This window comes from Cetorhinus maximus, chromosome 29 (genome assembly GCF_964194155.1).
Source record: "Cetorhinus maximus chromosome 29, sCetMax3.hap1.1, whole genome shotgun sequence".
Taxonomy (NCBI): Eukaryota; Metazoa; Chordata; class Chondrichthyes; order Lamniformes; family Cetorhinidae; genus Cetorhinus; species Cetorhinus maximus.
In genome coordinates, this window is record NC_135907.1 from 5,470,968 (window position 1) to 5,542,586 (window position 71,619).

The following is a 71,619-nucleotide window of genomic DNA, read 5'->3' on the forward strand; positions in this document are numbered from 1 at the left end:
CCGTGCCGTACCACCTGTCCCTGGTGGAAAAATTTATGCAGAAAAACACCTTTGACCACAAGTCCATCAGGCAGTGGTCAGCACGTAACGTCCTAGAGGCCCTGAGGGATAAGGAGAGGGTGGACCCTGTGGGATGGTTCCCCGAGCAGACTGTCAAAGTCATTTGGCAGAATGCCTCATCGCCAGAACTTTCCAACAAGCACCAAGACGTAGCTTGGCTGGTGGTGAGAAAGGCCCTCCCCGTCAGATCCTTCCTACACGCCAGGAGTCTCACCCCCTCTGCACGATGCCCTCGAGTTGGCTGTGGTGGGGAAGAGACCGTTGTTCACCTCCTTGTGGATTGTGCCTTTGCAAAGAAAGTCTGGAGAGAGATGCAGTGGTTGCTGTCGAGGTTCATCCCGAGCAGTTCTGTGACACAGGACTCTGTGCTCTACGGGCTGTTCCCAGGGACACACACCGAGACAAACATCAACTGCAGCTGGAGGATCATCAACTCGGTGAAAGACGCGCTTTGGTCTGCCCGAAACTTGTTGGTCTTCCAGCACAAAGATTTGTCCCCGACCGATTGTTGCGGACTGGCACAATCCAAAGTCCAGGACTACGTGCTGAGGGACGCACTAAAGCTTGGGGCAGCTGCCGCAAAGGCGCAATGGGGAAGGGTCGCTGTCTAAGACCTTTCTACCACAGCGCACCGAGAGACTGGGAACTGTTTAGAGCCCCTCGGGCTGTACAGATCAAAATGAAAGGCTGTAAATGACTGTAATATTGTTTGTACTGATGCACCTGGTGATACATTTTGTAAAAGTTTAACCTGGATTGTACCCTTGTAATGTTGTTTTTGAAATGGTTTTGAATGTGATTGAAGATTTTTATGAATAAAGTATATTTTTACAAAAAAAAAAAAAATCTGTTCTTATCAGTTTAATATCTGATACGTCCCTTATCGGGGGACCATATATTTAATTGATTTTTGGAGCAGGGAGATGGAATAGGGGCTTGCTCCGCCCACTCCATGCATCGACCCGGTATTGCAGTATCTCTGGGAATGGTGCACCACCCCTTTCCAGGGGATTTTCAATGCTAAAAATAGATTTCTTACAAACATCTGCTTTCTTTACTTTTCAACATGCACATCTTTCAAAACACAACTTTCTTTCTTTCTCATCGCTTCTCGGCCTTTTGGCTAAGATCAAATGTAGTGTTGCAGGGGCGACACCATGGTCCTGCCATGGCAAGGTCGGGATGGAAGGGCGATAACCAATCGCAATCCAAATCTATACCGTGGGTTACCTATCACTGTCCGAGTCACGGTGAACCACAGCGAAGGAGGATCACCTATGGATCGGGGCTTCTTCACCAGGAGGATCCTGTTGAAGGCGTGCGGCTTCCAAGCTACGGAGATCTTCACCCTGCACGACTCCCGCAAAGGTGGTTATTTTGACGTGACGTTCAAGCGAGTGGCAGACTGCGTCCGGCTCCTGAGGGTGTTCGAGGAGAAGAGAGACCTGCCGGAGATGAAGATCCTGACGGCGGAGCCGCACTTTTCTCTGCCGTTGCAACGGGAACGTGAGGTGATGGTGCATGTGTACAACCCCTTCGTCCCTGTCGCCGACGTGGTCACCTTCCTCACCAGGTACTTCGATAAGGTGGGGAGCGGCACTGAGATTCGAGACGACTTGGGGATCTGGACAGGCAAACGCCTGTTTAAGGTCACGCTAAAGACCGATGGTAAGGGAGCCATTTTCCACCCTCCTTCCAGTTTCGCTATCGGGGGAAACCGTGGCTACCTGGTCTACGCTGGGCAACCCAAGCATTGTCGCTCATGCGGCAAGGCTGGTCATGTGGCGGCCAACTGCAGCGCCTCCCTCTGCAAGATCTGCAAACAGGAAGGGCACCAGACAAAAGACTGCAAACAGGCCAAGTGCTGCAACCTGTGTGGCGAGGCAAGTCACCTCTACAGGACCTGCCCCAAACGCTGCCGTACTTTCGCACAGGCAGCCAAAGCCGACCACGGGGAAGCAGAAGAAATGTTCCGTGTCACTCCAACCACCAAGGCCCCCAGGGAGCTCAACGGGACAAAGGAGGACACAGAGAGAGACAAGGTGGAGAAAGAGATTGAGGCAACAGAGAGCCAATCAACAGCACTACCCCCTGAACCTTCCAGTCCTCAGGACAGCGAATCAATGGAGGAGGAGGCAGCAGTGGAAAAGCAGCAGGGGGAGTGGCGGACGGTGAAGAACAAGAAAAGTAAGAGGGAGCGAAGAAGAAGCAAAGGCGTTTCCCAGAGAAGCGGCAAGAGGCGTCTCCCATCCGACACGGATGACAAGGGCAGCAGCTCTTCGGATGAGGAAGTGCCAGAGCGGCACCGACAGAAGAGGCGGCAAAGCTCCAGGGCGTTGGAGGACGAGACACCCGAGCTCCAGAAAATTGGAGACAACAAGGAGACCAGCGCACCCCAACTTGGCCTGCAACCTGAGGAGGCCAGTGCACCACAGCCCCTGGAATCTGGGAGCGGTGAGGCAATCATCGCACCCCAGCTCCAGGAAGCCGGGAACAGCAACCCCCCAGAGGGGGTGAGTTTTGGAGAAGCTTCTCCAGCAAAGGTCATCTCAAAATCCGCTCACTACGTGAACCTCCAGATGCCACTGGAGCAGAACACGGCCAAGGAGATCTACCTCAGCCCATCCAAAGTGAAGGAATTTGAGCTCACTACGGGTATGAAGGAGCAGACTAAAGGTCTGGGACTCTCAGAGACAGTGGGTTTGGTAGGAGAATAAATGCTTTAATATGGGTTTAAAGATTGTATCCATAAATGTGCGTAGCATTAAATCTACTACGCGATGTGTTGCGACCTTGGACTACCTAGCCAAGGTCAAAGCTGACCTGTTGTTTCTGCAGGAGTGTGCGATACCGCACCTCAGCTCCTACAGGCAATGGTCACGATGGTGGTCCCACGGGCCATCGATCTGGTCGGGCGGAAACGACTCTCGTTCCTCCGGCCTGGGTATTCTGCTGCGGGGAGGCAACTTCACCGTCTCCGAGGTCAAGGAGGTGGTGGGCGGGCGACTCCTGGTAGCAGACGTAATGTACAAGAACGCTCCACTCCGGTTAATTAACGTGTACGGCCCGGCACAAGGGGCTGAGCGGCTGGAGGTTTTTCAGCAGCTCCCACTGCTGCTGGCGACCTCCAGGCCGGTCATTCTGGGCGGGGACTTCAACTGCATCATCGATGCGGCTGGACGATCCGGCAGGGCCGGAAGCAGATTGGACGCTACGTCCAGATCCCTGATGGAAACAGTTAAGGATGCCAAGCTGCACGACGTCTTCAGCAACCCTGCAGACGGAGCGCAGCGTAGATACACCTGGTCGCGGCCAGACGGGTCCATTCGTTCCAGGATAGACTTCCTGTTTGTGTCCCGTGCATTCACAGTCAGATCCACCGACGTCAAGCCGGTGTTCTTCTCTGACCACTGCCTCCTACTGGCGGACTGCCACTTGGAGGAAGACCTGAGGGTGGGCAGGGGGGCATGGAAGCTAAATGTGCAACTGCTGACCCCAGAGAACATTGAGGAGCTCAAGAGGGATTACAAAGGTTGGAGAACCGTGAAACCCCTCTTTGAGTCCCTGACACACTGGTGGGAAGTGATCAAGGGAAGCATCAAGAGGTTTTTCATCCGCAAAGGCACCCAGAAAGCTAGAAAGGAACAGAGGGAAATGTCCCGACTCCAGGAAAAGATGCAGAATCTGCTGCGGCTGCAGTCGATGGGGGTCGATGTCAAGGAGGAGCTCCAAGAGGTGAAGGGCCAGCAAGCCTCGCACTTTGCCTCGGAGGCCTCCAAGATCATCTTCCGTTCCAGAGTCCGCTCCGTGGAGCAGGATGAGACGTGCTCACGTTTCTTCTTCCAAAAGGTACACAGAGAGCGCTCTGTGATCAGCAGCCTGAAGGAAGAAGACGGCTCAGTAAAGTCATCACGGTCCGACATTCTGAGGATCAGCAAATCCTTTTATGCCGGTCTGTATGACGTGAAGCCCACGGACAGCACGGCCTCCCAGTCCTTCCTGTCCTCTATCACGGAGGTCTTAGACCACAGTACGCGGGAGAGCCTAGACAAACCGCTAACTCCTGACGAACTGACTAAGGCCCTCGAGTCCTTCGAGAAGAGTAAAACCCCCGGAAGCGACGGCCTGCCGGCGGAGTTGTATTCGGCTCTGTGGGACTTGATCGGCCCAGACCTGCTAGAAGTGTACGAGAGTATGCTCCTGGCCGGCAGCATGTCAGAATCCATGAGGAAAGGCATCATCACCCTCATCTACAAGCACAAGGGGGAAAGGGAGGAAATTAGAAATTGGCGACCCATTTCACTGTTGAATGTGGACTATAAGATTCTGTCCAAGGTCATCGCCAACCGGGTCAAATCCGCTCTGGAATTGGTGATTCACCCTGACCAGACCTGCTCTGTGCCAGGCAGGAAGATCTCTGACAGCCTGGCGCTGCTCAGGGATACGATTGCCTATGTACAGGACAGGGGTGTGGATACCTGCCTCATCAGCTTGGATCAGGAGAAGGCCTTTGACAGAATATCGCACACCTACATGGGGGATGTGCTCTCCAAAATGGGCTTTGGGGAGGGAATTCGAAATTGGATCCAACTGCTCTACACTAACATCAGTAGCGCAGTCTCAATCAATGGGTGGGAAACAGATAGCTTTCCGATTAAATCTGGAGTCAGGCAGGGCTGTCCTCTCTCGCCTGTCCTTTTCGTGTGCTGCATAGAACCCTTTGCCGAGTCCATCAGGAAGGATCCGGGCATAAGAGGAGTGACGATCCCAGGCAGTGGAGGCACTCAGGTAAAAGCCTCCCTGTACATGGACGACGTCGCCGTCTTCTGCTCGGATCCGCTGTCGGTGCGCAGACTGATGCACGTCTGCGACCAGTTCGAACTGGCCTCGGGAGCCAAGGTAAATCGTGGGAAGAGCGAGGCCATGTTCTTTGGGAACTGGGCTGACCGATCCTTTGTCCCCTTCACTGTCAGGGCTGACGGCCTGAAGGTGCTGGGGATATGGTTCGGAGGGACCGGGGCATGCGTTAGAAACTGGAAGGAGCGAGTGGCTATGGTGAAAAGGAAACTGGGCATGTGGGAGCGACGCTCCCTCTCCATTGCGGGTAAGAACCTGGTCATCAGGTGTGAGGTACTCTCGCTGTTGCTGTACGTGGCGCAGGTCTGGCCCATTCCACACTCCTGCGCGATGGCGATCACTCGAGCCATCTTCCGCTTTATCTGGAGGTCGAAAATGGATCGTGTCTGCAGGGACGCGATGTACAAGCCTCTAGATAAAGGGGGAAAAAACGTGCCCAACATCGCCCTCATACTGATGGCCACCTTTGTGTGCGGCTGCATCAAGCGGTGCGTAGACCCTCAGTACGCAAACACCAAGTGTCACTACGTGCTGAGGTTCTACCTGTCCCCGGTGTTGCGAAGGATGGGTCTGGCCACGCTGCCGCGGAACGCTCCAAGTAGTTGGACCGTGCCGTACCACCTGTCCCTGGTGGAAAAATTTATGCAGAAAAACACCTTTGACCACAAGTCCATCAGGCAGTGGTCAGCACGTAACGTCCTAGAGGCCCTGAGGGAAAAGGAGAGGGTGGACCCTGTGGGATGGTTCCCCGAGCAGACTGTCAAAGTCATTTGGCAGAATGCCTCATCGCCAGAACTTTCCAACAAGCACCAAGACGTAGCTTGGCTGGTGGTGAGAAAGGCCCTCCCCGTCAGATCCTTCCTACACGCCAGGAGTCTCACCCCCTCTGCACGTTGCCCTCGAGGTGGCTGTGGTGGGGAAGAGACCGTTGTTCACCTCCTTGTGGATTGTGCCTTTGCAAAGAAAGTCTGGAGAGAGATGCAGTGGTTGCTGTCGAGGTTCATCCCGAGCAGTTCTGTGACACAGGACTCTGTGCTCTACGGGCTGTTCCCAGGGACACACACCGAGACAAACATCGACTGCAGCTGGAGGATCATCAACTCGGTGAAAGAGGCGCTTTGGTCTGCCCGAAACTTGTTGGTCTTCCAGCACAAAGAGTTGTCCCCGACCGATTGTTGCGGACTGGCACAATCCAAAGTCCAGGACTACGTGCTGAGGGACGCACTAAAGCTTGGGGCAGCTGCCGCAAAGGCGCAATGGGGAAGGGTCGCTGTCTAAGACCTTTCTACCACAGCGCACCGAGAGACTGGGAACTGTTTAGAGCCCCTCGGGCTGTACAGATCAAAATGAAAGGCTGGAAATGATTGTAATATTGTTTGTACTGATGCACCTGGTGATACATTTTGTAAAAGTTTAACCTGGATTGTACCCTTGTAATGTTGTTTTTGAAATGGTTTTGAATGTGATTGAAGATTTTTTATGAATAAAGTATATTTTTACAAAAAAAAAATCTGTTCTTATCAGTTTAATATCTGATACGTCCCTTATCTGGGGACCATATATTAAATTGATTTTTGGAGCAGGGAGATGGAATAGGGGCTTGCTCCGCCCACTCCACGCATCGACCCGGTATTGCAGTATCTCTGGGAATGGTGCACCACCCCTTTCCAGGGGATTTTCAATGCTAAAAATAGATTTCTTACAAACATCTGCTTTCTTTACTTTTCAACATGCACATCTTTCAAAACACAACTTTCTTTCTTTCTCATCGCTTCTCGGCCTTTTGGCTAAGATCAAGTGTAGTGTTGCAGGGGCGACACCATGGTCCTGCCAAGGCAAGGTCGGGATGGAAGGGCGATAACCAATCGCAATCCGAATCCATACCGTGGGTTACCTATCACCGTCCGAGTCACGGTGAACCACAGCGACGAAGGAGGATCACCTATGGATCGGGGCTTCTTCACCAGGAGGATCCTGTTGAAGGCGTGCGGCTTCCAAGCTACAGAGATCTTCACCCTGCACGACTCCCGCAAAGGTGGTTATTTCGACGTGACGTTCAAGCAAGTGGCAGACTGCGTCCGGCTCCTGAGGGTGTTCGAGGAGAAGAGAGACCTGCCGGAGATGAAGATCCTGACGGCGGAGCCGCACTTTTCTCTGCCGTTGCAACGGGAACGTGAGGTGATGGTGCATGTGTACAACCCCTTCGTCCCTGTCGCCGACGTGGTCACCTTCCTCACCAGGTACTTCGATAAGGTGGGGAGCGGCACCGAGATTCGAGACGACTTGGGGATCTGGACAGGCAAACGCCTGTTTAAGGTCACGCTAAAGACCGATGGTAAGGGAGCCATTTTCCACCCTCCTTCCAGTTTCGCAATCGGGGGAAACCGTGGCTACCTGGTCTACGCTGGGCAACCCAAGCATTGTCGCTCATGCGGCAAGGCTGGCCATGTGGCGGCCAACTGCAGCGCCTCCCTCTGCAAGATCTGCAAACAGGAAGGGCACCAGACAAAAGACTGCAAACAGGCCAAGTGCTGCAACCTGTGTGGCGAGGCAAGTCACCTCTACAGGACCTGCCCCAAACGCTGCCGTACTTTCGCACAGGCAGCCAAAGCCGACCACGGGGAAGCAGAAGAAATGTTCCGTGTCACTCCAACCACCAAGGCCCCCAGGGAGCTCAACGGGACAAAGGAGGACACAGAGAGAGACAAGGTGGAGAAAGAGATTGAGGCAACAGAGAGCCAATCAACAGCACTACCCCCTGAACCTTCCAGTCCTCAGGACAGCGAATCAATGGAGGAGGAGGCAGCAGTGGAAAAGCAGCAGGGGGAGTGGCGGACGGTGAAGAACAAGAAAAGTAAGAGGGAGCGAAGAAGAAGCAAAGGCGTTTCCCAGAGAAGCGGCAAGAGGCGTCTCCCATCCGACACGGATGACAAGGGCAGCAGCTCTTCGGATGAGGAAGTGCCAGAGCGGCACCGACAGAAGAGGCGGCAAAGCTCCAGGGCGTTGGAGGACGAGACACCCGAGCTCCAGAAAATTGGAGACAACAAGGAGACCAGCGCACCCCAACTTGGCCTGCAACCTGAGGAGGCCAGTGCACCACAGCCCCTGGAATCTGGGAGCGGTGAGGCAATCATCGCACCCCAGCTCCAGGAAGCCGGGAACAGCAACCCCCCAGAGGGGGTGAGTTTTGGAGAAGCTTCTCCAGCAAAGGTCATCTCAAAATCCGCTCACTACGTGAACCTCCAGATGCCACTGGAGCAGAACACGGCCAAGGAGATCTACCTCAGCCCATCCAAAGTGAAGGAATTTGAGCTCACTACGGGTATGAAGGAGCAGACTAAAGGTCTGGGACTCTCAGAGACAGTGGGTTTGGTAGGAGAATAAATGCTTTAATATGGGTTTAAAGATTGTATCCATAAATGTGCGTAGCATTAAATCTACTACGCGATGTGTTGCGACCTTGGACTACCTAGCCAAGGTCAAAGCTGACCTGTTGTTTCTGCAGGAGTGTGCGATACCGCACCTCAGCTCCTACAGGCAATGGTCACGATGGTGGTCCCACGGGCCATCGATCTGGTCGGGCGGAAACGACTCTCGTTCCTCCGGCCTGGGTATTCTGCTGCGGGGAGGCAACTTCACCGTCTCCGAGGTCAAGGAGGTGGTGGGCGGGCGACTCCTGGTAGCAGACGTAATGTACAAGAACGCTCCACTCCGGTTAATTAACGTGTACGGCCCGGCACAAGGGGCTGAGCGGCTGGAGGTTTTTCAGCAGCTCCCACTGCTGCTGGCGACCTCCAGGCCGGTCATTCTGGGCGGGGACTTCAACTGCATCATCGATGCGGCTGGACGATCCGGCAGGGCCGGAAGCAGATTGGACGCTACGTCCAGATCCCTGATGGAAACAGTTAAGGATGCCAAGCTGCACGACGTCTTCAGCAACCCTGCAGACGGAGCGCAGCGTAGATACACCTGGTCGCGGCCAGACGGGTCCATTCGTTCCAGGATAGACTTCCTGTTTGTGTCCCGTGCATTCACAGTCAGATCCACCGACGTCAAGCCGGTGTTCTTCTCTGACCACTGCCTCCTACTGGCGGACTGCCACTTGGAGGAAGACCTGAGGGTGGGCAGGGGGGCATGGAAGCTAAATGTGCAACTGCTGACCCCAGAGAACATTGAGGAGCTCAAGAGGGATTACAAAGGTTGGAGAACCGTGAAACCCCTCTTTGAGTCCCTGACACACTGGTGGGAAGTGATCAAGGGAAGCATCAAGAGGTTTTTCATCCGCAAAGGCACCCAGAAAGCTAGAAAGGAACAGAGGGAAATGTCCCGACTCCAGGAAAAGATGCAGAATCTGCTCCGGCTGCAGTCGATGGGGGTGGATGTCAAGGAGGAGCTCCAAGAGGTGAAGGGCCAGCAAGCCTCGCACTTTGCCTCGGAGGCCTCCAAGATCATCTTCCGTTCCAGAGTCCGCTCCGTGGAGCAGGATGAGACGTGCTCACGTTTCTTCTTCCAAAAGGTACACAGAGAGCGCTCTGTGATCAGCAGCCTGAAGGAAGAAGACGGCTCAGTAAAGTCATCACGGTCCGACATTCTGAGGATCAGCAAATCCTTTTATGCCGGTCTGTATGACGTGAAGCCCACGGACAGCACGGCCTCCCAGTCCTTCCTGTCCTCTATCACGGAGGTCTTAGACCACAGTACGCGGGAGAGCCTAGACAAACCGCTAACTCCTGACGAACTGACTAAGGCCCTCGAGTCCTTCGAAAAGAGTAAAACCCCCGGAAGCGACGGCCTGCCGGCGGAGTTGTATTCGGCTCTGTGGGACTTGATCGGCCCAGACCTGCTAGAAGTGTACGAGAGTATGCCCCTGGCCGGCAGCATGTCAGAATCCATGAGGAAAGGCATCATCACCCTCATCTACAAGCACAAGGGGGAAAGGGAGGAAATTAGAAATTGGCGACCCATTTCACTGTTGAATGTGGACTATAAGATTCTGTCCAAGGTCATCGCCAACCGGGTCAAATCCGCTCTGGAATTGGTGATTCACCCTGACCAGACCTGCTCTGTGCCAGGCAGGAAGATCTCTGACAGCCTGGCGCTGCTCAGGGATACGATTGCCTATGTACAGGACAGGGGTGTGGATACCTGCCTCATCAGCTTGGATCAGGAGAAGGCCTTTGACAGAATATCGCACACCTACATGGGGGATGTGCTCTCCAAAATGGGCTTTGGGGAGGGAATTCGAAATTGGATCCAACTGCTCTACACTAACATCAGTAGCGCAGTCTCAATCAATGGGTGGGAAACAGATAGCTTTCCGATTAAATCTGGAGTCAGGCAGGGCTGTCCTCTCTCGCCTGTCCTTTTCGTGTGCTGCATAGAACCCTTTGCCGAGTCCATCAGGAAGGATCCGGGCATAAGAGGAGTGACGATCCCAGGCAGTGGAGGCACTCAGGTAAAAGCCTCCCTGTACATGGACGACGTCGCCGTCTTCTGCTCGGATCCGCTGTCGGTGCGCAGACTGATGCACGTCTGCGACCAGTTCGAACTGGCCTCGGGAGCCAAGGTAAATCGTGGGAAGAGCGAGGCCATGTTCTTTGGGAACTGGGCTGACCGATCCTTCGTCCCCTTCACTGTCAGGGCTGACGGCCTGAAGGTGCTGGGGATATGGTTCGGAGGGACCGGGGCATGCGTTAGAAACTGGAAGGAGCGAGTGGCTATGGTGAAAAGGAAACTGGGCATGTGGGAGCGACGCTCCCTCTCCATTGCGGGTAAGAACCTGGTCATCAGGTGTGAGGTACTCTCGCTGTTGCTGTACGTGGCGCAGGTCTGGCCCATTCCACACTCCTGCGCGATGGCGATCACTCGAGCCATCTTCCGCTTTATCTGGAGGTCGAAAATGGATCGTGTCTGCAGGGACGCGATGTACAAGCCTCTAGATAAAGGGGGAAAAAACGTGCCCAACATCGCCCTCATACTGATGGCCACCTTTGTGTGTGGCTGCATCAAGCGGTGCGTAGACCCTCAGTACGCAAACACCAAGTGTCACTACGTGCTGAGGTTCTACCTGTCCCCGGTGTTGCGAAGGATGGGTCTGGCCACGCTGCCGCGGAACGCTCCAAGTAGTTGGACCGTGCCGTACCACCTGTCCCTGGTGGAAAAATTTATGCAGAAAAACACCTTTGACCACAAGTCCATCAGGCAGTGGTCAGCACGTAACGTCCTAGAGGCCCTGAGGGATAAGGAGAGGGTGGACCCTGTGGGATGGTTCCCCGAGCAGACTGTCAAAGTCATTTGGCAGAATGCCTCATCGCCAGAACTTTCCAACAAGCACCAAGACGTAGCTTGGCTGGTGGTGAGAAAGGCCCTCCCCGTCAGATCCTTCCTACACGCCAGGAGTCTCACCCCCTCTGCACGATGCCCTCGAGGTGGCTGTGGTGGGGAAGAGACCGTTGTTCACCTCCTTGTGGATTGTGCCTTTGCAAAGAAAGTCTGGAGAGAGATGCAGTGGTTGCTGTCGAGGTTCATCCCGAGCAGTTCTGTGACACAGGACTCTGTGCTCTACGGGCTGTTCCCAGGGACACACACCGAGACAAACATCGACTGCAGCTGGAGGATCATCAACTCGGTGAAAGACGCGCTTTGGTCTGCCCGAAACTTGTTGGTCTTCCAGCACAAAGAGTTGTCCCCGACCGATTGTTGCGGACTGGCACAATCCAAAGTCCAGGACTACGTGCTGAGGGACGCACTAAAGCTTGGGGCAGCTGCCGCAAAGGCGCAATGGGGAAGGGTCGCTGTCTAAGACCTTTCTACCACAGCGCACCGAGAGACTGGGAACTGTTTAGAGCCCCTCGGGCTGTACAGATCAAAATGAAAGGCTGTAAATGATTGTAATATTGTTTGTACTGATGCACCTGGTGATACATTTTGTAAAAGTTTAACCTGGATTGTACCCTTGTAATGTTGTTTTTGAAATGGTTTTGAATGTGATTGAAGATTTTTTATGAATAAAGTATATTTTTACAATAAAAAAAAAAAAAAAAATCTGTTCTTATCAGTTTAATATCTGATACGTCCCTTATCGGGGGACCATATATTAAATTGATTTTTGGAGCAGGGAGATGGAATAGGGGCTTGCTCCGCCCACTCCATGCATCGACCCGGTATTGCAGTATCTCTGGGAATGGTGCACCACCCCTTTCCAGGGGATTTTCAATGCTAAAAATAGATTTCTTACAAACATCTGCTTTCTTTACTTTTCAACATGCACATCTTTCAAAACACAACTTTCTTTCTTTCTCATCGCTTCTCGGCCTTTTGGCTAAGATCAAATGTAGTGTTGCAGGAGCGACACCATGGTCCTGCCATGGCAAGGTCGGGATGGAAGGGCGATAACCAATCGCAATCCGAATTCATACCGTGGGTTACCTATCACCGTCCGAGTCACGGTGAACCACAGCGATGAAGGAGGATCACCTATGGATCGGGGCTTCTTCACCAGGAGGATCCTGTTGAAGGCGTGCGGCTTCCAAGCTACGGAGATCTTCACCCTGCACGACTCCCGCAAAGGCGGTTATTTTGACGTGACGTTCAAGCGGGTGGCAGACTGCGTCCGGCTCCTGAGGGTGTTCGAGGAGAAGAGAGACCTGCCGGAGATGAAGATCCTGACGGCGGAGCCGCACTTTTCTCTGCCGTTGCAACGGGAACGTGAGGTGATGGTGCATGTGTACAACCCCTTCGTCCCTGTCGCCGACGTGGTCACCTTCCTCACCAGGTACTTCGATAAGGTGGGGAGCGGCACTGAGATTCGAGACGACTTGGGGATCTGGACAGGCAAACGCCTGTTTAAGGTCACGCTAAAGACCGATGGTAAGGGAGCCATTTTCCACCCTCCTTCCAGTTTCGCTATGGGGGGAAACCGTGGCTACCTGGTCTACGCTGGGCAACCCAAGCATTGTCGCTCATGCGGCAAGGCTGGTCATGTGGCGGCCAACTGCAGCGCCTCCCTCTGCAAGATCTGCAAACAGGAAGGGCACCAGACAAAAGACTGCAAACAGGCCAAGTGCTGCAACCTGTGTGGCGAGGCAAGTCACCTCTACAGGACCTGCCCCAAACGCTGCCGTACTTACGCACAGGCAGCCAAAGCCGACCACGGGGAAGCAGAAGAAATGTTCCGTGTCACTCCAACCACCAAGGCCCCCAGGGAGCTCAACGGGACAAAGGAGGACACAGAGAGAGACAAGGTGGAGAAAGAGATTGAGGCAACAGAGAGCCAATCAACAGCACTACCCCCTGAACCTTCCAGTCCTCAGGACAGCGAATCAATGGAGGAGGAGGCAGCAGTGGAAAAGCAGCAGGGGGAGTGGCGGACGGTGAAGAACAAGAAAAGTAAGAGGGAGCGAAGAAGAAGCAAAGGCGTTTCCCAGAGAAGCGGCAAGAGGCGTCTCCCATCCGACACGGATGACAAGGGCAGCAGCTCTTCGGATGAGGAAGTGCCAGAGCGGCACCGACAGAAGAGGCGGCAAAGCTCCAGGGCGTTGGAGGACGAGACACCCGAGCTCCAGAAAATTGGAGACAACAAGGAGACCAACGCACCCCAACTTTGCCTGCAACCTGAGGAGGCCAGTGCACCACAGCCCCTGGAATCTGGGAGCAGTGAGGCAATCATCGCACCCCAGCTCCAGGAAGCCGGGAACAGCAACCCCCCGGAGGGGGTGAGTTTTGGAGAAGCTTCTCCAGCAAAGGTCATCTCAAAATCCGCTCACTACGTGAACCTCCAGATGCCACTGGAGCAGAACACGGCCAAGGAGATCTACCTCAGCCCATCCAAAGTGAAGGAATTTGAGCTCACTACGGGTATGAAGGAGCAGACTAAAGGTCTGGGACTCTCAGAGACAGTGGGTTTGGTAGGAGAATAAATGCTTTAATATGGGTTTAAAGATTGTATCCATAAATGTGCGTAGCATTAAATCTACTACGCGATGTGTTGCGACCTTGGACTACCTAGCCAAGGTCAAAGCTGACCTGTTGTTTCTGCAGGAGTGTGCGATACCGCACCTCAGCTCCTACAGGCAATGGTCACGATGGTGGTCCCACGGGCCATCGATCTGGTCGGGCGGAAACGACTCTCGTTCCTCCGGCCTGGGTATTCTGCTGCGGGGAGGCAACTTCACCGTCTCCGAGGTCAAGGAGGTGGTGGGCGGGCGACTCCTGGTAGCAGACGTAATGTACAAGAACGCTCCACTCCGGTTAATTAACGTGTACGGCCCGGCACAAGGGGCTGAGCGGCTGGAGGTTTTTCAGCAGCTCCCACTGCTGCTGGCGACCTCCAGGCCGGTCATTCTGGGCGGGGACTTCAACTGCATCATCGATGCGGCTGGACGATCCGGCAGGGCCGGAAGCAGATTGGACGCTACGTCCAGATCCCTGATGGAAACAGTTAAGGATGCCAAGCTGCACGACGTCTTCAGCAACCCTGCAGACGGAGCGCAGCGTAGATACACCTGGTCGCGGCCAGACGGGTCCATTCGTTCCAGGATAGACTTCCTGTTTGTGTCCCGTGCATTCACAGTCAGATCCACCGACGTCAAGCCGGTGTTCTTCTCTGACCACTGCCTCCTACTGGCGGACTGCCACTTGGAGGAAGACCTGAGGGTGGGCAGGGGGGCATGGAAGCTAAATGTGCAACTGCTGACCCCAGAGAACATTGAGGAGCTCAAGAGGGATTACAAAGGTTGGAGAACCGTGAAACCCCTCTTTGAGTCCCTGACACACTGGTGGGAAGTGATCAAGGGAAGCATCAAGAGGTTTTTCATCCGCAAAGGCACCCAGAAAGCTAGAAAGGAACAGAGGGAAATGTCCCGACTCCAGGAAAAGATGCAGAATCTGCTGCGGCTGCAGTCGATGGGGGTCGATGTCAAGGAGGAGCTCCAAGAGGTGAAGGGCCAGCAAGCCTCGCACTTTGCCTCGGAGGCCTCCAAGATCATCTTCCGTTCCAGAGTCCGCTCCGTGGAGCAGGATGAGACGTGCTCACGTTTCTTCTTCCAAAAGGTACACAGAGAGCGCTCTGTGATCAGCAGCCTGAAGGAAGAAGACGGCTCAGTAAAGTCATCACGGTCCGACATTCTGAGGATCAGCAAATCCTTTTATGCCGGTCTGTATGACGTGAAGCCCACGGACAGCACGGCCTCCCAGTCCTTCCTGTCCTCTATCACGGAGGTCTTAGACCACAGTACGCGGGAGAGCCTAGACAAACCGCTAACTCCTGACGAACTGACTAAGGCCCTCGAGTCCTTCGAGAAGAGTAAAACCCCCGGAAGCGACGGCCTGCCGGCGGAGTTGTATTCGGCTCTGTGGGACTTGATCGGCCCAGACCTGCTAGAAGTGTACGAGAGTATGCTCCTGGCCGGCAGCATGTCAGAATCCATGAGGAAAGGCATCATCACCCTCATCTACAAGCACAAGGGGGAAAGGGAGGAAATTAGAAATTGGCGACCCATTTCACTGTTGAATGTGGACTATAAGATTCTGTCCAAGGTCATCGCCAACCGGGTCAAATCCGCTCTGGAATTGGTGATTCACCCTGACCAGACCTGCTCTGTGCCAGGCAGGAAGATCTCTGACAGCCTGGCGCTGCTCAGGGATACGATTGCCTATGTACAGGACAGGGGTGTGGATACCTGCCTCATCAGCTTGGATCAGGAGAAGGCCTTTGACAGAATATCGCACACCTACATGGGGGATGTGCTCTCCAAAATGGGCTTTGGGGAGGGAATTCGAAATTGGATCCAACTGCTCTACACTAACATCAGTAGCGCAGTCTCAATCAATGGGTGGGAAACAGATAGCTTTCCGATTAAATCTGGAGTCAGGCAGGGCTGTCCTCTCTCGCCTGTCCTTTTCGTGTGCTGCATAGAACCCTTTGCCGAGTCCATCAGGAAGGATCCGGGCATAAGAGGAGTGACGATCCCAGGCAGTGGAGGCACTCAGGTAAAAGCCTCCCTGTACATGGACGACGTCGCCGTCTTCTGCTCGGATCCGCTGTCGGTGCGCAGACTGATGCACGTCTGCGACCAGTTCGAACTGGCCTCGGGAGCCAAGGTAAATCGTGGGAAGAGCGAGGCCATGTTCTTTGGGAACTGGGCTGACCGATCCTTTGTCCCCTTCACTGTCAGGGCTGACGGCCTGAAGGTGCTGGGGATATGGTTCGGAGGGACCGGGGCATGCGTTAGAAACTGGAAGGAGCGAGTGGCTATGGTGAAAAGGAAACTGGGCATGTGGGAGCGACGCTCCCTCTCCATTGCGGGTAAGAACCTGGTCATCAGGTGTGAGGTACTCTCGCTGTTGCTGTACGTGGCGCAGGTCTGGCCCATTCCACACTCCTGCGCGATGGCGATCACTCGAGCCATCTTCCGCTTTATCTGGAGGTCGAAAATGGATCGTGTCTGCAGGGACGCGATGTACAAGCCTCTAGATAAAGGGGGAAAAAACGTGCCCAACATCGCCCTCATACTGATGGCCACCTTTGTGTGCGGCTGCATCAAGCGGTGCGTAGACCCTCAGTACGCAAACACCAAGTGTCACTACGTGCTGAGGTTCTACCTGTCCCCGGTGTTGCGAAGGATGGGTCTGGCCACGCTGCCGCGGAACGCTCCAAGTAGTTGGACCGTGCCGTACCACCTGTCCCTGGTGGAAAAATTTATGCAGAAAAACACCTTTGACCACAAGTCCATCAGGCAGTGGTCAGCACGTAACGTCCTAGAGGCCCTGAGGGAAAAGGAGAGGGTGGACCCTGTGGGATGGTTCCCCGAGCAGACTGTCAAAGTCATTTGGCAGAATGCCTCATCGCCAGAACTTTCCAACAAGCACCAAGACGTAGCTTGGCTGGTGGTGAGAAAGGCCCTCCCCGTCAGATCCTTCCTACACGCCAGGAGTCTCACCCCCTCTGCACGTTGCCCTCGAGGTGGCTGTGGTGGGGAAGAGACCGTTGTTCACCTCCTTGTGGATTGTGCCTTTGCAAAGAAAGTCTGGAGAGAGATGCAGTGGTTGCTGTCGAGGTTCATCCCGAGCAGTTCTGTGACACAGGACTCTGTGCTCTACGGGCTGTTCCCAGGGACACACACCGAGACAAACATCGACTGCAGCTGGAGGATCATCAACTCGGTGAAAGAGGCGCTTTGGTCTGCCCGAAACTTGTTGGTCTTCCAGCACAAAGAGTTGTCCCCGACCGATTGTTGCGGACTGGCACAATCCAAAGTCCAGGACTACGTGCTGAGGGACGCACTAAAGCTTGGGGCAGCTGCCGCAAAGGCGCAATGGGGAAGGGTCGCTGTCTAAGACCTTTCTACCACAGCGCACCGAGAGACTGGGAACTGTTTAGAGCCCCTCGGGCTGTACAGATCAAAATGAAAGGCTGTAAATGATTGTAATATTGTTTGTACTGATGCACCTGGTGATACATTTTGTAAAAGTTTAACCTGGATTGTACCCTTGTAATGTTTTTGAAATGGTTTTGAATGTGATTGAAGATTTTTTATGAATAAAGTATATTTTTACAAAAAAAAAAAAAAATCTGTTCTTATCAGTTTAATATCTGATACGTCCCTTATCTGGGGACCATATATTAAATTGATTTTTGGAGCAGGGAGATGGAATAGGGGCTTGCTCCGCCCACTCCACGCATCGACCCGGTATTGCAGTATCTCTGGGAATGGTGCACCACCCCTTTCCAGGGGATTTTCAATGCTAAAAATAGATTTCTTACAAACATCTGCTTTCTTTACTTTTCAACATGCACATCTTTCAAAACACAACTTTCTTTCTTTCTCATCGCTTCTCGGCCTTTTGGCTAAGATCAAGTGTAGTGTTGCAGGGGCGACACCATGGTCCTGCCAAGGCAAGGTCGGGATGGAAGGGCGATAACCAATCGCAATCCGAATCCATACCGTGGGTTACCTATCACCGTCCGAGTCACGGTGAACCACAGCGACGAAGGAGGATCACCTATGGATCGGGGCTTCTTCACCAGGAGGATCCTGTTGAAGGCGTGCGGCTTCCAAGCTACGGAGATCTTCACCCTGCACGACTCCCGCAAAGGTGGTTATTTCGACGTGACTTTCAAGCGAGTGGCAGACTGCGTCCGGCTCCTGAGGGTGTTCGAGGAGAAGAGAGACCTGCCGGAGATGAAGATCCTGACGGCGGAGCCGCACTTTTCTCTGCCGTTGCAACGGGAACGTGAGGTGATGGTGCATGTGTACAACCCCTTCGTCCCTGTCGCCGACGTGGTCACCTTCCTCACCAGGTACTTCGATAAGGTGGGGAGCGGCACCGAGATTCGAGACGACTTGGGGATCTGGACAGGCAAACGCCTGTTTAAGGTCACGCTAAAGACCGATGGTAAGGGAGCCATTTTCCACCCTCCTTCCAGTTTCGCTATCGGGGGAAACCGTGGCTACCTGGTCTACGCTGGGCAACCCAAGCATTGTCGCTCATGCGGCAAGGCTGGTCATGTGGCGGCCAACTGCAGCGCCTCCCTCTGCAAGATCTGCAAACAGGAAGGGCACCAGACAAAAGACTGCAAACAGGCCAAGTGCTGCAACCTGTGTGGCGAGGCAAGTCACCTCTACAGGACCTGCCCCAAACGCTGCCGTACTTACGCACAGGCAGCCAAAGCCGACCACGGGGAAGCAGAAGAAATGTTCCGTGTCACTCCAACCACCAAGGCCCCCAGGGAGCTCAACGGGACAAAGGAGGACACAGAGAGAGACAAGGTGGAGAAAGAGATTGAGGCAACAGAGAGCCAATCAACAGCACTACCCCCTGAACATTCCAGCCCTCAGGACAGCGAATCAATGGAGGAGGAGGCAGCAGTGGAAAAGCAGCAGGGGGAGTGGCGGACGGTGAAGAACAAGAAAAGTAAGAGGGAGCGAAGAAGAAGCAAAGGCGTTTCCCAGAGAAGCGGCAAGAGGCGTCTCCCATCCGACACGGATGACAAGGGCAGCAGCTCTTCGGATGATGAAGTGCCAGAGCGGCACCGACAGAAGAGGCGGCAAAGCTCCAGGGCGTTGGAGGACGAGACACCCGAGCTCCAGAAAATTGGAGACAACAAGGAGCCCAGCGCACCCCAACCTAGCCTGCAACCTGAGGAGGCCAGTGCACCACAGCCCCTGGAATCTGGGAGCAGTGAGGCAATCATCGCACCCCAGCTCCAGGAAGCCGGGAACAGCAACCCCCCAGAGGGGGTGAGTTTTGGAGAAGCTTCTCCAGCAAAGGTCATCTCAAAACCCGCTCACTACGTGAACCTCCAGATGCCACTGGAGCAGAACACGGCCAAGGAGATCTACCTCAGCCCATCCAAAGTGAAGGAATTTGAGCTCACTACGGGTATGAAGGAGCAGACTAAAGGTCTGGGACTCTCAGAGACAGTGGGTTTGGTAGGAGAATAAATGCTTTAATATGGGTTTAAAGATTGTATCCATAAATGTGCGTAGCATTAAATCTACTACGCGATGTGTTGCGACCTTGGACTACCTAGCCAAGGTCAAAGCTGACCTGTTGTTTCTGCAGGAGTGTGCGATACCGCACCTCAGCTCCTACAGGCAATGGTCACGATGGTGGTCCCACGGGCCATCGATCTGGTCGGGCGGAAACGACTCTCGTTCCTCCGGCCTGGGTATTCTGCTGCGGGGAGGCAACTTCACCGTCTCCGAGGTCAAGGAGGTGGTGGGCGGGCGACTCCTGGTAGCAGACGTAATGTACAAGAACGCTCCACTCCGGTTAATTAACGTGTACGGCCCGGCACAAGGGGCTGAGCGGCTGGAGGTTTTTCAGCAGCTCCCACTGCTGCTGGCGACCTCCAGGCCGGTCATTCTGGGCGGGGACTTCAACTGCATCATCGATGCGGCTGGACGATCCGGCAGGGCCGGAAGCAGATTGGACGCTACGTCCAGATCCCTGATGGAAACAGTTAAGGATGCCAAGCTGCACGACGTCTTCAGCAACCCTGCAGACGGAGCGCAGCGTAGATACACCTGGTCGCGGCCAGACGGGTCCATTCGTTCCAGGATAGACTTCCTGTTTGTGTCCCGTGCATTCACAGTCAGATCCACCGACGTCAAGCCGGTGTTCTTCTCTGACCACTGCCTCCTACTGGCGGACTGCCACTTGGAGGAAGACCTGAGGGTGGGCAGGGGGGCATGGAAGCTAAATGTGCAACTGCTGACCCCAGAGAACATTGAGGAGCTCAAGAGGGATTACAAAGGTTGGAGAACCGTGAAACCCCTCTTTGAGTCCCTGACACACTGGTGGGAAGTGATCAAGGGAAGCATCAAGAGGTTTTTCATCCGCAAAGGCACCCAGAAAGCTAGAAAGGAACAGAGGGAAATGTCCCGACTCCAGGAAAAGATGCAGAATCTGCTCCGGCTGCAGTCGATGGGGGTGGATGTCAAGGAGGAGCTCCAAGAGGTGAAGGGCCAGCAAGCCTCGCACTTTGCCTCGGAGGCCTCCAAGATCATCTTCCGTTCCAGAGTCCGCTCCGTGGAGCAGGATGAGACGTGCTCACGTTTCTTCTTCCAAAAGGTACACAGAGAGCGCTCTGTGATCAGCAGCCTGAAGGAAGAAGACGGCTCAGTAAAGTCATCACGGTCCGACATTCTGAGGATCAGCAAATCCTTTTATGCCGGACTGTATGACGTGAAGCCCACGGACAGCACGGCCTCCCAGTCCTTCCTGTCCTCTATCACGGAGGTCCTAGACCACAGTACGCGGGAGAGCCTAGACAAACCGCTAACTCCTGACGAACTGACTAAGGCCCTCGAGTCCTTCGAGAAGAGTAAAACCCCCGGAAGCGACGGCCTGCCGGCGGAGTTGTATTCGGCTCTGTGGGACTTGATCGGCCCAGACCTGCTAGAAGTGTACGAGAGTATGCTCCTGGCCGGCAGCATGTCAGAATCCATGAGGAAAGGCATCATCACCCTCATCTACAAGCACAAGGGGGAAAGGGAGGAAATTAGAAATTGGCGACCCATTTCACTGTTGAATGTGGACTATAAGATTCTGTCCAAGGTCATCGCCAACCGGGTCAAATCCGCTCTGGAATTGGTGATTCACCCTGACCAGACCTGCTCTGTGCCAGGCAGGAAGATCTCTGACAGCCTGGCGCTGCTCAGGGATACGATTGCCTATGTACAGGACAGGGGTGTGGATACCTGCCTCATCAGCTTGGATCAGGAGAAGGCCTTTGACAGAATATCGCACACCTACATGGGGGATGTGCTCTCCAAAATGGGCTTTGGGGAGGGAATTCGAAATTGGATCCAACTGCTCTACACTAACATCAGTAGCGCAGTCTCAATCAATGGGTGGGAAACAGATAGCTTTCCGATTAAATCTGGAGTCAGGCAGGGCTGCCCTCTCTCGCCTGTCCTTTTGGTGTGCTGCATAGAACCCTTTGCCGAGTCCATCAGGAAGGATCCGGGCATAAGAGGAGTGACGATCCCAGGCAGTGGAGGCACTCAGGTAAAAGCCTCCCTGTACATGGACGACGTTGCCGTCTTCTGCTCGGATCTGCTGTCGGTGCGCAGACTGATGCACGTCTGCGACCAGTTCGAACTGGCCTCGGGAGCCAAGGTAAATCGTGGGAAGAGCGAGGCCATGTTCTTTGGGAAGTGGGCTGACCGATCATTTGTCCCCTTCACTGTCAGGGCTGACGGCCTGAAGGTGCTGGGGATATGGTTCGGAGGGACCGGGGCATGCGTTAGAAACTGGAAGGAGCGAGTGTCTATGGTGAAAAGGAAACTGGGCATGTGGGAGCGACGCTCCCTCTCCATTGCGGGTAAGAACCTGGTCATCAGGTGTGAGGCACTCTCGCTGTTGCTGTACGTGGCGCAGGTCTGGCCCATTCCACACTCCTGCGTGGTGGTGATCACACGAGCCATCTTCCGCTTTATCTGGAGGTCAAAAATGGATCGTGTCCGCAGAGACGCGATGTACAAGCCTCTAGATAAAGGGGGAAAAACCGTGCCCAACATCGCCCTCATACTGATGGCCACCTTTGTGTGTGGCTGCGTCAAGCGGTGCATAGACTCTCAGTACGCAAACACCAAGTGTCACTACGTGCTGAGGTTCTACCTGTCCCCGGTGTTGCGAAGGATGGGTCTGGCCACGCTGCCGCTGAACGCTCCAAGTAGTTGGACCGTGCCCTACCACCTGTCCCTCGTGGAAAAATTTATGCAGAAAAACACCTTTGACCACAAGTCCATCAGGCAGTGGTCAGCACGTAACGTCCTAGAGGCCCTGAGGGAAAAGGAGAGGGTGGACCCTGTGGGATGGTTCCCCGAGCAGACTGTCAAAGTCATTTGGCAGAATGCCTCATCGCCAGAACTTTCCAACAAGCACCAAGACGTAGCTTGGCTGGTGGTGAGAAAGGCCCTCCCCGTCAGATCCTTCCTACACGTCAGGAGTCTCACCCCCTCTGCACGTTGCCCTCGAGGTGGCTGTGGTGGGGAAGAGACCGTTGTTCACCTCCTTGTGGATTGTGCCTTTGCAAAGAAAGTCTGGAGAGAGATGCAGTGGTTGCTGTTGAGGTTCATCCCGAGCAGTTCTGTGACACAGGACTCTGTGCTCTACGGGCTGTTCCCAGGGACACACACCGAGACAAACATCGACTGCAGCTGGAGGATCATCAACTCGATGAAAGAGGCGCTTTGGTCTGCCCGAAACTTGTTGGTCTTCCAGCACAAAGAGTTGTCCCCGACCGATTGTTGCGGACTGGCACAATCCAAAGTCCAGGACTACGTGTTGTGGGATGCACTAAATCTTGGAGCAGCTGCCGCAAAGGCGCAATGGGGAAGGGTCGCTGTCTAAGACCTTTCTACCACAGCGCACCGAGGGACTGGGAACTGTTTAAATCCCCTCGGGCTGTACAGCTCAAAATGAAAGGCTGTAAATGATTGTAATATTGTTTGTACTGATGCACCTGGTGATACATTTTGTAAAAGTTTAACCTGGATTGTACCCTTGTAATGTTGTTATTGAAATGGTTTGGAATGTGATTGAAGATATTTTATGAATAAAGTATATTTTTGCAAAAAAAAGAAAAAAAAGGTTCTCCCAGGACGAGGCTAGCCCATTGCACTTCGGGTGTGCTAACGCCTGCGATGTCCCCAAATGCGGGATACTCGACTGCAAAATTTGTGGTAGTGGGGGACTGCGTTCGCGCTCTCCCCTGATTCACAATTCAAAAAATAGATTTCATCATATCTTTCATTTTCTCTTCTATTTCCTGTCAGCAACCTTTTCTGAAAAAAGAAATATATAACCCCCAATGTGTGCTCTTCAAAATCTATACTGGACTGGTTATTTAGTTTTTTCTTTCCTCCTCGCAAATATTATCCAACCCCCATTCTTTTCCTCCCTGTCATTATCAGCCGGCAATTATTCCATCTCTGCATCATTTTCGCCAGACCGTTTGTTTTGTGGCCGCCAAATTACTCGCGCCATTTTTAACCCCGCGTTTGCCCACTCAAAAATCTCTCTCAAACAACCCCCATCTAACACCCAACCCACCATCACAACAGTCCCCACACTCCCAGCACCGCCCCACCCCCTATCTCTCTGGACGTCTGTATAAATACAAACTCATATCAGTCAGCTATTAACTCATATGCATTCACCATTTTAAACATGTAGCAGCGACCCCTCACTATTTCAAACATGAACAAGCACCCTGTCCCCGTGTTCATTCAAATTACCCCCCTCCGAAACGAACAGCAGCCTCCCACCTCCTCTGTATAATCTCCCCCTTAATCAGCCCCCTGTGTGACTCCTACCTTCTGAAACTCCTGCCTCCTCTCCCCATGTGTAAAGTCTTTCCCTGCCCCTTCTGCAGCTCACTTCCCCTGCTGTGGGTCCATCAATTCACCTGTGATTATTCCTTGAAGGCTTAAATAGCGCAAAGCGAAGAAATAAACAGGAAGAAAACTGGAGAAAGGCAGATAGAAACCTAAACCCTCAGTAAAATGACCACCGGGAATCCCGTTTAACCGTCAGAATGATCGCGCAGCCCAAATTACACGCATTATCCCTGAATTATAACAAGATTTTAGGCAGCTTCACTTTAGGACTTTTCATTTCCTCTTGTGGGGCTCCTGTTCCTCACACACTGGAGGCTAACATGTAAGTTTTAGATTGCAAGGCTGGGCTACTTTAACCCCAAGATTTTCTTTTTGAAACTCCAGGCCCACAGTCCAACAGGAACTGGTTAACCGGAGCCACCGAAAACCAGGGTCCCGGAGAGGAATTGAAATCTCGGGGTAAGAAACGGACACAAACTCACGTGGGCCCATGGAGCACGGCCTTGGAGAAGGTCTCAGGAAACTCCTGAAGAAGAAGAGTCCTTGTCCCAGTCTGGATCTTCAGATTGCAGGTTTCAAAATAAAAATTCTTTGAGGGGTGGGGGAGAAAATTAATTCCATTAAAACAGAGAGCAAAGAACATTTTCAAACAAAATAACGCAAGAGCCAATGAATCACTCTCAGTTACAACTCAGCAACATCCAAATACAAACAAGTCAAAGAGTTATAAAGCAGATTGAGACAGAGGGAACACACACGCACATTAAGCCAGAGTGGGGACTAGCTCCGCACTCTGGAGGCGGTTTTCGGATTGGGTTCCTAGCCAGGTATATCCTGAATGAGCAGTTTGCAGACTCCACCCCTGGCATGTTGGGATGTCTCTCAATCTGCTCCCCAGGAGGCCTGTCCATTGATATGTTAATCCCAGGGCAGGACAACTTTCTGATTCTTCCTGTCCTTTGACGTGTTCACCCCAGGAAAACAATGTTTCAGCCATTTTCTGGTTAATGTTAAAACTTTAACTCATCTTGTCGGGAATGTCACTGCAGTTCGAAATATCAAACACTAAACCCCCAACACAAGACTGTGCAAAGCATGTGGATTGTTACTGAGATTCCGTCTGTGATTTTTAGTGATGTCAGTGTGGATTGTGTAATCTGTGTGTGTGTGAGTGTTGCTGGTCCCATAATGTAACGCAAATGTCTCCTTGCAGCCTCTCAGTACGCCACTCATGGTCCCCTGGTACTTTTTGGATTGTCTGGAGAAGACATTGAAAGAATTAGAGTTAAACAATGCTAACACTAGCTGCACTGCGACGAGTATATGAGAGCTTATTCTTATCCAGGGGTGTATGTCCACATTCAGCCCCCATTCCCACACTTGCTCCCACCGTCGGATCTCTCAAGTGCTCTTCCGTATCATTGATTAGCCTTTTAAACACCGCCTGTAACACGTAATGCTGATTCCTCACCTTTCGTAAGTCACCTTTAAACTTTGTCAGACTTTCGGGAAGGTGGGGAATTGGGGCCTGCTTAGGTTCCTCATAGTGTTCCAGGGCATGGTGGAGTGTGTCGGAGGCGTTGACTGAGACCTGACCCCTTTGTTGGACGTACATTATTCACGCTGTGTCTGATAGTAACTGGGAGCCGGGGTTCCCTTGTATCCTGAGCGGGTGTGATGGTTTTCTCTGTGGGTAATTTCTAATATACAACCCTCCGTTCGGTTGTACCCGCATTTGTCCAGCACCCCCCCCCGTTCCAACTGGATGGGAGCAAATTGTGAGGCTACCTTTCCATCTGCAGCCGCTCAGTGATACCCTGTGTATGCCCTCATTCTTGCGTATGGCATGCATATCTATGGGGTAGTACCGGAGGGAGTCATTGTCTCGGATTAACCCAATGTTCTCCACTCGGTACTGAGGGTGTGGGCCCGTGTCTGCTGTGACTGAGGGGATTGCCCATACCTAACACGTTCATTTGGTTTGAGGTGCACTTCTGAATCACCGCATACACCCTGGTCACTCCTTTCAATGTACATGCGTCGATGACGCCTGGGTTCTTGGCCATCCCCCACAACCGGGCACTGTTGATCCAGCCCGGTACCTCCCCACTTTGGATCTGGCCCAGATTTTGTCTTAATTGCCCGATCAGCCACTGGCCGTAAGCTGGCTTTTTTAGGTGCTGCCCTCTTGTCGTTCCTCCCTTTCTATTAATTGGCTGGTGGCTTTAGCATGGGTCTCTATAACGTGTACGCTTTCCAATACAGATGCCACACTCTTGCCCCCTAGGGCCGCTGCCGTTTCACCACCCCTCGCTACTCTTATGAGCAAGCTGCCTCATGATCCCTTTAAGATTCGTGACCTCGGAGTTGATTCCTTGAATGTCGAGAGAGTTTACCAGGGAAGTCCCTGTGTTCACCCCTGTCAGTACATTGTTAACTAACTCTCTCTTCTGGCGGTGGAAAGCAGGATGTCCCCTGAATCTAGTGGCACCCGTGGCGTCGGCCGGCTGATTAATCACAGCCTTACTCAGTAATTTGTACAGTTTTCGTAGGGGCGCTTGGTTACTGCAATACTCAGGCAGTTGCATACCTGCCAGGTTCACAATTACCTGTACAATTTCATGTTTAACATTATCATACAAGAGTTCATCGTCCGTATACAGTAGCAGTCCATTCTGTGGCCCAGGGGTCATGTCTGGGCAAGATAGTCTCTGTGGTGTCGTCGTGTCCTGTGATAGCAGGGTGGTGTCGGTCCGGGGGTCCGCCGTTGCAGTCAACTCTCCGTGTTTGGCCCTCAAGATCCAATGCCAGGTATCTGTCATTCCCAAGTCTTCCTCCCCGGGACAGTGACCCCAGTTGTTGTTCTCCTGGGGTGTGAAGGTAAATTGCGAAAAATCTCTCACACACTGTATCTCTCACACACTGTAGCTTTCTCCTTTACGTCCCTCCTTGTGCACAGCCCACGGTGACCCTCCCCGTAGTTGAGGATTCCCCCTTTTCTCTTTCAGATGGCCAGTCCTCCAGATCGGGAATGAATCCTAAACCACTTGGCTAACACAGTACGGACTGCTCGTTGCCCGTTTTCCTCCCACTGCCTGGTAATTTAGTCTTTCTTACTTACATCATACCTTTTCAGTTGTGACCAGTGTTTCCACCTAGCTTTTCCCTTCATATCGGCGCAGGCACGTGAATAATTCCGTACGGTCCAGTCCATTTTGGGGCAAAACCTGGTTGGCTAGGGGTGATTTGAACAAACACCATGTCTCCGACCTCAGCCGGTGGTGACGGGGGTCCCCCTTTTGTCCTCTCTTCTAAATCCCTGATAGCCTGTTGGTCCTTCACTTCCTGTTGTAATTCCTTTAGCTGTCCATCCAATTGCTTAATATCATTTTTAATTTTATCTCTGATGGGTCCCATATCCTCACTTCCGGTGGCTCTGCCCTCTGGCAAGCGCATCGCCCTCCCGGTCATCCACTCATAAAGGGGTTTATCTTAAATCCAGCATTTTTCAGTGTCCTTATGGCTATCAGGAGAGCTCCGATGTGGCCCCTTTCCGATTCTGACGCTATTAGGATATCATCTGCATATTATAAGATTGTACTGTTGTTAGACTCTACGTCGCACGGACTCAGCTTCTCACTCGTGACCCGATGGAGGATGTTGGGGCTGTTGTGGAATCCCTGTGGGAGCCTCGCCCATGTACACCGTCTCCCTCCCACTGTGAAAGCGAATTTATCTTGGGATTCCTGGTCCAGTGGTATCGACCAAAATCCATTGGCTACATCTAACACTGTAAATATTTTATGTTCGGGTTTTTACAATTAAAGCACACCTCGGGTTTAGGAACGGCTGCTGCAGTGGCCACCATTTCAGTGGGGTTTGTAACCTCACTGCCGACACCTTTATCTTAGTTTTCCCTATGTGGTTATCTACCCCGGTGGCCCATCTTCCTCGATCATATGTGTTCTTGTCTACTAGCCCGGTGTCTAGGATTGACTGGTGGGCCCGGGCCCGGTGTCTAGGATGGCCTGGTGGGCCCGGGCCTGGTGTCTAGGATGGCCTGGTGGGCCCGGGCCCGGTGTCTAGGATGGCCTGGTGGGCCCAGTGTCTAGGATGGCCTGGTGGGCCCGGGCCCGGTGTCTAGGATCGCCTGGTGGGCCCGGGCCCGGTGTCTAGGATCGCCTGGTGGGCCCGGGCCCGGTGTCTAGGATTGCCTGGTGGGCCAGGCTAAGGCCATCCTTGTACAATTGCATAAACTGTACATCGTCTCGGTTCAGCGCAGCACCTACACCCCCGTAGTTACAATATGCCTCAAACTTCCGATTGCCATATTCATGGGCACTCTCGCCCTTTTCTTGTTTTATGGGGCTTGCCCTAAGTCTTGTGCCATTTCTGCTCTAAAGGCTCGGAAATCAGCTTGCTGCTGTGCCTGGTCTGCCTGGTTGTCCGGGCACCGGGGGCACAAGCTCTATCTTAATTGGGGCCACGGGTTATGGTGGTGGTGATTCCCAACCCGCTTCCCGTTGTTCCTCATATCCTGCCGCCTGTTCCACCAGCCCGTTCCAATCTATATTATCTGCGTATTGTGCAGCTACTGGTGGCTGTGGTAAAGCTGCCGAAACTGACATGAGATTTTTTGCCTGGACCAGCTCTTCATTTTGGGATTTGTTGGCCAACATTCGATTTACTTTCTTACTTAACTCTATGTGTTGTCTTAACATTAGGATCCAGGCTTCATCATCTTTGTCTTTTTTCTGATTATCCCACCATTTTCTCTGATCAGCGGGTGAGTCAAATGGGTTCCAATTGTTCTTTCTCATTTTGCCTATCGATTTCTTATTTTTGTCAGCTCAATGCTGTGTCAAGGATCCCTCTGGTCCCCACTCGAGTTTGTCACCACTGGCCATCTCTGGGTAAGACGGTCGGGGTATAGTTGTTGTCAGCGGTACGGTTCTTACCCTGGATCCTTTCTGACCGAACTCGTTACTTGCGGCTAATACCGGATGTAATTATAACAATCTATAAGACAAGCAAACTACCCCACCCTTACCACCCCTTGAACTATTGCCTGGAGCCCAGGTTTCTGATACGCGGGGTGCCTGACACTTCCTGGATCGGGACGGAGTCGGATTTAGTATGAATAAAAATGAATTCACACTGTGACTCATCCCATTTCCCCGTCGGTGTCCTGCATCCTTCGGGCCCTGCTCGCAGCACCAATTGAAAGGTCCGAGGAATACTCTGGGACAAAATTTCAACACTCGGAGTCCAGATACAATATTCAAGTGGTTCCTTTACTACACTTTTTTTTTTGCAAAAATAAACTTTATTCATAAAATATCTTCAACCACATTCCAAACCATTTCAAAAACACCATTACAAGGGTACAATCCGGTTCAACTTTTACAAAATGTATCACCAGGTGCATCAGTACAAACAATATTACAATCATTTACAGCCTTTCATTTTGAGCTGTACAGGCCGAGGGGATTTAAACAGTTCCCAGCCCCTCGGTGCGCTGTGGTAGAAAGGTCTTAGACAGCGGCCCTTCCCCATTGCGCCTTTGCGGCAACTGCCCCAAGCTTTAGTGCGTCCCTCAGCACGTAGTCCTGGACTTTGGATTGTGCCAGTCCGCAACACTCGGTCGGGGACAACTCTTTGCGCTGGAAGACCAACAAGTTTCGGGCAGACCAAAGCGCGTCTTTCACCGAGTTGATGATCCTCCAGCTGCAGTTGATGTTTGTCTCGGTGTGTGTCCCTGGGAACAGCCCGTAGAGCACAGAGTCCTGTGTCACAGAACTGCTCGGGATGAACCTCGACAGAAACCACTGCATCTCTCTCTAGACCTTCTTTGCAAAGGCACAATCCACAAGGAGGTGAACAACGGTCTCTTCCCCACCACAGCCACCTCGAGGGCAACGTGCAGAGGGGGTGAGACTCCTGACGTGTAGGAAGGATCTGACGGGGAGGGCCTTTCTCACCACCAGCCAAGCTACGTCTTGGTGCTTGTTGGAAAGTTCTGGCGATGAGGCATTCTGCCAAATGACTTTGACAGTCTGCTCGGGGAACCATCCCACAGGATCCACCCTCTCCTTTTCCCTCAGGGCCTCTAAGACGTTACGTGCTGACCACTGCCTGATGGACTTGTGGTCAAAGGTGTTTTTCTGCATAAATTTTTCCACCAGGGACAGGTGGTAGGGCACGGTCCAACTACTTGGAGCGTTCAGCGGCAGCGTGGCCAGACCCATCCTTCGCAACACCGGGGACAGGTAGAACCTCAGCACATAGTGACACTTGGTGTTTGTATACTGAGGGACTACACACCGCTTGATGCAGCCACACAAAGGTGGCCATCGGTATGAGGGCGATGTTGGGCACGTTTTTTCCCCCTTTATCTAGAGGCTTGTACATCGCGTCCATGCGGACACGATCCATTTTTGACCTCCAGATAAAGCGGAAGATGGCTCGAGTGATCGCCACCACGCAGGAGAGTGGAATGGGCTAGACCTGCGCCACGTACAGCAACAGCGAGAGTGCCTCACACCTGATGACCAGGTTCTTACCCGCACTGGAGAGGGAGCTTCGCTCCCACATGCCCAGTTTCCTTTTCACCATAGACACTCGCTCCTTCCAGATTCTAACGCATGCCCTGGTCCCTCCGAACCATATCCCCAGCACCTTCAGGCCGTCAGCCCTGACAGTGAAGGGGACAAAGGATCGGTCAGCCCAGTTCCCAAAGAACATGGCCTCACTCTTGCCACGATTTACCTTGGTACCCGAGGCCAGTTCGAACTGGTCGCAGATGTGGATCAGTCTGCGCACCGACAGCGGATCCGAGCAGAAGACGGCGACGTCGTCCATGTACAGGGAGGCTTTGACCTGAGTGCCTCCACTGCCTGGGATCGTCACTCCTCTTATGCCCGGATCCTTCCTGATGGACTCAGAAAAGGGTACTATGCAACACACGAACAGGACAGGGGAGAGAGGACAGCCCTGCCTGACTCCAGATTTAATCGGAAAGCTATCAGATTCCCACCCATTGATTGAGAGTGCGCTAGTAATGTTAGTGTAGAGCAGTTGGATCCAATTGCAAATTCCCTCCCCAAACCCCATTTTGGAGAGCACATCCACCATGTAGGTGTGCGATAATCTGTCAAAGGCCTTCTCCTGATCCAAGCTGATGAGGCAGGTGTCCACACCCCTGTCCTGCACATAGGCAATCGTATCCCTGAGCAGCGCGAGGCAGTCAGAGATCTTCCTGCCCGGCACAGTGCAGGTCTGGTCAGGGTGGATCACCAATTCCAGAGCGGATTTGACCCGATTGGCGATGACCTTGGACAGAATCTTATAGTCCACATTCAACAGTGAAATGGGTCGCCAATTTCTAATTTCCTCCCCTTCCCCCCTTGTGCTTGTAGATGAGGGTGATGATGCCTTTCCTCATGGATTCTGACATACTACCGGCCAGGAGCATACTCTCGTACACTCCTAGCAGGTCTGGGCCGATCAAGTCCCACAGAGCCGAATACTACTCCGCCGGCTAGCCGTCGCTTCCGGGAGTTTTACTCTTCTCCAAGGACTCAAGGGCCTTAGTCAGTTCATCAGGAATTAGCGGTTTGTCCAGGCTCTCCCGTGTACTGTCGTCTAAGACCTCCGTGATAGAGGACAGGAAGGACTGGGAGGCCGTGCTGTCCGTGGGCTTCACGTCATACAATCCGGAATAAAAGGATTTGCTGATCCTCAAAATGTCGGAGGGCGATGACTTTACTGAGCCGTCTTCTTCCTTCGGGCTGCTGATCACAGAGTGTACCTTTTGGAAGAAGAAACGTGAGCACGTCTCATCCTGCTCCATGTAACGGACTCTGGACCGGAAGATGATCTTGGAGGCCTCCGAGGCAAAGGGCGAGGCTTGCTGGCTCTTCACCTCTTGGAGTTCCTCCTTGACATCGACCCCCATCGACTGCAGCCGGAGCAGATCCTGCATGTTTTTCTGGAGTCGGGACATTTCCCTCTGTTCCTTTCTAGCTTTCTGGGTGCCTTTGAGGATGAAAAACCTCTTGATGTTTCCCTTGATCGCTTCCCACCAGTGTATCAGGGACTCAAAGAGGGGTTTCACGGTTCTCCAACCTTTGTAATCCCTCTTGAGCTCCTCAATGTTCTCTGGGGTCAGCAGTTGCAGGTTCAGCTTCCATGCCCCTCGGCCAAGCCTCTGGTCTTCTTGAACCACTGCAGTCCATGTAGTGTAGGTACACCCACAGTGTTTTTAGAGTGGGAGTTTCAGGATTTTGACCCAGCGACAGCGAAGGAAAGGTGATATGTTTCCAAATCAGGATGGTGCGTGATTTGGAGGGGGACTTCCAGGCGCTGGTGTTCCCATGTATCTGCTGCCCTTGTCCTTCTAGATGGTAGTGGTCATGGGTTTGGAAGGTGCTGTCTAAGGAGCCTTGGTGAGTTCCCGCAGTGTATCTTGTAAATGATACACACTGCTGTTACTGAGCGTTGGTGGTGGAGGGAGCGAATGTTTGTGGATGGGGTGCCAATCAGCGCGCTGCTCTGTCCTGGATGGTGTTGAGCTTTTTGAGTGTTGTGGCAGCTGCACTCATCCAGGCAAGTGGGGAGTATTCCATCACATTCCTGACTTGTGCCTTGTAGGTGGTGGACAGGCTTCGGGGAGTCAGGTGGTGAGTTACTCTCCACAGGATTCCTAGCCTGTGGTCAGCTCTTGTAGCCACAGTATTTATACAGCTAGTCCAGTTCAGTTTCTGGTCAATGGCACCCTCAGGATGTTAATAGTGGGGGATTCAGTGATGGCAATGCCATTGAATGTCAAGGGGCGATGGTTGGATTCTCTCTTGTTGGAGATGGTCATTGCCTGACACTTGTCTGGCACCAATGTTACTTGCCACTTGTCAGCCCAAGCCTGGATATTGTCCAGGTCTTGCTGCATTTGGACATGGACTGCTTCAGTATCTTCAACCATCAGCAAACATCCCCACTTCTGACCTTATGATGGAAGGAAGGTCATTGATGAAGCAGCTGAAGATGGTTGTGCCGAGGACACGACGCTGAGGAACTCCTGCACTGATGTCCTGAACCAAGATGACTGACCTCCAACAACCACAACCATTTTCCTTTGTGCTAGGTACGCCTCCAACCAGTGGAAGGTTTTCTCCCGATTCCCATTAACTCCAGTTTTGCTAGGGCTCCTTGATGCCACACTCAGTCAAAAACAGCCTTGATGTCAAGGGCAGTCAATCTCACCTCACCTCTGGAGTTCAGCTCTTTTATCCGTGTTTGAACCAAGGCTGTAATGAGGTCAGGAGCTGAGTGACCCTGGCGGAGTCCAAACTGGGCATCAGTGAGCAGGTTATTGCTAAGCAAGTGCTGCTTGGCAACACTGTTGATGACCCCTTCCATCACTTTACTGATGACCAAGAGTAGGCTGATGGGGCGGTAATTGGCCAGATGGGATTTTTCCTGCTTTTTGTAGTACAGGACAAATCCGGGCAATTTTCCACATAGCCGGGTAGATGTCAGTGTTGTAGCTGTACTGGAACAGCTTGGCTAGGGGCGTGGCAATTACTAAAGCACAAGTCTTCAGTAGCATTGCCGGAATATTGTCAGGGCTGATAAAGACCTGTACTGATATACATAGAAGACAGAGGGTAGCAGTGGAAGGGTGCTTTTCTGAATGGAGAGCTGTGACTAGTGGAGTTCCACAGGGATCAGTGCTGGGACCATTGCTGTTTGTAGTATACATAAATGATTTGGAGGAAAATGTAACTGGACTAATTAGTAAGTTTGCAGACGAGACCAAGGTTGGAGGAGTTGCAGATAGTGAAGAGGATTGTCAAAGGATACAACGGGACATAGATCGGTTGGAGACTTGGGCGGAGAAATGGCAGATGGAGTTTAATCCGGACAAATGCGAGGTAATGCATTTTGGAAGGTCTAATACAGGCAGGAATTACACAGTAAATGGCAGAACCATTAGTGCATCGACGGGCAGAGGGATCTGGGTGTACAGGTCACTGAAAGTGGCAACGCAGGTGGATAAGGTAGTCAGGAAGGCATATGGCATGCTTGCCTTCATCGGCAGGGGTATTGAGTATAAAAGCTGGAAAGTCATGCTGCAGCTGTATAGAACCTTGGTTAGGCCACACTTGGAATATTGCGTGCAATTCTGGTCACCACATTACCAGAAGGATATGGAGGCGTTGGAGAGGGTGCAGAGGAGGTTTACCAGGATGCTGCCTGGTCTGGAGGTTATTAGCTATGAGGAGAGGTTGGAGAAACTCGGATTGTTCTCACTAGAGCGACGGAGATTGAGGGGCGACTTGATCGAAGTTTACAAAATTATGAGTGGCATGGACAGAGGAGATAGTCAGAAGCTTTTTCCCTGGGTGAAAGAGTCAATTACTAGGGGACATAGATTTAAGGTGAGAGGAGGAAACTATAGAGGAGATGTGTGGGGCAAGTTTTCTACGCAAAGGGTAGTGAGTGTCTGGAATTCGCTGCCAGAGGAGGTGGTGGAAGCAGGTACGATAGTGGTGTTTAAGAGGCAGCTTGACAAATACATGAATAGGATGGGAATAGAGGGATACGGACCCCGGAAGTGCAAAATGTTTTAGCTGACGGGCAATATGATTGGCACAGGCTTGGAGGGCCAAAGGGCCTGTTCCTGTGCTGTACTTTTCTTTGTTCTTTGATAAAGACCTGTGTGTGTGTTAATACTCATGTATTCTCTCGATGATTTATCCAGTTCTAATTGTTGGATGGTTGGCTCATATCCACTATTGTATAGGACTTGCCTCCAGCCAGCTTTGCATACAATTGGTCTATCCTTGGAATGGGGCAGTTGTCTGGTTTTGCTGCCTTATTCACTGTCAACTTATACTTCCCACCAATTCCTATGGTTTGGTCAGGCTTAACCACTGGAACTATGAGTGCTGCCCACTCTGAGAATTGGACAGCTTGGGCGATGCCCAGTTTTTCTAACTGGCACAGTTCTGCATCCGCCTTCTCCTTCAATGCATAAGGCACAGGTCCGGTCTTAAAGAAACGTGGTGTCACCTGTGGATCCACATATATCGTGAGCTTTTAACTTCCCTGATTAATCCCAAAATACCATGGCGTATTTCCTTAGCAGTTCAGGAACTCCTGTTTTCAGGTGAAATATCTCAGACCAGTCAAGCTTGATCTTCTGTAACCAGTCTCGGCCTAACAGACTGGGTCCTTCTCCAGTCACTATTATCACAGGCAGCTGGGCTGTCTGTTGCCTGTAAGACACTGGTGCTGTGGCGATCCCCTTTACCTGAATAGATTCTCCAGTGCAATATCTTTAATTTAGCGGTTCTCTGCTCCAGGTTTACTAACTTTCTACCTTTAGTCAGGGATCTGAAAGTGTGCTCTCCCACCACTGTAGTTGAGGCCTCCATATCCACCTCCATTATTAATGGCTTCTCATTAACTTGGATTGTGACAGTGATGGATTCGGTTTTTACAGCTGTTTCATTACACAGGCTCGGTTTTTACAGCTGTTACATTACACAGTCTCGGTTTTTACAGCTGTTACTTTATACAGGCTCAGTTTTTACAGCTGTTACTTTATACAGGCTCAGTTTTTACAGCTGTTTCATTACACAGGTTCGGTTTTTACAGCTGTTACTTTATACAGGCTCAGTTTTTACAGCTGTTTCATTACACAGGCTTGGTTTTTACAGCTGTTACTTTACACAGGCTCAGTTTTTACAGCTGTTACATTATACAGGTTCGGTTTTTACAGCTGTTTCATTACACAGGCTTGGTTTTTACAGCTGTTACTTTATACAGGCTCAGTTTTTACAGCTGTTTCATTACACAGGCTCGGTTTTTACAGCTGTTACTTTACACAGGCTCAGTTTTTACAGCTGTTACATTACACAGGCTCAGTTTTTACAGCTGTTTCATTACACAGGCTCGGTTTTTACAGCTGTTTCATTACACAGGCTCAGTTTTTACAGCTGTTACTTTATACAGGTTCGGTTTTTACAGCTGTTACATTATACAGGATCGGTTTTTACAGCTGTTACATTACACAGGCTTGGTTTTTACAGCTGTTACATTACACAGGCTCGGTTTTTACAGCTGTTACATTACACAGGCTTGGTTTTTACAGCTGTTACATTACACAGGCTCGGTTTTTACAGCTGTTACATTACACAGGCTCGGTTTTTACAGCTGTTACATTACACAGGTTCGGTTTTTACAGCTGTTACTTTATACAGGTTCGGTTTTTACAGCTGTTACTTTATACAGGCTCGGTTTTTACAGCTGTTACATTACACAGGCTCGGTTTTTACAGCTGTTACATTACACAGGCTTGGTTTTTACAGCTGTTACTTTATACAGGCTTGGTTTTTACAGCTGTTACATTACACAGGCTCGGTTTTTACAGCTGTTACTTTATACAGGCTTGGTTTTTACAGCTGTTACATTACACAGGCTCGGTTTTTACAGCTGTTACTTTATACAGGCTTGGTTTTTACAGCTGTTACATTACACAGGCTCGGTTTTTACAGCTGTTACTTTACACAGGCTCGGTTTTTACAGCTGTTACATTACACAGTGAATAGATGTCGGTGTCAGCAGCTTCAGGTTCTGCTGTATTCTTTAATTCAATCTTCTTGCTTTGATGCTTTGTGGGCTGTTTCGACCCTTCTTATGGCAATAATGACATTCTGCCTCCTTGAATTTACAGCTGTCTGGCACATGGTCACCTCCACATCTATAACAACTTAATCTTGGAGCCGCTGATGAATTCTTTCTTTTGATAAAGGACTTTTCATGGTTTTAACAGCAGACATTGCATCTCCCCTCGATGCTGTGGGTCTGGTTTCCACGCCACACTCAGCAGCAGGTTCCTGCCCCACATGAAGAACAGCGCCATGTTGTATGTGTACAAAGCCTGCCAGTCTCTCACTGCACTTTCCATGGCGAGGGAGATTCCTTGGGTACGCTTAAAGACGATGTTTACCTCGGTGAGTGAAAGGCGCTCTGTGGCATCGTCTTGAACTCCACAAACTAATCGGTCCTGCAGCAAATCATTTACCGTGTTCCCGATGTCAGTGTTCTGTCAGTGCACCCCATCTCTGGGAAGCAGCAACGCCCCTGAGGGGGAATGGATCAGAGAGATTTCTCCAGCAGAGAACAATCCAAACCTCGCTCCTTGCACGAACCCCCCGTTGTCACCTGAGCGGAACATTTCCAACGGGGCGGTTCTGGGCTGTTTCCTCAGCCCGTCAAAAGCGAGACAATTTGCAAACACTATGGGTTTGTAGGAGCAAACCAAAGGACTGGAACTGACAAAAACAACAGGACTGGTAAGTGAGAAAATGCATTAAAATGGGGATCAAGATTGAGTCCATCAACGTGTGTAGCGTTAAATCTGCTACGCGATGTGTTGCAACCTTGGATTACCTTGCCAAGGTCAAAGCTGACCTGTTGTTTCTGCAGGAGTGTGCAATACTGCACCTCAGCTCCTACAGGCAATGGGCACGATGGTGGTCCCAAGGGGCATCACTCTGGTCGGGAGGAAACGACTCTCGTTCCTCCGGCCTGGGTATTCAGCTGCAGGGAGGCAATGTCACCATGTCCGAGGTTGAGGAGGTGGTGGGCGGGCCCCTCCTCGTAGCGGACATTATTGTACAAGAATGCGCCACTCTAGTTAATTAACATGTATGCCCCGGATCAAAACAGCGAGTGGCTGGTTGTCCTTCAGCAGCTCCCACTTCTGCTGGCGACTTCCAGGCTGGCCATTCTGGGCGGTGACTTCAGCCGCATCATCGATGGAGCTGGACAATCTGGCAGGGCCGACAGCAGACTGGACACCACGTCCAGATCCCTGATGGAAATAGTAAAGGATGGCAAGCTGCACAACGTCTTCAGCAACCCTGCAGATGAAGCGCAGCAGAGATACACCTGGTCGCGGCCAGAGTGGTCCACCCACTCAAGGATAGACTTCCTGTTTGTGTCCCGAGCGTTCACAGTCAGGTCCACGGACATCAAGCCAGTGTTCTTCTCTGACCACTGCCTCCTACCGGTCAAATGTCACTTACAGGAAGACCAGAGGCTTGGCCGGGGGACATGGAAGCTGAACGTGAAACTGCTGACCCCAGAGAACTCAAGAAGGATTACAAAGGCTGGGGAACTGTGAAACACTCTTTGATTCCCTGACACACTGGTGGGAAGCGATCAAGGAGGATATCAAGAAGGTACTCATCCAGAAAGCGAGAAAGGAACAGAGGGAAATGTCCTGACTCCAGCGAAACATGCAGAATCTGCTCCGGCTGCAGTCGATGGGGTTGATGTCAAGGAGGAACTCCAAGAGATGAAGCCCACAGACAGCACGGTCTCCCAGTCCTTCCTGTCCTCTATCACAGAGGTATTAGACGACAGTACACGGGAGAGCCTGGACAAACCGCTAACTCATGACGAACTGACTAAGGCCCTTGAGTCCTTCGAGAAGAGTAAAACTCCCGGAAGCGACGCCTTGCCGTTGGAGTTGTATTCGGCTCTGTGGGACTGGATGGGCCCAGACCTGCTGGAAGTGTACGAGAGTATGCTCCTGGCCGGCAGCATGTCAGAATCCATGAGGAAAGGCAACACCCTCATCTACAAGTGGAAGTGGAAAGGGGAGGAAATTAGAAATTGGCGACCCATCTCACTGTTGAATATGGATTATAAGATTCTGTCCAACGTCAATGACAATTGGGTGAAGTCTGCTCTAGCGTTGGTGATCCACCCTGACCAGACCTGCACTGTGCCGGGCAGGAAGATCTCTGACAGCCTCGCGCTGCTCAGGGATACGATTGCCTATGTGCAGGACAGGGGTGTGGACACCTCCCTCATCAGCCTGGATCAGGAGAAGGCCTTTGACAGAATATCGCACACCTACATGGTGGATGTGATCTCCAAAATGGGGTTTGGGGAGGGAATCTGCAATTGGATCCAACTGCTCAACACTAACATCAGTAGCGCAGTTTCAATCAATGGGTGGGAATCAGATAGCTTTCCCATTAAATCTGGAGCCAGGCAGGGCTGCTCTCTCTCCCCTGTCCTGTTCGGATGTTACACTGAACCCTTTGCTGAGTCCATCAGGAAGAATTAGGGCATAAGAGGAGTGACGATCCCAGGCAGTGGAGGCACTCAGGTCAAAGCCTCCCTGTAGATGGACGATGTCGCCATCTTCTGCTCGGATCCGCTGTCGGTGCGCAGACTAATCAGCATCTGCGATCAGTTCAAACTGGCCTCGGGAGCCAAGGTAAATCATGACAAGTGCGAGGCCATGTTCTTTGGGAACTAGGCTGACCGATCCTTTGTCCCGTTCGTCACCAGGTGAGACTGCCTGAAGGTGTTGGGGATATGGTTTGGAGGGACCAGGGCATGCGTTAGAAACTGGAAGGAGCGAGTGGCTATGGTGGAAAGAAAACTGGGCATGTGGGAGCGACGCTCCCTCTCCATTGCGGGTAAGAACCTGGTCATCAGGTGTGAGGCACTCTCGCTGTTGCTGTACGTGGCGCAGGTCTGGCCCATTCCTCACTCCTGCGTGGTGGCGATCACTCGAGCCATCTTCCGCTTTATCTGGAGGTCAAAAATGGATTGTGTTCGCAGGGACGCGATGTACAAGCCTCTAGAAGAAATGTGCTTAACATCACCCTCATCCTGATGGCCACCTTTGTGTGTGGCTGCATCAAGCTGTCTGTAGACCCTCGGTACGCAAACACCAAGTGTCACTATGTGCTGAGGTTCTACCTGTGCCCGGTGTTGCGAAGGATGGGTCTGGCCACGCTGCCGCAGAACGTTCCAGGTAGTTGGACCGTGCCGTACCACCTGTCCCTCGTGGAAAGATTTATGCAGAGAAACAACTTTGACCACAAGTCCACCAGGCAGTAACGTCCAAGAGGCCCTGAGGGAAAAGGAGAGGGTGGATCCTGTGGGATGGTTCCCCGAGCAGACTGTCAAAGTCATTTGGCAGAATACCTCATCACCAGAACTTTCCAACAAGCACAAAGACATAGCTTAACGGGTGGTGAGAAAGGTCCTCCCCGTCAGTTCCTTCCTACACACCAGGAGTCTCACCCTCTCTGCACGTTGCCCTCGAGGTGGCTGTGGTAGGGAAGAGACCATTGTTCACCTCCTTGTAGATTGTGCCTTTGCAAAGAAGGTCTGGAGAGAGATGCAGTGGTTTATGCCGTGGTTCATCCCGAGCAGTTCTGTGACACAGGACTCTGTGCTCTACGGGCTGATCCCAGGGACAGGGACGCACATCGAGACAAACATCAGCTGCAGCTGGAGGATCATCTACTCAGTGAAAGACGCTCTTTGGTCTGCCCGAAACTTGTTGGTCTTCCAGCGCAAAGAGTTGTCCCTGACCAAGTGTTGCAGACTGGCACATTCCAACGCCCAGGACTATGTGCTGAGGGACGCACTAAAGCTTGGGGCAGCCGCTGCACAGGGGAAAGGTCGCTGTCTAAGACCTTTCAGCCGTAGTGCACCGAGGTGCTGGGAATCGTATTGACCCTTCAGGCTGTGTGACTCACATTGAATGTATGCAGTGAATATTACATGTATCACAATTGTACTGAAGCACCTCAGAGTGCAACATGATCTGCAAGGAAAAGCTGAATATTATTACTCTTTTTGTGAAGGCCATTTTGAAATGTCTTGTCATCTTCTATGTTCATAAAATATCTGAAAGTACAGTTTTGCACAAAAAAATCATTTTTCACTCCTCACTGGATACAGGCGAGGTACCAGAGCACTGGAGGTCTGTGAATGTTGTGCCATTGTACAGATAGGCCAAATAATTATAGACCAGTCAGTCTTACTTAGGTAGTATTCAGATTATTAGAATCAATTCTCAGACACAGAGAAAACTGTCAATTAGAAAGGCACAGATTAATCGGGGACAGTCAGCATGGTTTTCTTAAGGGAAAGCTGTGCCTTATTAACTTAGCTGAATTTTTTGAGTAAATAACGAGGATTGATGAGGGTAGTGCAGTGAATGTTGTCTACATGGATTTTAGTAAGGTATCTGACAAAGTTCCATATGGCAGACTGGTCAGAAAAGTCAAAGCCACAGGGGACACAGGGGAATGTGGTGGGTTGGATCCAAAATTGGCTCAATGACAAGAAACGAATGGTAATGGTCGACAAATGTTTTAGCGAAAGGAAAGCTCTTTCCAGCGGTGTTCCACAGGGCTCAGTATTGGGCCCCTTGCTGTTTGTGGTGTGTATTAATGATTTGGACTTAAATGTGGGAGGCATAGTTGGGAAATTTGCCCATGTCACAAAAATTGTCCATGTCATGATTTGTGAAGATATCAATGGTTTGGCCGAGTGCGCAGAAAAGTAGCAAATGGGGTTCGATCGGAAATGTCTGAGGTAATGCATTTGGGGAGAGCAAACAAAGCAAGGGAATACTCAATAAATGGGAGGATATTGAGAGGGGTTGAGGAATTGAGAGTCCTTGGAATGCATGTCCAGAGGTCCCTGAAGGTGGCAGGACAGGTGGATAAGGTGCTCAAGAAAGCATATGGAATGCTGTCTTTTATTTGACAAGGTATTGAATATAAAAGCAGGGATGTAATGAGGGAACTGTATATAGCGCTGGTTAGGCCACAGCTGGAATTTTGTGCACAGTTCTGGTCACCAGATTACAGGAAGGACATAATTGCTCTGGAGAAAGTGCAGAGGTGATTTACAAGAATGCTGCCAGGGCATGAAAATTGCAGCTATGAGGAGAGACCGGGTAGGCTGGGGTTGTTTTCCTTAGAACAGAGGAGGCTAAGGGGTGACCTAATTGAGGTGTACAAAATTATGAGGGGCCGAGATAGAGAGGACAAGATGCCCTGTTTACCCCAGTGGAGAGGTCAATTAGCAGGAGGCACAGATTTAAGATGCTTGGAAGAAGGGTTCGAAGGGATATTAGGAATAACTGTGTCACCCAGAGGGTGGTGGGCATTTGGAATTTGTAGCCCAGATTGGTATCGAAGCAGGAACCCTAAAACCATCGGTTGCACACCGCGATTTTACGTGGGCGGGCCAATTACAGCCCGCCCAGCGTAATTCGTGCCTCCTGATATCTGCAGCAAGGGGCGGGCAGCGGCAGGAGGCCAATGACTGCCGGGTCCAATGGCGACCCGGCGGCCTATTCAAAAACGGTGCAGGCAGCCACTGAGTTCGGTCATCTGCTATGTATTGATTTCAGCCTCCAACATGGGATTCCCATTGATAATGGAAAGACGAGCGCATCCTGATCCGGGTGCCAGGCATGCACATTAACAGTGTAACTACTTCAACTAATCAAATGTCCTGGTTCTCCCTTTCAGCCTCACCAGAGCACGCCCGGTCTCAGGAGCCTGAGGGACCGCCGCTGACCCCTGAGACACAGATGATATGAACGTACCAGCGCCACACCCTCTCAGCCAGGCAGGCACCAGCGCCACACCCTCTCAGCCAGGCAGGCACCAGCGCCACACCCTCTCAGCCAGGCAGGCACCAGTGCCACACCCTCTCAGCCAGGCAGGCACCAGCGCCACACCCTCTCAGCCAGGCAGGCACCAGCGCAGATACCAGCACCTCAGTGAGAATAAGATTGTCAGCTAGAAACTCGGTGCACAGCGGTGAGGGCACTTCATACTTGCTTGAGGTGTAGGCGGAGGCAGAGCACGTCCAGGGCGCTGGCAGTTGGAGGACGGCTGGGGACCAGAAACATGCTCAGTCAGTGGCTGCTGATGAGCCTCTTGTGTCGTCCCTGAGACAGCAGATGCTGGAAGTCCAGCAGGTTGTGTGGGAGGATCTGACGGAGATACATGAGGGAATGCGTGCCATGGTCTACGTTGTGGAGGAGTCCATACGGAGCATGAGCAATGCAACGACCCTCATGGCCGAGTGCGCTGCCTCCTCCATAGAGAGAGTGGCAGCTCTCATGGAGAGGCTCCTCCAGGAGAACAACCAGGGCTTCCTGGGGATGCGCTCAGACCTGCAAGCCCTCAATGACCGGCAATGACCTCAGGTGGTCACTGTCAGTGTGGGAGATGGATTGGTACCCAGTATCCCAGCTAGGCGACTATCCATCAGTGGTGAGCAGGGAGGTCCAAAGTGACCTGACGGTGGCGCACCAACTGCCTGTCGTCTCTGCGAGCTCCTCTCAGGCCGCTCTGGGAGGCTCCGTGAGCAGCAGCTCCTCTACCCCTCTGCCAGTGACCGTGGCGTCTGGTGACGCTACGGCAACTGGGGAGATGCCAGCCATGGCACTGGCCACTCCCTCCCAGGCAGGGACAGCATAGGCTCCATGGCCAGAGGATGCCCACCAAGGTCATCAAGGCCAACAGGACAGCAGAGTGAGCAGGCTGTCTGCAATGCCAGTGTCAACGAGGGGGGAGCACCAAGACGTAGCACCCGCCAGTGTAAATGTAAAGCACTTTATGCACAACACGGGCTTAACACTAGTCGTTTTCTTTTGTCCCGCTTTTAAGTTCCTGTTAAGTTGGTGCTGGTGTTGAACACATTTTCATTTAGTTTAATTTCTGTATGCCAAGCTGTAAAGCATTAAATGGGTTGGTTCTCAACAAGCCTCTGGGTGCTTCATTACTTCTGCAGGTGAAGGGGAATCCATGATGTTATGAGTGACTGTTTGTCACTGAGCTTTATTGAAATGGCACATAGTGCATGTTGCTGACCAAGCAACTATTGCTCTCAGGTATTGAGTATGGAGCCTCCAGCCCTGCCATGTGGTGGTGGTTCATGTGTGGTAGGCGAGCTGAAGGAACAGTAGATCAAAGCCTCCCGAGTGTCCCTGCTTCCCTGGAGGTTGCCCAGGTCGGCATCTATCTCTTCAGCGTTCTCCTGACCGTGTTCGTCCTCGGACTCACGACTGGACTCACTGTCTGCTGCCAGAGCAGCTGTGGCAACATCATCCTCCACTGATTCCCCCCTTTCCGATGCCAGGTTGTGGAGAGTCCAGCATGCAACCACTATCAGTGACACACGATCTGGGGGGTACTGGAGTGTGCCCCCTGGACGGTCCAGGCATCGGAAGTGCATCTTGAGAAGACCGATGGTTGTCTCTGTCACCGCCCTTGTGGTGCCATGACTCCTATTGTACTGCTGCTCAGCCTCTCTTCCTGGATGGCGGAGAGGCGTCATGAGCCACCTTCTGAGGGGATAGCCCTTGTCACCCAGCAGCCATCCATCCAGCCGGGCTGGAGCACTGAAGAGCTGCGGCGCCTGGGAGAGTCTCGGGGTGTACGGGTCATGGGAGCCTCCTGGGTACCTTGCACAGACTTGCAGAATCTGCATCCTATGGTCACACACTATCTGCACGTTCATGGAGTGGAATCCCTTCCTGTTGACGAAGGCTCCCGGCTCACCCGCTGGTGCCTTGATGGCCACTCGTGTGCAGTCGATTGCACCCTGGACGTGGGGGAACTCAACAATCACTGCAAAGCCTCTGGCTCGCTCTGCCTGACTGGCCTCGTCCGTACGGTAGTGAATAAAGTACAGTACCCGCCTGAACAGAGCATCCACCAGCTTGACACAACTGTGGACAGCTGACTGGGGGACTCCACATAGATCACCCACTGACCCCTTCTATACCGGAGGGCATAGAAGTTGAGGGCCACAGTGACCTTCAGTGCCACTGGCATGGGGTGTCCACCCACACAGTTGGAACGGATCTCAGGGCCGATCATCTGACAGGTGGAGGTCACTGTCTCCCTTGAGACACGGAGCCTCCTTTGGCATTGCACCTCAGGCATATTGAGTAGCTGCATCGCCGTCTTTAAACCCTGGCAGCAGGTTAGTGGCATCTTCTGCGGTCCCTTCTGCCTCGGACGTCCTGTTGGCCCCGCACCCATGTGCCTGTGCCTCTCCTCCCACAGGTCAGCCTGGAGGCTGAATAGGGACACTTGGTCTCCTCCCTCTTCTACCCCTCTCTTCCTCTTCAGAATAGGGGCCTCCAGCGGAGATCACAATCCCTTTTCGCAGGGTAAGCCAAGGCTGTCTGATACCTGGAAGGCCTCAAATGTTATGAATCCTCCGGGAGCCTGGAAAACAAAACTGAGTCCTGAACTGAAGCCTCTTATTTCTGTCAAAGCACTTCTGAAGCGAAATGAAGATGCCTTATTCACACAAGCAACCAGCAGCAAGTTATATCCTAAACTACAAACTACTCACATTTACAAGCTCTCTGACCCCTCTTACCCCACTCGTGGATGAGGTTTTTGTCAATGTGGCCTGCACGCCAGCACATTTAGCCCATGCGGTAGCCTGAAAATCGCACGGGCTACGTAAAGTCCGGGACACTTAGTGTCTCAAGGGCCTTAACTGGCCAGTTAATTAATGGACGGTGCGCCTCCGACCCCATCGTACACCCACCTAGCGAAATATGCTGAGAGTGCGCTCGGCTGAGGTCAACTCGCTTTATATCACAGTCGGGCATGTCGGGCGGGCGCCTGCACACCGAGCTCAAAATTCTGGCCTGGGAGTTTTGCTCACCTTATACCTGGGCCTGTTGGAGACAAATTGATAAGAGTTTGATCGCTGTGATTAGTGAACAACTCCATCAACATCCTATCATGCAACTACCACAGGTGGTGAACTGGATGAACCTTAAGGGCAGAATTTTGCCCACGTTGGGCAGGATTTGCAGGGTGAGCGGGAGCGGCTGGGAAATGGACCACTGCCCACGAGTGGGCTGTGACCACGATTTCACACTGTGCGGACCAATTAAGGCCTTAACTGTCCCCCCAGCGTGAACGCCAGCTGCAGAAATGTTTGAGAAGGGGCAGGCGGGGGCCTGTTGGCCGCTGGGTCCAATGGCGACCCGGCAGCCAGTTCAAGAACGACGCAGGCAGCGCCAGGGAGGCTGCCCGGGTCAGAGTTGCTGCAAGGACATGGCTGCAAACGAGGATGCAGAGACCAGGCGGGAGAGGAGGTCGGCTGGTCACTCGGTACCCTGTTTTTCGGACGAGTGCCTCGTCGTCCTCCTGGAGGGGGTGGCTGCCAGGAGGGACACCCTTATCCCCAGAGATAGGAGGAGGAGGCCACTGCACCTCAGCAAGAGGGCATGGGAGGAGGTGGCAGCCCGGGTGAGCAGCCACGATGTGGTTTAATGACCTGCTGCGCTCAGGAAGGGCGAGTACCATGTTGGCATGGGTCAGTGTGGTGAAATGTTAAGGGCTGGCCGTCTCCTCGTGGAGCTCAGGGGTTTTACAGTGTGACTGCCAACTGTCTACGACACCGGAGCTGTCCCAGGGGCTGAGTCCTGGCTGCTTGGACTGAGTGCCTTGCGGCATGAGGCCCCCAACTCGGATGAGCCCTGTGAGGTGCTCCTCAGGTGGGGTTGGCCAGGCTGCAATGGTGCTGCAGGGAGAGAGTGGACCAATCAATGCTCCTCTGTCCTTTCAGGAAAAGATATCCTATAACAATATTGAGAGGTCACGGACAGGCGGAGGACCCCCACACCTTCTCAGCCTCTCCCGCAATGAGCAGGAGGACTTGGAGCTTGAGAGGTGCCACGCATCTCAATTAACCAGCCATGGAGAGGCTGGGAGTGCCAGGTGAAGGTAAGAGTGCAGTGCACTGAGGTGAGAGTGTCGGATGGTGCAAACATGTAGTCTCATTATTCATGGTAGCCTCCAGACTGGAGTCTCCATAGGCCACTGAATGATGATGGCACCATGATGCACATCGCCATTGTCTCACCAGGGTGCCTGGCATGCATTAAACTAATGACTTGTCCTCATTCTCCCCTAGGTCTGCCACCAAGCAGCGAAGCACACAACCCCCAGGAGCTATACCTGACCCCAGAGGACCACCATGCTCCCCAAGCACATCCGCCACACCCACTCTCTGAACCAGACACCAGCGCAGATACCAGCACCTCGGTGGGCATCAGTTCGGCAGATAGTATCTCAGTGCACATTGGTGAAGGCACTTCACACTCGCTTGAGGTGTAGGCAGAGGCAGAGAGTGCTCAGGGCTGATGATGAGTCTCTGGAGTTGTCCATTAGGCGACAGATGCTGGATGTCCAACGGGATGTGTGGGAGGATCTGGCGGAGATACACGAGGGTATTCGTGCCATGGTCTCCAGTATGGAGGAGTCCCTGTGGAGCATCAGCACTGTGTTGACCCTCATGGCCGAACGCACTTCCTCCTCCATTGAGAGAGTGGCGACTCTCATGGAGAGGCTGCTCCAGGGACAGAATCAGGGGTTCCTGGGGTTGCGCTCAGGCCTGCAAGCCCTCACACAGACGCTAACCTCAAGTGGTCAGTGTCAGTGTGGGAAGTGGATGAGGCACCCAGTATCCCAGCTAGCTGCCCATCCATCAGCAGCAAGCAGGGAGGTGCACAGCGACCTCACGTTGGATCACGACCTTCTTGTTGTCTCTGCGGGCTCCTCTCAGGGCGCTCTGGATGATGGCAGCAGCTCCTCCATCCCTCTGCCAGTGACTGTCACATTTGATGAGGCTGCGATGACTGGGACGATGCCAGCCGTGGCACTGGCCGCTCCCTCCCAGGCGGGGCCAGCACAGGCTCCACTGGCCAGAGGATGACACCAAGATCATCAAGGCCAACAGGACAGCAGAGTCAGCAGGCTGTCTCCAATGCTGCTGCCAGTGAGTGGGGAGCACCTAGGCATAGCAGCTGTAAACATTAGTTTAAAGCACCTTAAGCACAAGAGGGACTGGTCATGGGTGATCTTTTGTTTCTCTTTTTGTTTTTCTTTACTTAATGGTGTGACCACCAACAGCGGATATTGTTCCCTTCAAAGCCATGTGAGTTCCAACATCAGACTAGATTTGCTTTTGTGTTATTGGCGTGAGTCTGTTTCATTTATTTTGTAGGTGCAGGGTACGCCGGTATGTAATGCTGGATGTGGGTGGCTCGAAACTTTATTGCACAGGCACTGAGTGTATCTTGGGGACCAGGGAAAGGGTGATTTCTGTGATCCAGGATGGAGGTGGCAGCCCTGGCATGTGGTGGTAGTTCTTATTTGGCAGCCTAGCTGAAGGAGCGTTGGATCAAGGCATCCCTGGTGTGCCTGCCACACTGGAGATTAGAGAGGTCTCCCTCCACACCCTCAGCGTTCTCCTCACTGCGCTCCTATTCTGACTCACTACGGGATTCATCATATGTGGCCTGTGGAGCTCCCTCAAGATCCTCTTCCTCCAGTGGGTCCCGCCTTGCCATTGCCAGATTGTGGAGGGTGCAGCGTGCAAGCACTATCAGTGACACCCGCTCTAGTGGGGTTATTGTGGTACTCCCCCTGAACAGTCCAGGCATTGGAAGCGCATCTTCTGAAGATATGGTCTTCTCTATCCCCTCCACCCTTGTGGAAGTGTGGCTCCTGTTGTAATGCTGTTCGGCCTCTGTTCTTGGGTGACGGAGAGGAGTCATGAGCCACCTTTTCAACGGATAGCCCTTGTCACCCAGCAGCCATCTATCCAGCCGGGCTGGAGCACTGAAAAGCCGCGGCGCCTGGGAGAGTCTCAGGGTGTACGGGTCACGGGAGCTGCCTGGGTACCTTGCACAGACTTGCAAAATCTGCATCTTATGGTCACACACTATCTGCACGTTCATGGAGTGAGATCCCTTCCTGTTGACGAAGGCTCCCGGCTTACCCACTGGCACCTTGATGGCCACATGTGTGTCAGGGGATGGCACCCTGGACATGGGGGCATCCACCAATCACTGCGAAGCCTCTGCCTCACTCAGCCTGGCTACCCTCATCCATACAGAAATGAATGACAGTCAATACCCGCCTGAACAGAGCTTCTGTCACTAGCTTGACACAACTGTGGACAGCTGATTGGGAGGCTCCACATAGATCTCCCACTGAGCCCTGGAAAGAGCCAATGGATAGAAGTTGAGGGCCACAGTGACCTTCAGAGACACTGGCATGGGGTGTCCACCCACAGTCAGATCTGCAGGTCCTTCAGCATTGCACCTTGGATATATTGAGGTAGCTGCATCGCAGCCTGTAAACCCTGGCAGCAGGATAGTGGCGGCACCTGCAGCCCCTTCTGCCTTGGACTACCTGCTGGCCCTGCGCCCCTTGTGCCTGCAACTCTCCTCCCGCAGGTCACTCCCCTGGAAGCTGCATTGGGACACCTGGCCTCCTCCCCCTTCTGCCCCTCTCTTCCTCCTCAGAGGAGATGCTGCCCAGCGGAGACCACAATCCCCATGACCAAGGTAACAGGAGGCTGTCTGATACCTAGAAGGGGCCACACGATCAAAATCGTCAGGGGGCCTGGGAGACACCAGTGAGTCCTGAAATGAAGCCCTGAACAGAGATGAAGCTGCCAAGTACCGATAAGCAACCAGCAACAAACTATTGCCAAAACCCCTCATTACTCACACTGGAAATGCTGCTGACCCTTATTATCCCGCCCGTGGATGAGGTTTGCGAATGGTCGGCTGCCCGAGCGATGAGCGCAAACTTGCACTGGCAACGTTAAATCGGTGTCACTTGGCTTAAGGGCCTTAACTGGCCTCTTAATTAATGGCGGGAGCGGCTCTGACTCCCATGCGTGCCCGCTGACTGAACTATCCGTGAGTGTGCGATGACGTTGGGACGCTCGCCCAAGGTCTTCGCGCGTCACCTTACGCTCGAGCGTGTTGGGCATGCGCCCGAACGCCGGTGCAAAAAATTCTGCCCCAAGTCTTCTTTCCATCCAGTAATTCCAATGTTCGTTTCTCACCAGTGATTGGAAAGATCATGGTGATTCTTTTGGTAAAAGGCAAATATCTTTACTTTTTATCTCCAAAATTATTATTAGTGTTGTTAGAAACAAGATTTGAGGTGATATTCAAAACACAGTGAACAGTGATGTGAAATAAACAACATGCATTTTAATTTCCAAATCTATGATTGTCCACCAGTGGGAACAGACTTTGGCCTTTTGTTAACTTTAACTGGTTTGAATTGGAATATAAAAGATATTGTTTGGTTTAATAAAGTTTCAGTCTAACAGGAGCCCCAGAGTCAACCCCGAGCAACACCCACCCACCACCTCCTGTTACTGGGCAGCACGATGTAACCTCCCCTTCACCCACTGTCCTTATCACTTTAATATGTCACATTCAAGCCCAGATGGGCAGCCGATCATAAAATGATTGGGAGTAAAAAATGAAAATGCTGGAGAAACTGAGCAAGTCCTTCGGGCTGATACCTGGCAGGGAGAGACCATGATCATGTTGCTTCTGCATATGTGCAAATGTAGTTTTTGTGGGTATCATTTCTTTTACCGGGTGGTTTCAGCAAAGCTTTTGGCCTTTTTGCCCTTTGGTATTGGAGGCTCTTCTGTGGTTGTTTGTCCTCCTTTGAAGAGGCTTCAGTGCCGAACAGGAGTGATGGCTGCAACCAGTCAAGCCCCAAACCAGCGTTAGGGAGGCAGTGAAGGACAGCGAAAGAGGGACACCCATTGGCTGAGCCTTCTTCATTAAAAGAGTCCTTTTGGAATCCTGTGGAATTGAAGCTGCTGAGACCTACTGTCTGCAGGACTTGCCCAGCGCTGGATACTTCAATGTGACCTTCAAGAATGTTGCTGCCTGTGCCCAGTTCCTGAAGGTGTTTGAGGAGAAGGGAGACCAGCCACAGTTGAGAATCCTCACGGTGGAGCCACTCTTTACTCGGACTCCGCAATGGGACCATGTGGTGACTGTGCTTCACACTCGCTTGAGGTGCAGGCAGAGGCAGAGAGTGGGATATGCGGAAGGATCTGGCGGGGATAAATGAGGGAATGTGTGCCGTGGTCTCCATTGTGGAAGAGTTCCGGTGCAGCAGCGGCACTGCGTTGACCCTCATGGTTGAGCGCACTGCCGCCTCCATGAGGAGAGTGGTGAGTCTCATGGAGAGGCTGCTCCAGGGACAGAATCAGGGGTTCCTGGGGTTGCGCTCAGGCCTGCAACCCCTCACACAGACGCTAACCTCAAGTGGTCAGTGTCAGTGTGGGAAGTGGATGGGGCACCCAGTATCCCAGCTAGCTGCCCATCCATCAGCAGCAAGCAGGGAGGTGCACAGCGACCTCACGTTGGATCACGACCTTCTTGTTGTCTCTGCGGGCTCCTCTCAGGGCGCTCTGGATGATGGCAGCAGCTCCTCCATCCCTCTGCCAGTGACTGTCACATTTGATGAGGCTGCGATGACTGGGACGATGCCAGCCGTGGCACTGGCCGCTCCCTCCCAGGCGGGGCCAGCACAGGCTCCACTGGCCAGAGGATGACACCAAGATCATCAAGGCCAACAGGACAGCAGAGTCAGCAGGCTGTCTCCAATGTCGGTGCCAGTGAGGGGAGAGCACCCGTAAACGCAAGTTTAAAGCACCTTAAGAACAAGAGGGACTGGTCACCGGTCATCTATTGTTCCCTGTTTTGTTTATCTTGTTTTAATGGTGTGACCACCAACAGCGGATATTGTTCCCTTCAATACTATGTGACTTCCAACATTAAATTATATTTGCTTTTGTGTTATTGGCGTGAGTCTGTTTCATTTATTTTGTAGGTGCAGGGTACGCCGGTATGTAATGCTGGATGTGGGTGGCTCAAAACTTTATTGCACAGGCACTGAGTGTATCTTGGGGCCCAAGGAAAGGGTGATTTCTGTGATCCAGGATGGAGGTGGCAGCCCTGGCATGAGGTGGTAGTTCTTATTTGGCAGCCTAGCTGAAGGAGCGTTGGATCAAGGCATCCCTGCCTCCATAGACGTTACTGAGTCTCCCTCCACACCCTCAGCGTTTTCCTCACTGTGCTCCTCTTCGGACTCACTCCGGGATTCATCATCTGTGGCCTATGGAGCTGTGTCAAGATCCTCTTCCTCCAGTGGGTCCCCCTTTGCCATTGCCAGATTGTGGAGAGCGTAGCATGCAAGCACTATCAGTGACACCCGCTCTGGGGGGTTATTGTAGTGCTCCCCCGAACGGTCCAGGCATCGGAAGCGCATCTTCTGAAGTCTTTTGGTCCTCTCTTACCACCCCCCTTTGGAGGCTTGGCTCCTGTTGTATTGCTGCTCTTGGATGACGGAGAGGCATCATGAGCCACCTTTTCAGGGGATAGCACTAGTCTCCCAGGAGCCATCAATCCAGATGGGCTGTAGCACTGAATAGCCTTGACGCCTGGGAGTGTCTCAGGATGTAAGTGACATGGGGTCTGCCTGGGTACCTTGCATAGACTTGCAGAATCTGCATCCTATGGTCACACACTATCTGCACGTTCATGGAGGGGAATCCCTTCCTGTTGACGAAGGCATCCGGCTTACCCACTTGCACCCAGGATGGGAGGGCATCCCAGTAATCGCTGCAAAGCCTCTGGCTCGCTCAGCCTGGCTGGCCTCGTCTTACGGAAATGAGTGAAGTCAATACCCGCCTGAACAGAGCTTCTGTCACCAGCTTGACACAACTGTGGACAGCTGATTGGGAGGCTCCACACAGATGCTCCACTGAGCCCTGGAAAGAGCCAGAGGCATAGACATTGAAGGCCACAGTGACCTTCAGAGCCACTGGCATGAAGTGTCCATCCACGCAGTCGGAGGTCATCTCAGGCCCGATCATCTGACAAATGGAGGTCACAGTCTCGCTGGAACGATGGAGCCACCTTCAGCATTGCACCTCAGACATATTGAAGTAGCTACATCACTGCCTGTAAACCCTGGCAGCAGGATAGTGGCATCTTCTGCGGCCCCTTGTGCCTTGGACTACCTGCTGGCCCTGCGCCCCTTGTGCCTGCAACTCTCCTCCCGCAGGTCACTCCCCTGGACCTGCATTGGGACACTTGGCCTCCTCCCCCTTCTGCCCCTCCCTCCTCAGAGGAGGTGCCTCCAGCAGAGACCACAAGGCTGTCTGATACCTGGAAGGGTCCACACGATCCGAATCCTCAGGGGGCCTGGAAGACACCAACGAGTCCTGGAATGACGTGTGGAAATGCTCTGAATGAAGCCCCGATCAGAGATTCAGCTGACAAGTACCAATAAGCCACCAGCAGCAAGTTATCTCCAAAACTCCTCACTACTCACATCGACAATGCTGCTGACCCTTCTTACGCCGCACGTGGATGAGGTTTAGCGAATTGTGGGCTGCCCACCTGCCTGTGCAAGGACTGACAAGTCGCACGGGGAACATTCAATCGGCATCAGCTGAGTTGCTAAGGGCCTTAACTGGCCTCTTTATCAATGGCAGGCGCGGCTCCGACTTCTGCGTGGGTCCGCCGAGCGAAATATCGCACGAGTGCGCGATGACACCAGGACACTCGCCCGCCGCCATCGCCCGTCATTTTACACTTGTTCAAGTCGGGCGCACGCCCGCCCAGGTGAAAAGTCTGGCCTATATGTATTTCTGTAGACTGTATGTACCTTCTGTAACTTTGTAATTTCTGTAAGGCAACGTGTCACTCTGTACTTTCACCATTTTTTAAAATTAACTTGTACCAAGCACAGGCAGATAAGAACTCTAGAAGACATCTAGACATCAATTAAACAGTTAAGTTAGTGAGCCTCATACCGCTACCTGCACGTTGGTAGAGGAGAATATTGGCATCTTGAAGATGCGATTCTGAAGCCTCGACAGATCTGGCAGAACGCTCCAGTCCAATCCCCAGAGGGTCTCACAGATCATCGTAGCTCAGTGAATGCGGCCTAACCTGGCACTACAAAGGGGTGAAGACTTATTCGTGGGTGTGGACATCACTGCCTAGACCAGCATCTATTGCCCATCCCTAGTTACCCTTGAGAAGGTGATGGTGAGCTGCCTTCTTGAACTGCTTCAGTCTATGTGGTGTAGGTGCATCCATAGCACTGTTAGGGAGGGAGTTCCAGGGTTTTGACCCAGTGACAGTGAAGGAAAGGTGATATATTTCCCAGTCAGGATGGTGAGGGGCTTGAATGGGAGCTTCCAGGTGGTGGTGATTCCATGTGTCTGCTACCCTTCTCCTTCTAGGTGGTAGCGGTGGTGGGTTTGGAAGGTGCAGTACAAGGAGCCTTGGTGAATTTTTGCAGTGCATCTTGGGGATGGTACACACTGCTGCTACTGTGCATCGGTGGTGGAGGGAGTGAAGGTTTGTGAAAAGTCCAGCTAAACGCGATTAGGGATGGGCAATAAATGTTGGCCGAGCCAGCGACACCCACATCCCATCAATCAAAAAAACAAACACCTCACCCGGAGACTTCAGAGAGGCACAACTGATTTGAGCTGGGCTGCTCCAAAAAGCAGGGACAGAATTGTTATGTGAGCCATCGAATGCTGAAGCCTTTTATCCTCAGGGTGGGGATTTGTAGAAAGTTTAGCTTTAATAATTAGCTTGTAGTTCAGTTATGTTTAGTGATCAACCAATCGAAGTATGTTCATCAATTAACCCAACATGACTTTGCTGAATTGTAGTCAATACAGGACATTAGTGCATCACATGACTAGGCCCTTGTTAAAAGTCAGATCCACACTTGATCGAGTGGACACACCACACGGCCCCAAGCCAGTGCTCTGAAGTCAGTCAATGTTGATTCGATTAGAATGTAGCGTCATTGTGCTTCCTAGCAATTGAAATTCAGATTGCATTTCAAAATTTAAATGAAGAAATTTAAAAGGTTTATTGTGTGAAGTAAAACAACTGCAAGGTTCTAAACAATTAATCAGAACCAGCTTAGTCTTTTTAAACTGGGAGTGTTGTAAATATATAACCATCCTCGTCTCTGTAAATTTAGTGAAGTTCTGTAATCGGTTTTTGTAGCTGTGTAGTTCCTGTGACTTTTATTCTTTATGAACCTGTGATATATTAGTCTATATCTTGTACCTGTACCTTGTTACCTTAAGATAAAAGCAAAAAATTGCAGATGCTGGAAATCCAAAACAAAAACAAAAATACCTGGAGGAACTCAGCAGGTCTGACAGCATCTGCGGAGAGGAGCACAGTTAACGTTTCAAGTCTGTATGACTCTTCACCAGAACTAAGAAAAAATAGAAAAGAAGTGAAATATAAGCTGGTTTAAGGGGAGGTGGGACAGGTAGAGCTGGATAAAGGACCAGTGATAGGTGGAGATTGCCAAAAGATGTCATAGACAAAAGGCCAAAGAGGTGTTCACGGTGGTGATATTAGCTAAGAAATATGCTAATGGTGACATTAAGGGTAGAAAGCAGGACGAGCAAGGTACAGATAGCCCTAGTGGGGGTGGGGTGGGGGGAAGGGATCGAAATAGGCTAAAAGGTAGAGATAAAACAATGGATGGAAATACATTGAAAAATAATAGAAATAGGTGGGAAAAGAAAAATACATATAAATTACTGGAAAAAGGGGAATCGGAAAGGGGGTGGGGATGGAGGAGAGAGTTCATGATCTAAAGTTGTTGAACTCAATATTCAGTCCGGAAGGCTGTAAAGTACCTGGTCGGAAGATGAGGTGCTGTTCCTCCAGTTTGCGTTGAGCTTCACTGGAACAATGCAGCAAGCCAAGGACGGGCATGAGAGCAGGGTGGAGTGTTGAAATGGCAAGCGACAGGGAGGTCTGGGTCATACTTGCAGACAGGCCGGAGGTGTTCCTCCAAGCTGTCACCCAGTCTGCGTTTGGTCTCTCCCATTGGGAGAAGTGAATGCAGTAGACTAAATTGAGGGAAGTGCAAGTGAAATGCTGCTTCACTTGAAAGGAGTGTATGGGCCCTTGGACGGTGAGGAGAGGGGAAGTAAAGGGACAGGTGTTGCACCTTCTGCGGATGCATGGGAAGGTGCTGTGGGAGGGGGTTGAGGTGTTGGGGCTGATGGAGGAGTGGATCAGGGTGTCTCGGAGGGAACGATCCCTGCGGAATGCCACCGGGGGGGTGAAGGGAAGATGTGTTTGGTGGTGGCATCATGCTGGAGTTGGCGGAAATGGCGGAGGATGATCCTTCGAATGCAGAGGCTGGTGGGGTGACCTCAAGGTAACCTTGTTACCTTAAGTTTAATACAGCAGTAATCTCTATGCACTGATATATGCATTTGTGTAGACTGTTTGTACTTTCTGTAACTTTGTAATTTCTATGACGCTATGTACCAATTTGCACTTTCACTATTTTAAAAATTAATTTGTAACATTTAGGTGAATGAGTCTAAATGTTAATCAGTAGTGTTGGGCACCACACTCTCCTAACATAATCCAAAAATAGAACTCATCGTGCACATGGGTTGTACTTTGGAAAGAGTTAAAAGCACCAGCTTTAAGCTGTCAGGCACTATGAATTTGAAGATTGAACTGGGAGCAGAAGACCACAGAACTGATAGAGAAAAGGTGGGGGGAGGGGGAGAGAGAGAGAGAGGGGGGGAGGGGGAGTGAGAGAGAGGGAGAGAGGGGGGAGGGGGAGAGAGACGGGAGAAAGAGAGAGGGGGGAGGGGGAGAGAGAGGGAGAGGGGGAAGGAGGGGGAGAGAGAGGGAGAGAGAGAGGGGGGAGGGGGAGAGAGAGGGAGAAAGAGAGAGAGAGGGGGGGGGAGGGGGAGAGAGAGGGAAAGGGGGAAGGAGGGGGAGAGAGAGGGAGAGAGAGAGGGGGGAGGGGGAGAGAGAGGGAGAAAGAGAGGGGGGAGGGGGAGAGAGACGGGAGAGAGAGAGAGCAAGTGAGCCTAGCTTGAATGGAGAAGTAAAAACTGTATTAAGTCAGTAAATTCACTGCCTAATTGGTTAATTCTTATTTTTGGTGCTTAATAAACGTTCCTGAGTTACATTACTAGATTGTGTTCTGTTGCCTGAATGGTTAAAGTCTCAAAAGAACAAACTAATATTGGGTGAGTGGATTTGGAGGTTAAAACCCTGAAAAAACTTAGTGGCCATGTACTGAACAACTCCACACAGACACACACAACAGGAAGAGACCAGCTGAGCTGCTACTTGGATACAAAGCAACAGCAAGATGCCAGAGCTGAGGGAGATCAGTGTAGATCAGGAGGTCTGAGATCATGATGCTGAAAAAATGCAGAGGCTGCTGCAAAGCTTTATGGAGACCACTGAAGGCGGGCGGTGGGGGGGCACGAGACAGTCTGATCAAATACTGCTGAGACAAAAGAATCTGAGGGAGAACGGATACACCATTTTACCCCAAGCTGTACACTGTCATTGCCGAGAAGGGAAACCGTGCGAATCTCCAGCTGCCAGAAGCAGTACTGTGTGGCACAAATTCTCCATGTGTCGAAAAGGATTCTGGTGACAAAGGCATAAGCAGCAGATGAACCAGATGTAGGAGCTGAGGCAAAGCTGACATCCAGTAATCCACAAGCCCAGGTCAGCAATGCTGACGGCAGGCACACAGCTAGCTATCCAGAGGGAAAAGCACCAGTTCCAGAGGGGAACCTAACCCTGACATGATGGCCAGAGTTCCCAAAACAGCAGGCAGGGCCACGATGCGACAGGTTTGGCTCAAAGAAGGGCAGGACTGGGCATTAAATATTCTCGGTGTTTGGGAGAGACAGGAAAGGGGGGAAACGGCCGGGGGTGGATGGGAGCGGCGATATTGGTTAAAGGTGGCTTTACAGTACTGGAAAGAGAGGATGTCCCAGAGGGGTCAAGGACAGGATCTCTCTGGCTAGAGCTAAGGAATGAAAAAGTTGCAATGACATTGATCAGTGTAGTATATAGATCGCCAACTAGTGGAAGGGATGTGGAGAGATAAATTTGCAAAGTAATTTCATAGAGGTGCAAGAATTATAGAGTAATCGTAATGGGGGACTTCAACTATTCAAATTCACACTGGGATAGGAATAGTGCAAAGGGACAAGAGGGGCCAGAGTTCCTGGAATGTGCTTAAGATCATTTTCGGCGGCAGCATCTTTCCAATCCAACCAGAGGGCAGGCACTGCTGGACCTGCTTCTGGGCAATGAGTTGGCCCAAGTGGTCAAATATCACTGGGAGAGCCTCGAGGGGACGGTGATCATTGTATCATAAGGTTTAGATTGCCCATGGAAAAGGACAGAGAACAATCCAGAGCAGGGATAATTAATTGGGGGAAAGACAACTTCGATGAGATGACAATGCACCTGAGTCAAGTGAGTTGGAATCGAATGTTGGCGGAAAAGACAGTGGCTGAACAATGGACCATGTTCAGAGAGAAAGTATTGTAGACAATGTCAAGGTATATTCCCTTGCAGGGAAAGGTCGGACAAATAAATCCAGAACGCCCCTGGATGATGAGAGATGGAGGTGAGGTTGAAATGGAAGGAGTGCACATATGTCAGGTGGAAACTACAATCGACAATCAGGCTAAATATAGAAAGACCAAAAGGGAAGTGAAGAAACTAATAAGAAAAGCAAGGAGAGAGCCTGAAAAGAAGCTTCCAGCGAACATAAAAGGGAATTTCAAGGTCTTCTATCAACATGTATATAAAAAGAAAGGTTGGTAAAAGAAAGGGTAGGGCGGATTAGGGACAACAAACGGGACTTGCACGTGGAGGCTGGAGAAATAGTGGAGGTATTGAACAAGTAACGTCTGTCTTTACAAAGGAAGACGATGCTACCCAGGCCGAGGTGAGAGAGGAGGTAACTGGTACAGTAGAAGAATTTACAATTGATAGGAAGGTGGTGTTGGAAAGGCTATCTTTACTTAAAACAGATAAGGTACCAGGACCGGATGAGATGCATCCGAGTCTTCCAGTCTTCCTTAGACACCGGCGAGGTGCCAGAGGACTGGAGAATTGTGAATGTTACACCCTTGTTCAAAAAGGGTTGCAAGGATAAAGCTGGCAACTACAGACCAGTCAGTTTGACCTCAGTGGTAGGGAAACTTCTGGAAACTATAGTACCGGATAAAATCAATAATCACCTAGACAAGTGCAGGATAATTAAGGAAAGTCAGCATGGCTTCATCAAGGGAAAATCATGTTGAACTAACTTGGAGTTTTGCGGAGGTAACAGAGAAGGCTGATGAAGGAAATGCTGTTGATGTGGTGTATATGGATTTTCAAAAGGCATTTGAGACAGTGCCACACAACAGACTTGTGAGCAAAATTCTAGCTCCTGGAATAAAAGGGAAAGTAGGCACTTGGATAAGAAATTGGTTGAGTGACAGGAAACAGTAGTGATAAATGGTTGTTTTCCAGATTGGAGGAAGGTTTGTAGTGGGGTTCCTCAGGGGTCAGTTGTGGGGCCCTTGCTCTTTCTGATATATATTAATGCTCTAGACTGTGGTTTGCAGGGCACGACTTCAACATTTGCAGTTGATACAAAGATTCAAAATGTTGTCAACTGTGATGAGCATAGTCTTGAACTTCAAAAGGACATCGACGTTGAAGATGCAGAAAATTTGGATTTATTTTAAAGTACTAGCCAGGACCAGCAGCTAAGGCACCAAAGCATACACAAACAGTCGCAGCCTTACATGAAAGCTATAAACTTGTACAAAGGGCTCAGCTGTAAATTTGCAGTTAGGAAATGGGAGACACACGGGCGGGGACACGGGATAACTCAATCAAGAGATGGGGAAGCCCATTTCGCACCGTCTGATAGCAATCTTCAAAAGGACAATGCCCAGTCCCTGCACTGCAATCACTGTACAAGAACACAATTATCAGCCCACCGGGGGGGGGGTCATTGTGCTGTGGCCTTTGTCTAACGAATACCATTAAGTTGTAACTGATAGTAAAAGATATATAAACTGTGCTCATTTCATCCTCGGTGGAGAAGCGCCCGAATTTCCCAGCATTTTCTCCCTGCATGTGTAATAAAGGAACCACTTGAATATTGCATCTGGACTCCGAGTGTTGAAATTTTGTCCCAGAGTATTCCTCGGACCTTTCAATTGGTGCTGCGAGCAGGGCCCGAAGGATGCAGGACACCGACGGGGAAATGGGATGAGTCAGTGTGAATTCATTTTTATTCATACTAAATCCGACTCCGTCCCGATCCAGGAACCGTCAGGCGCCCCACGTATCAGAAACCTGGGCTCCAGGCAATAGTTCAAGGGGTGGTAAGGGTGGGGTAGTTCGCTTGTCTTATAGATTGTTATAATTACATCCGGTATTAGCCGCAAGTAACGAGTTCGGTCAGAAAGGACCCAGGGTAAGAACCGTACCGCTGACAACAACTATACCCCGACCGTCTTACCCAGAGATGGCCAGTGGTGACAAACTCGAGTGGGGACCAGAGGGATCCTTGACACAGCATTGAGCTGACAAAAATAAGAAATCGATAGGCAAAATGATAAAGAACAATTGGAACCCATTTGACTCACCCGCTGATCAGAGAAAATGGTGGGATAATCAGAAAAAAGACAAAGATGATGAAGCCTGGATCCTAATGTTAAGACAACACGTAGAGTTAAGTAAGAAAGTAAATCGAATGTTGGCCAACAAATCCCAAAATGAAGAGCTGGTCCAGGCAAAAAATCTCATGTCAGTTTCGGCAGCTTTACCACAGCCACCAGTAGCTGCACAATACGCAGATAATGTAGATTGGAACGGGCTGGTGGAACAAGCAGCAGGATATGAGGAACAACGGGAAGCGGGTTGGGAATCACCACCCCCGTAACCCGTGGCCCCAATTAAGATAGAGCATGTGCCCCTGGTGCCCGGACAACCAGGCAGACCAGGCACAGCAGCAAGCTGATTTCCGAGCCTTTAGAGCAGAAATGGCACAAGACTTAGGGCAAGCCCCAGTTAATTGGAATACAGTGACTGGAGTAAAACAAGAAAAGGGCGAGAGTGCCCATGAATATGGCAATCGGAGATTTGAGGCATATTGTAACTACAGGGTTGTAGGTGCTGCGCTGAACCGAGACGATGTACAGATTATGCAATTGTACAAGGATGGCCTTAGCCTGGCCCACCAGGCAATCCTAAACACCAGGCCTGGGCCCACCAGGCGATCCTAAACACCGGGCCCACCAGGCGATCCTAGACACCGGGCCCACCAGGCGATCCTAGACACCGGGCCCGGGCTAGTAGACAAGAACACATATGATCGAGGAAGATGGGCCACCGGGGTAGATAACCACATAGGGAAAACTAAGATAAAGGTGTCGGCAGTGAGGTTACAGACCCCACTGAAATGGTGGCCACTGCAGCAGCCGTTCCTAAACCCGAGGTGTGCTTTAATTGTAAAAACCCGAACATAAAATATTTACAGTGTTAGATGTAGCCAATGGATTTTGGTCGATACCACTGGACCAGGAATCCCAAGATAAATTCGCTTTCACAGTGGGAGGGAGACGGTGAACATGGGCGAGGCTCCCACAGGGATTCCACAACAGCCCCAACATCTTCCATCGGGTCACGAGTGAGAAGCTGAGTCCGTGCGACGTAGAGTCTAACAACAGTACAATCTTATAATATGCAGATGATATCCTAATAGCGTCAGAATCGGAAAGGGGCCACATCGGAGCTCTCCTCTGATAGTCATAAGGACACTGAAAAATGCTGGATTTAAGATAAACCCCTTTATGAGTTGCTGACCGGGAGGGCGATGCGCTTGCCAGAGGGCAGAGCCACCGGAAGTGAGGATATGGGACCCATCAGAGATAAAATTAAAAACGATATTAAGCAATTGGATGGACAGCTAAAGGAATTACAACAGGAAGTGAAGGACCAACAGGCTATCAGGGATTTAGAAGAGAGGACAAAAGGGGGACCCCCGTCACCACCGGCTGAGGTCGGAGACATGGTGTTTGTTCAAATCACCCCTAGCCAACCAGGTTTTGCCCCAAAATGGACTGGACCGTACGGAATTATTCACGTGCCTGCGCCGATATGAAGGGAAAAGCTAGGTGGAAACACTGGTCGCAACTGAAAAGGTATGATGTAAGTAAGAAAGACTAAATTACCAGGCAGCGGGGGGAAAACGGGCAACGAGCAGTCCGTACTGTGTAGGCCAAGTGGTTTAGGATTCATTCCCGATCTGGAGGACCGGCCATCTGAAAGACAAAAGGGGGAATCCTCAACTACGGGGAGGGTCACCGTGGGCTGTGCACAAGGAGGGACGTAAAGGAGAAAGCTACAGTGTGTGAGAGATTTTTCGCAATTTACCTTCACACCCCAGGAGAACAACAACTGGGGTCACTGTCCCGGGGAGGAAGACTTGGGAATGACAGATACCTGGCATTGGATCTTGAGGGCCAAACACGGAGAGTTGACTGCAACGGCGGACCCCCGGACCGACACCACCCTGCTATCACAGGACACGACGACACCACAGAGACTATCTTGCCCAGACATGACCCCTGGGCCACAGAATGGACTGGTACTGTATACGGACGGTGAACTCTTGTATGATAATGTTAAACATGAAATTGTACAGGTAATTGTGAACCTGGCAGGTATGCGACTGCCAGAGTATTGCAGAAACCAAGTGCCCCTACGAAAACTGTACAAATTACTGAGTAAGGCTGTGATTAATCAGGCGGCCGACGCCACGGGAGCCACTAGATTCAGGGCACCACCAGAAGAGAGAGTTAGTTAACAATGTACTGACAAGGGTGAACACAGGGACTTCCCTGGTAAACTCTCTCGACATTCAAGGAATCAACTCCGAGGTCACGAATCTTAAAGGGATCATGAGGCAGCTTGCTCATAAGAGTAGCGAGGGGTGGTGAAACGGCAGCGGCCCTAGGGGGCAAGAGTGTGGCATCTGTATTGGAAAGCGTACACGTTATAGAGACCCATGCTAAAGCCACCAGCCAATTAACAGAAAGGGAGGAACGACAAGAGGACAGCACCCAAAAAAGCCAGCTTACGGCCGGTGGATGATCGGGCAATTAAGACACAATCTGGGCCAGATCCAAAGTGGGGAGGTACCGGGCTGGATCAACAGTGCCCGGTTGTGGGGGATGGACAAGAACCCAGGCGTCATCGACGCATGTACATTGAAAGGAGTGACCAGGGTGTATGCGGTGATTCAGAAGTGCACCTCAAACCAAATGAACGTGATAGGTATGGGCAATCCCCTCAGTCACAGCAGACACGGGCCCACACCCTCAGTACCAAGTGGAGAACATTGGGTTAATCTGAGACAATGACTCCCTCCGGTACTACCCCATAGATATGCATGCCATATGCAAGAATCAGGGCATACACGGGGAATCACTGAGCGGGTGCAGGAGGAAAGGTAGCCTCACAATTAGCTCCCATCCAGTTGGAACGGGGGGGGGGTGCTGGACAAATGCGGGTACAACCGAACGGAGGGTTGTATATTAGAAATTACCCACAGAGAAAACCATCACACCCGCTCAGGATACAAGGGAACCCCGGCTCCCAGTTACTATCAGACACGCGTGAATGATGTACGTCCAACAAAGGGGTCAGGTCTCAGTCAACCCCTCCGACACACTCCACCATGCCCTGGAACACTATGACGAACCTAAGCAGGCCCCAATTCCCAACCTTCCCGAAAGTCTGACAAAGTTGAAAGGTGTCTTACGAAAGGTGAGGAATCAGCATTACGTGTTACAGGCGGTGTTTAAAAGGCTAATCAATGATATGGAAGAGCACTTGAGAGATCCGACATGGTGGGAGCAAGTGTGGGAATGGGGGCTGAATGCGGACATACACCCCTGGATAAGAATAAGCTCTCATATACTCGTCGCAGTGCAGCTAGTGTTAGCATTGTTTAACTCTAATTCTTTCAATGTCTTCTCCAGACAATCCAAAAAGTACCAGGAGACCATGAGTGGCGTACTGAGAGGCTGCGAGGAGACATTTGCGTTACATTATGGGACCAGCAACACTCACACACACACAGATTACACAATCCACACTGACATCACTAAAAATCACAGACGGAATCTCAGTAACAATCCACATGCTTTGCACAGTCTTGTGTTGGGGGTTTAGTGTTTGATATTTCGAACTGCAGTGACATTCCCGACAAGATGAGTTAAAGTTTTAACCTTAACCAGAAAATGGCTGAAACATTGTTTTCCTGGGATGAACACGTCAAAGGACAGGAAGAATCAGAAAGTTGTCCTGCCCTGGGATTAACATATCAATGGACAGGCCTCCTGGGGAGCAGATTGAGAGACATCCCAACATGCCAGGGGTGGAGTCTGCAAACTGCTCATTCAGGATATACCTGGCTAGGAACCCAATCCGAAAACCGCCTCCAGAGTGCGGAGCTAGTCCCCACTCTGGTTTAATGTGCGTGTGTGTTCCCTCTGTCTCAATCTGCTTTATAACTCTTTGACTTGTTTGTATTTGGATGTTGCTGAGTTGTAACTGAGAGTGAATCATTGGCTCTTGCGTTATTTTGTTTGAAAATGTTCTTTGCTCTCTGTTTTAATGGAATTAATTTTCTCCCCCACCCCTCAAAGAATTTTTATTTTGAAACCTGCAATCTGAAGATCCAGACTGGGACAAGGACTCTTCTTCTTCAGGAGTTTCCGGAGACCTTCTCCAAGGCCGTGCCCCATGGGCCCACGTGAGTTTGTGTCCGTTTCTTACCCTGAGATTTAATTTCCTCTCCGGGACCCTGGTTTTCGGTGGCTCCGGTTAACCAGTTCCTGTTGGACTGTGGGCCTGGAGTTTCAAAAAGAAAATCCTGGGGTTAAAGTAGCCCAGCCTTGCAATCTAAAACTTACATGTTAGCCTCCAGTGTGTGAGGAACAGGAGCCCCACAAGAGGAAATGAAAAGTCCTAAAGTGAAGCTGCCTAAAATCTTGTTATAATTCAGGGACAATGCGTGTATTTTGGGCTGTGCGATCATTCTGACGGTTAAACGGGATTCCCGGTGGTCATTTTACTGAGGGTTTAGATTTCTATCTGCCTTTCTCCAGTTTTCTTTCTGTTTATTTCTTCGCTTTGCGCTATTTAAGCCTTCAAGGAATAATCACAGGTGAATTGATGGGCCTACAGCAGGGCAAGTGAGCTGCAGAAGGGGCAGGGAAAGACTTTTACACATGAGGAGAGGGGGCAGGAGTTTCAGAAGGTAGGAGTCACACAGGGGGCTGATTAAGGGGGAGATTATACAGAGGGGGTGGGAGGCTGCTGTTCGTTTCGGAGGGGGATAATTAGAATGAACATGGGGACAGGGTGCTTGTTCATGTTTGAAATAGTGAGGGGTCGCTGCTACATGTTTAAAATGGTGAATGCATATGAGTTAATAGCTGATATGAGTTTGTATTTATACAGACGTCCAGATAGATAGGGGGTGGGGCGGTGCTGGGAGTGCGGGGACTGTTGTGATGGTGGGTTGGGTGTTAGATGGGGGTTGTTTGAGAGAGATTTTTGAGTGGGCAAACGCGGGGTTAAAAATGGCGCGAGTAATTTGGCGGCCACGAAACAAACGGTCTGGCGAAAATGATGCATAGATGGAATAATTGTCGGCTGATAATGACAGGGAGGAAAAGAATGGGGGTTGGATAATATTTGCGAGGAGGAAAGAAAAAGCTAAATAACCAGTCCAGTATAGATTTTGAAGAGCACACATTGGGGGTTATATATTTCTTTTTTCAGAAAAGGTTGCTGACAGGAAATAGAAGAGAAAATGAAAGATATGATGAAATCTATTTTTTGAATTGTGAATCGGGGAGAGCGCAAACGCAGTCCCCCACTACCACAAATTTTACAGTCGAGTATCCCGCATTTGGGGACATCGCAGGCGTCAGCACACCCGAAGTGCAATGGGCTAGCATCGTCCTGGGAGAACCTTTTTTTTTTGCAAAAATATACTTTATTCATAAAATATCTTCAACCACATTCCAAACCATTTCAAAAACACCATTACAAGGGTACAATCCGGTTCAACTTTAACAAAATGTATCACCAGGTGCATCAGTACAAACAATATTACAATCATTTACAGGCTTTCACTTTGAGCTGTACAGCCCGAGGGGCTCTAAACAGTTCCCAGTCTCTCGGTGCGCTGTGGCAGAAAGGTCTTAGACAGCGGCCCTTCCCCATTGCGCTTTTGCAGCAGCTGCCCCAAGCTTTAGTGCGTCCCTCAGCACGTAGTCCTCGGCCTTGGAATGTGCCAGTCCGCAACACTCGGTCGGGGACAACTCTTTGCGCTGGAAGACCAACAAGTTTCGGGCAGACCAAAGCGCGTCTTTCACCGAGTTGATGATCCTCCAGCTGCAGTTGATGTTTGTCTCGGTGTGTGTCGCTGGGAACAGCCCGTAGAGCACAGAGTCCTGTGTCACAGAACTGCTCGGGATGAACCTCGACAGCAACCACTGCATCTCTCTCCAGATCTTCTTTGCAAAGGCACCAACTACAAGGATGTGAACAACGGTCTCATACCGACCACAGCCACCTCAAGGGCAACATGCCAAGGGGGTGAGACTCCTGACTTTGACAGTCTGCTCGGGGAACCATCCCACAGGGTCCACCCTCTCCTTTTCCCTCAGGGCCTCTAAGACGTTACGTGCTGACCACTGCCTGATGGACTTGTGGTCAAAGGTGTTTTTCTGCATAAATTTTTCCACCAGGGACAGGTGGTACGGCACGGTCCAACTACTTGGAGCGTTCCGCGGCAGCGTGGCCAGACCCATCCTTCGCAACACCGGGGACAGGTAGAACCTCAGCACGTAGTGACACTTGGTGTTTGCGTACTGAGGGTCTACGCACCGCTTGATGCAGCCACACACAAAGGTGGCCATCAGTATGAGGGCGATGTTGGGCACGTTTTTTTCCCCTTTATCTAGAGGCTTGTACATCGCGTCTCTGCGGACACGATCCATTTTCGACCTCCAGATAAAGCGGAAGATGGCTCGAGTGATCGCCACCACGCAGGAGTGTGGAATGGGCCAGACCTGCGCCACGTACAGCAACAGCGAGAGTGCCTCACACCTGATGACCAGGTTCTTACCCGCAATGGAGAGGGAGCGTCGCTCCCACATGCCCAGTTTCCTTTTCACCATAGACACTCGCTCCTTCCAGTTTCTAACGCATGCCCTGGTCCCTCCGAACCATATCCCCAGCACCTTCAGGCCGTCAGCCCTGACAGTGAAGGGGACAAAGGATCGGTCAGCCCAGTTCCCAAAGAACATGGCCTCGCTCTTCCCACGATTTACCTTGGCTCCCGAGGCCAGTTCGAACTGGTCGCAAATGTGGATCAGTCTGCGCACCGACAGCGGATCCGAGCAGAAGACGACGACATCGTCCATGTACAGGGAGGCTTTTACCTGAGTGCCTCCACTGCCTGGGATCGTCACTCCTCTTATGCCCGGATCCTTCCTGATGGACTCGGCCAAGGGTTCTATGCAACACACGAAAAGAACAGGCGAGAGAGGTCAGCCCTGCCTGACTCCAGATTTAATCGGAAAGCTATCTGTTTCCCACCCATTGATTGAGACTGCGCTACTGATGTTAGTGTAGAGCAGTTGGATCCAATATCGAATTCCCTCCCCAAACCCCATTTTGGAAAGCACATCCACCACGTAGGTGTGCGATATTCTGTCAAAGGCCTTCTCCTGATCCAGGCTGATGAGGCAAATGTCCACACCCCTATCCTGCACATAGGCAATCGTATCCCTGAGCAGCGCCAGGCTGTCAGAGATCTTCCTGCCCGGCACAGTGCAGGTCTGGTCATGGTGTATCACCAATTCCAGAGCGGATTCGACCCGATTGGCGATGACCTTGGACAGAATCTTATAGTCCACATTCAACAGTGAAATGGGTCGCCAAATTCTAATTTCCTCCCTTTCTTCCTTGTGCTTGTAGATGAGGGTGATGATGCCTTTCCTCATGGATTCTGACATGCTGCCGGCCAGGAGCATACTCTCGTACACTTCTAGTAGGTCTGGGCCCTTCCAGTCCCACAGAGCCGAATACAACTCCACCGGCAAGCCGTCGCTTCTGGGGAGATTTACTCTTCTCGAAGGACTCAAGGGCCTAAGTCAGTTCGTCAGGAGTTCGCGGTTTGTCAAGCCTCTCCCGTGTACTGTCGACTAAGACCTCCGTGATAGAGGACAAGAAGGACTGGGAGGCCGTGCTGCCCGTGGGCTTCACGTCATACAATCCGGCATAAAACGATTTGCTGATCCTCAAAATGTCGGACTGCGCTGACTTTACTGAGCCGTCTTCTTCCTTCAGGCTGCTGATCACAGAGCTCTCTCTCTGTACCTTTTCGAAGAAGAAACGTGAGCACGTCTCATCCTGCTCCACGGAGCGCGCTCCGGAATGGAAGATGTTCTTGGAGGCAAAGGGCTAGGCTTGCTGGCTCTTCACCTCTTAGAGTTCCTCCTTGACATCGACCCCCACCGACTGCAGCCGGAGCAGATTCTGCATGTATTTCAGGAGTCGGGACATTTCCCTCTGTTCCTTTCTAGCTTTCTGGGTGCCTTTGACGATGAAAAACCTCTTGATGTTTCCCTTGATCGCTTCCCACCAATGTGTCAGGGACTCAAAGAGGGGTTTCATGGTTCTCCAACCTTTGTAATCCCTCTTGAGCTCCTCAATGTTCTCTGGGGTCAGCAGTTGCACGTTTAGCTTCCATGCCCCCCTGCCCACCCTCTGGTCTTCCTCTAAGTGACAGTCAACCAGTAGGAGGCAGTGGTCAGAGAACACCGGCTTGACATCGGTGGATCTGACTGCGAATGCGCGGGACACAAACAGTTAGTCTATCCTGAAACGGATGGACCCGTCTGGTCGCGACCGGGTGTATCTATGCTGTGCTCAGTCTGCAGGGTTGCTGAAGACGTCGTGCAGCTTGGCATCCTTAACTGTTTCCATCGGGGATCTGGACGTAGCGTCCAACCTTCTGTCGGCCCTGCCGGATCGTCCAGCCGCATCGATGTTGCAGTTGAAGTCACCGCCCACAATGACCGGCCTGGACGTCACCAACAGCAGTGGGAGCTGCTGAAAAACCGCCAGCCGGGCGGTCTTTTGTGCCGGGGCATACACGTTAATTAACCGGAGTGGAGCATTCTTGTACATTACTTTTGCTACGAGGAGGCACCCACCCATGACCTCCTTAACCTCGGAGACAGTGAAGTTGCCTCCCCGCAGCAGAATACCAAGGCCGGAGGAACGAGAGTCGTATCCGTCCGATCAGATCGATGGCCCGTATGACCACCACCGTGACCATTGTCTGTAGTAGCTGAGGTGCGGTATCGCACACTCCTGCAGAAACAACAGGTCAGCTTTGACCTTGGCAAGGTAATCCAAGGTCGCCACACATCGCGTAGTTGATTTAATGCTATGCACATTTATGGATACCATCTTTACACCCATTTTAAAGCATTTAGTCTCTTACCAAACCTGTTGCCTCTGAGAGTCCCAGGCCTTTGGTCTGCTCCTGCATACCCATAGTGTTTACAAATTGCCTCACTTTGGATGGGCTGAGGAAACTGTCCTGAACATCCCCATTGGCAATGTTCTGCTCAGGTGGCATCTGGGGTTCGTGCAGAGAATGGGATTTGAAATGTCCTCTGTTGGAGAAGCTTCTCCAATCCTCTCCCTCTCTGGGGCGTTGCTACTCCCGGCTTCCCGGAGCTGGGGTGCGCTGAGCGCCTCACTGCTCCCAGATTCCTGGGGCTGGGATGCGCTGGCCTCTTCGGGTTGTGGGCAAAGTTGGGGTGCGCTGGTCTCCTCATTGTCTCCAATGTTCTGGAGCTCAGGTGTCTCGTCCTCCAACTCCCTAGAGCTTTGCCGCTTCTTCTGCAGGTGTCGCCCAGGCACTTCTTCGTCCGAAGAGCAGCTGCCCTTGTTATCCGTGTCGGATGGGAGACGCCTCTTGCCTCTTGTCTGGGAAGTGGCTTGGTCCCTTCTTCCTTTTGGCTCTCTTCACCAGCTGCCACTCCCCCTGCTGATTTTCCGCTGCTTCCTCCTCCTCCATTGATTCGCTCTCCTGAGGAGTGGGAGGTTCAGGGGGCAGTGCTGTTGATCGGTTGTCTGCTGCCTCAATCTTTTCCTCCACCTTGTCTCTCCCTGTGTCCTCCTTTGTCCCCTTGTTTTCACTGGGGGCCATGGTGGTTGGAGTGTTGCAAGTGTCCTTGGTAGTGGTGACTCGAAGCATTTCTGCTGCTTCCCCCTCTTTGGCTTTGGCTGCCTGTGCATAATTGAGGCAGCGTTTGGGGCAGGTCCTGTAGAGGTGAGCTGCCTCGCCACACAGGTTGCAGCTCTTAGTCTGTTTGCAATCCTTTGTCTGGTGCCCTTCCTGTTTGCAGTTCTTGCAGAGGGCGCCGATGCAGTTGGCCGCCACATGACCAGACTTGCCGCATGAGCAACAAAGTTTGGGTTGCCCAGCGTAAACAAAGTAGCCATGGCTTCTCCCGATAGCGAAGCTGGAAGGAGGGTGGAAGATGGTTCCCTTACCGTCGGGGTCTTGAGCGTGACCTTAACCTGGCGTTTGCATGTCCAAATCCTGAAGGCGTCTCTATCCTCGCTGGAGCTCCCAACTTTGTTGACGTACCTGGCGAGGAAGGTGAACACGTCGGCGACAGGGTCGTAGGGGTTACAGAGACGCACCGTCACCACATGGTCCCGTTGCAACGGCGGAGCAAAGAGCGGCTCCACCGTCAGGATCTTCATCTCCGGCTGGTCTCTGTTCTCCTCGAACACCTTCAGGAACGTGACGCAAGCTGCCACTCGCTTGAAAGTCACATCGAAATGTCCAGCGCTTGGGAAGTCTTGCAGGGAGTAGATCTCCTCCGCTTCAAATCCACATGCCTTCAACAGGATCCGCTTGATGAAGAAGGCCCGATCCATGGGTGCTCCTCCTTCGCTGCCCTTCACCGTCACCCGAACAGTGTTACGTACCCCATCATATGGGGCTCGACTGGTTATAGCCATCGCTTCACGACTACACTTGATCTTAGCCAAAAGGCCGAGTCAATCGAATGTTGGCCAACAAATCCCAAAATGAAGAGCTGGTACCGGCAAAAAATCTCATGTCAGTTTCGGCAGCTTTACCACAGCCACCAGTAGCTGCACAATACGCAGATAATATAGATTGGAACGGGCTGGTGCAACAGGCAGCAGGATATGAGGAACAACGGGAAGCAGGTTGGGAATCACCACCCCCATAACCCGTGGCCCCAATTAAGATAGAGCATGTGCCCCCGGTGTCCGGACAACCAGGCAGACCAGCTCAAGCGGCCGTACCGGCACAAAATGGGCAGCCGGCCCAGGCGCCAATACACGGACAGAGAGCTATAACGGGGGGTTCCTGGCGCAACTGAGAACCACGTATGTGTCCCTGTCACCTAGCGACACTATGAAGCTATTGGAAATAAATTACCCCAACTAAAACCTAGACACGGAATGAGTCGTTTTGGCAAAAATTGAGGGAAATAAGGCAATGCCACCGTCTCCATAACAGGGACGTTCGCGGGTTAGTCCGGATAAAACTACCTGAGGCGTTTTGGGGACGGCTGCGGCGAGCGTATCAGGACGGAACCTGGTGTAATGATATCGCTGCAGACCAGGCACAGCAGCAAGCTGATTTCCGAGCCTTTAGAGCAGAAATGGCACAAGTCTTAGGGCAAGCCCCAGTTAATTGGAATACAGTGACTGGAGTAAAACAAGAAAAGGGCGAGAGTGCCCATGAATATGGCAATTGGAAGTTTGAGGCATATTGTAACTACGGGGGTGTAGGTGCACTGGAGGTTCACTAGAGCTTTCCCCACCAGGGACTGCAACGCCACCACGGCCACAAAGATCCTCGCTTTTGAAGTAGTACCAAGGTGGGGAATCCCTTTACAGATAGATTCGGATCAAGGAGCGCATTTTACGGACAGTATTATGAAAAGGACGTGTGAGCTGCTCGGAGTAAAACAGAAATTTCACGTACCTTACCATCCACAAAGCTCAGGAATGGAAGAATGTATGAACCGCACGTTAAAAAATGCTATTGCAATGGCAAACACAGCAACTAGTAGGGGATGGGTGGATGTGCTCCCCTGCATATTGATGCGACTGAGGGCTACCCCCAACAGGACA

The 71,619-nt window shown here is 51.6% G+C and overlaps 2 non-coding genes and 4 pseudogenes across 2 annotated transcripts; 5 read left to right on the forward strand and 1 right to left on the reverse strand.

Annotated features, from left to right (window-relative positions):
- Window positions 1-882: 882 nt before the first annotated feature.
- Window positions 883-1,059, forward strand: LOC144669789 (U2 spliceosomal RNA; annotated as a pseudogene).
- Window positions 1,060-6,407: 5,348 nt separating this feature from the next.
- LOC144669652 (U2 spliceosomal RNA) lies at window positions 6,408-6,580 on the forward strand (annotated as a pseudogene).
- A 5,351-nt stretch (window positions 6,581-11,931) lies between these two features.
- Window positions 11,932-12,114, forward strand: LOC144669645 (U2 spliceosomal RNA). Its single transcript, XR_013573706.1, has one exon. It is a non-coding gene; the product is annotated as a U2 spliceosomal RNA (small nuclear RNA).
- A 5,348-nt stretch (window positions 12,115-17,462) lies between these two features.
- LOC144669647 (U2 spliceosomal RNA) lies at window positions 17,463-17,640 on the forward strand (annotated as a pseudogene).
- Window positions 17,641-22,991: 5,351 nt separating this feature from the next.
- On the forward strand, window positions 22,992-23,143 carry LOC144669644 (U1 spliceosomal RNA; annotated as a pseudogene).
- A 42,116-nt stretch (window positions 23,144-65,259) lies between these two features.
- Window positions 65,260-65,422, reverse strand: LOC144669877 (U1 spliceosomal RNA). Its single transcript, XR_013573778.1, has one exon. It is a non-coding gene; the product is annotated as a U1 spliceosomal RNA (small nuclear RNA).
- Between the last annotated feature and the right edge of the window lie 6,197 nt (window positions 65,423-71,619).